The sequence below is a fragment of the Aptenodytes patagonicus genome, chromosome 2, assembly GCF_965638725.1.
Source record: "Aptenodytes patagonicus chromosome 2, bAptPat1.pri.cur, whole genome shotgun sequence".
NCBI lineage: Eukaryota > Metazoa > Chordata > Aves > Sphenisciformes > Spheniscidae > Aptenodytes > Aptenodytes patagonicus.
The window spans coordinates 104,069,851-104,141,939 of NC_134950.1; the positions used below are offsets into that span (position 1 = coordinate 104,069,851).

A 72,089-nucleotide genomic window follows, 5' to 3' on the forward strand; every position below is an offset into this window, starting at 1 on the left:
ACAGTCACAATGGAGAGTATGCAAATAATAAATGAAAATATGATATTCTTCCATCTAACTTCCTTTGTAGGGAAAAGTAGAGATGGAAAATGGAGTGGTGCTGTGAAGAGTTACTGAGCCATTTATTTTTCTAATGCAAAATACCCTAAAGCAAGGTTTGTCTGTGGGATGTTTGTTCTCTCAGTTTCGGAGAGCCAGTAGTCGACTGCATGGCTGAGGCATGCAGGTATGTAGTTTTTCAGGGAAGATTTGGTGTATCTCATATGCAAGCTTGACCATCCAGTCCAGTATCCCGGCTGAAAACCGTTTCAGTCAGTGCACTGCATTTCCATGTGATTATGCTGGTGTGCTTATTTTTTTGTTACCTTTTGAATAGATAATTTAAAATTGCTCTCTGTAGGGATGTTCTCTGTGTCTGTCTGCCTATCAATCTTTCTATCTGAATGCAGAAGTATTTGATTAGTGTATTTAAAGTAATAAAGATGTCAACAGTAGTGTCACATTGATTGATGCTAATTATAAGTCTTTAATGGCTCCTCTGGTTTGGCCACTCTCCTTGCAGATTGTGATTTTATGGTTAAAATAATGCCCTGCTGTCCACAGACTTGGTCATAAATTGTGGTCTATCTTTCTTTAATGACTCCGCATGCAGTGGTATAATCCCAATAACATACATTATCTTTGGTAAAAGGAAGGCAGTGACTTTCATAGAGGTGATGGATGGATTTATAAGGACTAGCTAACAGACTGGCTGGGATCACACCAGAGGCAAGGCTGATTGTTCTGCTTGTGCATTGCCATAAGCAGAAACATTAGGCAGGCAGTCTTGGATAACTGATGATTTTCATTCAATCCCTTTCTTTCCACTCCGTACCATTAGTAAAAGTTAAAGAAAATGCTGAGGTGCGAATCAAAGTCTCCTATCAAAAGGCTAACTACTTAGTAAGATGTAGAAAATCTTCCGTAGGCATCTGTTAGCTATACTGAACAAAAAGCAATGCAGATTCTTGTGCAATGCAGATTCTTGCTTTGTGGGCATTCTCTTTAAAGCGCATAACGAATGGTCAGCGAATGCTTGTTCACCTTACAAAAGTGCATTGCTATCACAAGGAAAATGCTGCTGCTCTGAGAGAGGTCTCACCATTTCTGGGGGAGTTTAATCGTTTTACGTGTATGTGAAACTGAAATTTCAGGGGACCACGCAGGGATGTGTGCAGGGATGCCTGCACACAAATGGATGTGTATCAAGTTACCTGTGTCCGTTTTTAAGTAGAATTGGTATAGCGATTCTGAGACACCACCTTATGCTTCTATATTCATAACTGGCACCGTGGAGCTCCAGCACAGCATGGAGAATCCCATAACGCTGCGTGTATACAGGCAGGTGCATGCAGATGCTTTCAGAGTGGTCTGCGCCCTACCGGGCCTGTAAGATAACTGGTGAACTGGCTAAAAAGCAGGATGTTTCCTTAACGCTAAAAAGTTAGGAATAGAAGTTAATTTGGAAAAGATACCGTTACAAAAAGTAATTTCTTGGCACCCTAATCCTGGCCTTTACTGCTTGGTAGCTCACTGTAGTTGTACTGTGGTGTGTCATCGACAGCAAGGAAGTCCAAGGAAATTACTACTGGGGGGTGGGCGTTGCTTTGTGTTTGGTTTTTTTGTTTGTTTTTTGTTTTTGATGGAGTAAGATGGGACCCATAAAATTAATTCTGAGCAGAACTGTAGCATAAGCAATGGTAAAATACATCACAAAAGTTTGAAGCATTTGGATCCCATTGCAGACTGCCAGTTCTAGTACTGCTTTTGGTGAGTAGACATCTTATGCAGCTACTGCTGGTCCACTTACTTTCTAAATAAACACGATTAATGTTTGTTTATTATGCTAGAAAGCTGTGTCACTTTTTTACAGAACAGCAATATGGATATGCTTAAATGTAGCAAGAAAGCCGACAAATGAAAAAAAATTCCCCCAAACCCAAGGCAAAGCAGGATTTGCAGAAAGGGCTTTTAGTCACTTGATACCAAATTAATTTTTCTGACTCTGAGAAAGCAGCGGTATTCCTTTGCCATGTTGTGAAGTGTATGCTTCCAGAAGTCACATCAGCTGGACAGCATCTGCCTGGCTGATGAGCTTGGCAGGCAGCTGTACTTGCAGATTTGGAGTTACTTCTGGTTCTGTCATCAGAGACCCTCTTGATGGGGTGTCTGGAGCACATTGCCTGTGTGAATGTTTCGGGTTAGTTTTGTTTTGGGGTGGTGGCGTGTTCGAGTCGGTTGTTGGGTTTGGGTTTTGTTTTCTTTTGGTTTGGTTTTTTTATTTAATCTTTAATTGCTCAGAATTTTCTCTTCTGCTGCGTGTGCTGGAGTTGGGCTATGCATCCGGGTGAAGCTTTCCCCCAGGCCCTTGAAGGGCAGAGTTCCTTTTGTCCCAGCCTCTGCCTCTTCATCCCACTCCTGTCCTGCACCCGGCTCATTGGCAGCACTGGCGACTGTCTGAGAGTCAAGACAAATGTGCTGTGTGCTGGGGGGTTATCAAAGACGTATGCTTCATATAAGCATGTCCTTTGCTCTCCAAGTGGAGGAGCCCCTCAGCTAGCAGGCGTGCCTGTGCACAGAGGAGATCAGCCTATGCACGGAAACTTGCGCTGACCAGAGGAGGTGGCAGCAGGGTTGTTTATTCTCTCTCAATTTGATTATTTTCCTTTTTTGTTTATGATAAATTAGCACTAGCTCATGTGTTGGAGATGAAATGAAAAAAGAAAGAAAAAAAAAAAACCAGCCCCAAGGCTTCTGTTTAAAAATGCAGGTTAATCCTCTGTGGCTTTCAGGAGCATTTCTGTAGCATGCTACTAATTAAGATAAGGTTATCATTTTAAGTTATACCAGGAATGCAATTAGAGCTCTTACTAAGAACTGTAGCAATCAATTCTATACAAATTATTCAGACCTGGTAAGGTAGAATGCTGTTTTAATAGGACAAGAGAACACACTGTGGTTTTATTAAATATAATATAGATTCAAATTACAGCTGAATGCTGTACTGCCGCTCATTCAGCAGGAATCCATGTATGCCTTTCTAAAATCTTTTCTTAGGTAGGATTAATTCAAGCATTTTTTTCCCTCTCTTTTTCCATGTACAGTTTCAATTGATTTTTGATCTTGAAAAAGAGCCCTTTAAATGAATGTACTGTAAACCCAGAAATTAATGTAGAGATGCATTTGGTATTGTGCTAGTTTTGGCTGGGATAGAGTTAATTTTCTCCATAGTAGCTTGTATGGGGCTATGTTTTGGATTTGTGCTGACAACAGTGTTGGTAATACAGGGATGTTTTAATTACTGCTGAGCAGTGCTGACACAAAGTCGAGGCCTTTTCTGCTTCTCACCCCACCCCACCAGCAAGTAGGCTGGGGGTGCACAAGAAGCTGGGAGGGGACACAGCTGGGACAGCTGACCCCAACTCACCAAAGGGATATTCCATACCATATGACATCATGCTTAGCATATGAATCTGGGGGAAGAAGAAGGAAGGGGGGGACGTTCGGAGTGACGGCGTTTTGTCTTCCCAAGTCACCGTTACACGTGATGGAGCCCTGCCTTCCTGGAGATGGCTGAACACCCACCTGCCGATGGGAAGTAATGAATGAATTCCTTGTTTTGCTTTGCTTGCGTGCGTGGCTTTTGCTTTACCTATTAAACTGTCTTTATTGCAACCCACAGGTTTTCTCTTTTACTCTTCTGATTCTCTCCCCCATCCCACCAGGGGGGAGTGAGCAAGCGGCTGTGTGCTGCTTAGTTGCCAGCTGGGGTTAAACCATGACAGGTATGCTTACCAAATAATATAAATTTCACATGTACAAATGGGTATGAGTTGATGTCAGATGCCAATTTAGTATCTATGGAGCTTGTGGATGTATGTATTTTCTGCAGATACTGTAGACAGTGGATCAAATTCAGCCCCTGTTTAGGTAAGTGAAGAAAGGAGAGTGGGCTCTACTCCCACAAGGCCCCCTGTGCACCAAACAGGCTGGGATGTTTCTGTATCTTTGAACTTTGGCCAAACCTCAAAATAGAAAATAAAAGGATCGTGTGTTAGTGGAAGAACTATACTTACCCACTTTCATGTTTGTTTATTCATTAAGATATACCCATTTCTGAGAAATAGTGTGCGCCATAGACATGCAAACTGTAAAACTATGCTGTTGTGGAAGGGTTTCACAGTCTCGTGCATACAATGTGGTATTTTTATCTCTCTGTAGTGTCCTTCTGGCTCTATTTTTCAAGCAGAGAATGCTTGTCCTTTAGGTTTTCCTGGAACAGTCGTCTTTAACATAATCATTTCTTATTATCTTGCTCTGGTTGCCTCTTTCTTTTGGAGCTGTGCAAATTTACATTCCTTGAGTTATACCCATGTTTTATAGATGCCCTTTCCTACATTCTTAAAAGTGGACGGCATTAAACTGCGGTTAATCTTGAGTGTATGTGTGGGCTTAATCAATAATATAAAAGCTGAAATATTAAAACAATAACTGTCACTCGTGTGATTAAAAACTCAGCAAATTCGGAAGAAAAGCTTTAGATAAAAGGAAACAAAACATGTGAAATGTGGGTGAATGCACATTTAAGGCACTCCACCATCTTTAATTCTCCCATGTAACAACTCAGTGATCAGTGAATAAAATTGTCTAAGTACAGATTAGAAGAAAATGATTTATAAAAATGCATTAATTATTTCTTGTTCTATTTTTTTCAAAGAGATATTACAATGGTTTAGTTTTCTATTTTAGATGTCTTTTATAAAAGAAAATTTTCATTAGGATTTGTAACTTTGTTTCTCTTGAAATGCATGCTAGAAGTGTTTCGGTGAGAATTATAGTCTTCTGCAGGGTGGGAAATGAAAGCTTCTAACTTCTGCCTCCAGTATTTTTGCTGCATCAGGCTGTCCATCGTAAAAGAGCAGTGTCTAACTCTTTGCTAAAATGTTCAGTATGTGGGCCAATAGAAAACATATTCAGCTATCTGTGTTTATCCAAGTCACACTACTGTGCTTCCCAGAGCCCTGTTATCTATGGTTTTTTATTATCGGGACTGTACTTACCAGCCCTACTGACCTTGAGGTAAGGTATTGCTGTACTGCATTTTAGTAAGGATGATGCAGATGGCACTCTTCTGTTTTGGGGCTGGTTTTCTTTTCAATACGCAACTGTAATCCAGGGAAATAAAAATTGCTATTTAATCAGGAATCTTGTTAGGTTTGAAGGAATACTGCATGAAAAGACTGGTCGTCATGTTTTTGCAGTTAATTTGGTTACTGGCATGTGATATTAAGAGAGCAATAGCAAACGATTCTGTGGATGCAAGGCACTCCTTTCTGTTGGCTGGAGAAACTCCAGCTTGTGCTGGAGAAGGGGGTATGTGGTATTGCTACTTGTTTTATGAGGATAACCTTTGCTTTCAATTTGCTAGCATGGGAAGTTGGAACAGGAAGGTAGAGCTCTTTGGGACCGAAAAGGTGTCTCTGGTCAATTAAAGGACACCGAAGCAGCACAGGTAAACATCCGTGTTACCTGCATGCATATGTATATGTTTGACAGTTAGTTGTTGCAGCTTATGCCCAGACTCTCTGTAACTGAAGTACTCGATTTGGTTATCCTAACAAAAGGAATTGGTGTTAGGATGCTACGGTCCAGCTGAGAGCTGATCTGCAGGATGGCCTGTTGCAGGTACAGCGAATGCAAGCGTGTCTCTCATTCTCCCCATTTGTTTAAAGAAAAAAAAAAAAAAAAAGGTTTGGTTTTTTTGCTTTTTTTTTTGGTTTGTGGTGGTTTTTTTGTTGTTGTTTTTAAAGTGCTTTTAAAAAAGTAATTCTGGGAAAGAAAAGAATGTATCATTGTTACTCATTTTGAAACGAATCTTTCTCCTGTCAGGCTGGTACCTCTAGCAAGAATTTCATGTTCGGAAAATATTTTCATGTTGCAAGCAAATGCCCCTTCCTTTCCCAAAAGCTGGGAAATGTGATATTTTTCTCTTAAAAGAAATCAAGTTTGGACACAGTGCAACAACAGCTTGGCAGTTGGTTTCAGTATAAGCAAAAAGGCTTTTGCATTACACGTATCCAGATGTTTTGATACCATATGTGAAATTCAAATCCATTTAAGTCTGAAGAAGTTTTTTGTTGGTTTAAGGGGGGCAAAGGCAGTAGGTAACTTGAGTATGCTTTGTTGGAAAAGTACATCCATAAATAAGGTGCCTTTTTTATTTAGGTAATATGGTCAAGATAGTTGGATTAAGAAGGCATAGTTTAGGGAAAAACCCCAACCCTGCTTTCATGGAGATCATCCTCTATAGTTTTGGGGTAGAAAGATGTATTTTAGGACTTCTGGCAATTGGATAATTATTGCCACTAGTAATGTATAGAACAAAGGACGCACTACAGGTCCTTTATATTGTTCTCATTTCGTTATTACAGGAATTTACTTTTTATGTTTGCCTTCAATCAAAATAATGAGTAGGATTAGGTTTTGGGACGTATGCTGTTGGGGGTGACCACTGCAGAGCAGAAGCCACCACTGCTTGGTGCAACCAGGTTGTCACGAGGAGCCTGTGGCTCTTGAAAGCTTTCTCACCTGCACCATTGTTTATACAGATACTATATTCTACAAGGCTTGTTCAGGCTTATCAAGTGAAGGTTCATTAGCAGTGGTCACTGGCCTCGTTATTGAGATTGTAACCTTATAGGTGAAGGTTATTTTGTCATACACAGAGGTAAAGAGAGTTTGTGTTTACAGAAGGAATTGCTCTGTGCTGAATCTGGACGGTCGGCCTTCATTAGCAATAAAAAAGGTATGTGGACTGATAGCATGGGTTGGCATCAGCTTCATTCATTGTTAAACTTACAGTAAAGGTTAGTTTGATCAAAATGTCTTTTAACAATGTCTTATAATATTTAACATTGTAAGCACTTAACAATATCAGTGGAGCACAGCCTGTTTGTTGGGTCCAAATCCGATGAATAGCAAGTTTTTCTAGTCTGGTTTACAGAGTGGTGGGCTATGTTTTCATATATCATATTTCACTATAGTAATTCGGAAAGTTTTGTTTTGAGATGTTTTGAAATGCTTAAAAACACAGGACAGGATGCTAATGATGAGTGAAAACAAATATTCCAAAGCTGAATCTAGTTATAGATGTCAGAGGAACTGAATCAACTTTTAAATGGCAATTGAGTGCAGAAGACATTTTCAAATGACTTCTTGATGTTGGATGTAAGACCAGGAAACATTCATCCTGTTGGCCATAATTATTTTTAGAGCTCCTAAAAGTTTCTCACAATTTGTTTACAATTAAACATATCTGCAGTTCACAAATTAATAACATGCATCTGAGGCTTTTATGTTGCTCAGCCAGTATAACATCTGTACTCTGGATGCTGCAGTCCTGATTCAGAAAATGGTCTTTACCAAGAAAGACGAGTTAAGTATGTGCTTCTGTCATACTGAAGATGCTAGAATGTAAGCAAGTGCTTAGTACATGAGATTAAATAGATCTAATTTTAGGGCTTTTGAATAAATTTGAGATGTTGCTTTTCTTCTGTTTATTCTTCTGACTTTGTTTTCATTCCTGATAACACTCAGTCTTCGAACCTTCCTTCCTAAGCTCTGCTGCGACTTTGCTTTTAATCCCCCACCCCCACCCCCCGAGGCTGTAGTTTTGTGATAAATACTGCTTGGTTAGTACAGATCAGGGGGACTGCCATTACGAAGCGCTTGTTAAAGTAATTGAAAGATTAAGGTTTATAGTTCAACAGAAATATGCACCCTGTTACTTCCCATGGCATGGATAGTGACCTAAAGTACACCATTTATAATATTACACACACAGGTAAGGTAGAAGAACGTTTATAAGGTTTCAGGCACAAATACTTAAACATGAGGAAACACCAGCAGTAAAATTGTCCCTCAGTAACGTGTATGCTAGTACATTACCATTCACGCTCTGCGTGCCTGATCATATATACTTTCTTTTACTAGAAGTTCCCATTTCTTTTCTTGAGGAGGATGGATATAGAAAATTGATCTACACCCACCCCTTTGATTGGGTCTTTCTGTTTACTGTGCTCTGAGATCTCTGCTCCAGAGAGAGATGTGTTTTGTCATCAGCTAATGTGTGCATTATCTTACTGATCCACAATCTGATTCATCTTTGTCACATCCCCGTGAGATGAAGGGCTGATATTATCCCTGTTTCACAGACACAAAGCTGAAGTACAGATGCGGTAGCACAGAGTCTCCACCAGCCTAGGGTATTCAGTTTGGGATGCGCTATGTGGCACTACCATAGAATCATAGAATCATTAAGGTTGGAAAAGACCTCTAAGATCATCCAGTCTAACCATCGACCCAACACCACCATGCCCACTAAACCATGTCCCTAAGTGCCGCATCTACTCGTCTTTTAAATACCTCCAGGGATGGGGACTCAACCACTTCCCTGGGCAGCCTGTTCCAATGTTTAACCACTCTTTCAGTACAGACATTTTTCTTCATGTCCAATCTAAACCTCCCCTGGTGCAACTTGAGGCCATCTCCTCTCATCCTATCACTAGTTACTTGGGAGAAGAGACCGACCCCCACCTCGCTACAACCTCCTTTCAGTAGTTGTAGAGAGCGATAAGGTCTCCCCTCAGCCTCCTTTTCTCCAGGCTAAACAACCCCAGTTCCCTCAGCCGCTCCTCATAAGACTTGTTCTCCAGATCCTTCACCATCTTCGTTGCCCTTCTCTGGACACGCTCCAGCACCTCGACGTCCTTCTTGTAGTGAGGGGCCCAAAACTGAACACAGTATTCGAGGTGCGGCCTCACCAGTGCCGAGTACAGGGGCACAATCACTTCCCTACTCCTGCTGGCCACACTAGTTCTGATACAGGCCAGGATGCCATTGGCCTTCTTGGCCGCCTGGGCACGCTGCCGGCTCATGTTCAGCTGGCTGTCAGCCAACACCCCCAGGTCCTTTTTCCGACAGGCAGCTTTCCAGCCACTCTTCCCCAAGCCTGTAGCGCTGCATGGGGTTGTTGTGGCCGAAGTGCAGGACCTGGCACTTGGCCTTGTTGAATCTCATACAGTTGGCCTGGGCCCATCCATCCAGCCTGTCCAGGTCCCTCTGCAGAGCCTTCCTACCCTCGAGCAGATCAACATGACACAACTTCTACTGACTTCAGTTGTGGCTGTAAATACTCATCTGCAGAACCTCAGCCTGGGGGCCTGGGGAGGAAAATGCACGTACAGAACTTGTGTATAGTTAGGTAATGTTACAAGCCTCACACAAGGGCAGAAGGGGGTGAATTCTGTGCACTAAAATAATATTCAGTTTTCCAAAAAGGTTTAGGTGTTTAAAAAAAAAAAAAAGTTACAACATTGGTAAATTTGGGTTCATATCTGAGGAGCAGCAAAAAGTAACACCATGATGAACAAGATATATGCTTATAAAATTATAAATTCTGGCTACAGCTCTTGGAAGTGCTAATGCTTTACAAACAAAATACCAATAGAAATGTTATTGTTTGGGGACAAGGACTCTTCTTGGAAATGTCTAATGTTATTTTACTGTCAGTTTACAAAGTGAGGTAAAATAAAACCAAGCAGAGGTGGGATTGAGGTTTGACAGAGATAAAAGCAACTGTTAAAAAGTGAGTGGGAGGCAATGTTAATAATAAGTGATGCTACTGGCTCTTCTCCCTACCTGTTCACTCACCATTTCAGTCAGATACGTACACTTCATATATATATATAAAAGTATGTATAAGTATATATACGTATACATATATATCTAAGTATATACATTTATATAGATATATGTATTAAAAAAAAAAGTATGCAAGGTTGTATTTGCATGTGTTCGTTGTGCTGCCCAAACAACTGAGTGATGAGAACATCAAACAGGGTTTAAATGTGTGGTTATTCTCACTTCAGTGTTGTGCCTTTGGTTTCTGGAAGCAGTCTGTCGCTCTTGCAGTTTGGTCCTTGACCTTCTATCACTTTTGGAGGCATGCCATACAATCTTTGACAAGCATGGAAATACTGACTTCCTGACAGTAATGCTGAAGCCTAAGTTGAAACCACTCACAGGTGAAAAAACATAGTTCTTCCACTTTGAACTTGTAATGTGTTTCATGTAAAATACTTGTCTAAAACTGGCCAGCCAACAAAAGGAAACCAGTCCTTTGCCCAAGATCAAATATTAACTGCTTTGTCAGCAGTTTCACTAAGGAGTTAGTTGTAATGTGTTTCTGTATGTTTTTCCCTGCGTAGCATGTAATTTGTAGTCTTAAAAAACCCCCACCCCATTGGTTATTTAGTTTTATATAGGTATGATATTAATTGACTGAGCAGTTCAGGACCCTTCATGGACTTCTAGCTATTGCATGTGCAGCTCTGATCTCCATGTAAGCTCTTCATCACACAGCTTTCTCACAGGCTGGTAAACACATTAGGATTTGTAGATTGGTTTGTATGAAGAACCGATAGATAGCACAACTTCCTTGTTTTCTGGCATTTGCATCACCTTTCCTAGTGTTTTGTGTTCATCAATCCAATACTAACGGCTGTAAGACCTTTTTAAGGAAATTAGGGTATTTGGATGAGGCATTTGTGTATTCAGACTAGATTCTCTTCTTGAAGTGCAGGTTTACTAAACAAAGCAACATTTGAGTTTTGGCGTCAAAATCAAAGTTGTGATGCAAAATGAATGCAAATCTAATGGAAGATTTGTGGCCCAGTTCAGTGGTCATGTTTTTGGTGATGTAAATTAGGTGATGTGTTTTGTAGTAATTAAATATTCCATAATTATGTCAAAAAATGTTATTTTACACTTTCAGGAAATTAGAAGGGAACGATAAGAAAAGTGGAAGTTAAATGAAGAGTGGGCTAATGAAGCATTCCTATTTTCCTGCAAGTTGTGTGTTCAAGTGATATGTGTTTTAATGCACACTTCCAAATCCTCTGTACAAATCTTATTTTCTTTTTACATCATTACAATAATTACAGCACTCTACATTAACTTATGGCCTGACCCCTTTTACACTGGCGTATACATCACGTCGGTTGCTTTTGAATCGCGAGAAGACTTTGGCCCCAAGGCTAACTTAACTGGAGGAAACAGTTTTTAGTAAGTCAGAATAATAATGGGAATATTAACCTTAGGAAGCTTCCACAAATGAGGAGAAAATGATATATTTTTTCAGTGTTGATTATAATTTGGTTGCATTTACATCGATGTATCATGTTCTGCTCTGTTGAATTCCTACATTTCTTCTCCCCTCCACGACTGCTGCTGAAGTCTTCTTTCTCACAAACAGTTTGCAGGGCTTAAGATATAGGTAGACTCAGTCCTTTAAAGTGCATAGGCATTTTCTAGCATACAACGATCAAACATGGGTGCATATTGAGAAAACATCACTCAAATTTTAAACATAGCATTTGTACTCGCACTGGAAACAGAATCTTAAATACTGCGATTAAAGAGGTGGAAAATACAAATGTATGTGGTCAGTGCTATCATCTGGAATAGCTGAAACTTTGGGAGGCTAATTGCAATAAACTGTCCATGATGCATCTGTAGAACCTAGAATTAATGTGGGAAACTTTTCAAGGAGTAGTATTGAATAATCAGTGAATTCAAATAAATTGATCTGGTTCCAGATGATGGCAAGAGAAAAGTGCAGAACTGTGCTTCACCAGTTTCTGGTGATGAAGGTCTCTGTGCTGAAAATGAAGAAGCAGCATTTCCCTATTTTCTTTTGCATGCATTCACTAAGATGGTCTAGACAGATTCTGGCATATTCTACTGAAAATTACCAAAAGGTGGAATCGTGGCTATTTTTTAACTAGATGGACAACCAAAGCATATCTTTTATATGAGACAGTAGTTAGATCTTCATTCCAGGTGCCATACAGCATAGCAATATCAGGAGATGGCTTTGAAGAAGCCATCAAGTACCAAAGGAGTTTAGCTGTGGTTACACAAAACTCCTTACGGGATATTTTACCCTACTGAAAAGCTCTGTACACTGTAGAGAAACTGCTTCTGGGACTTGAACTCTCAGATAAAGTTGACCTGAGTGTCTCTAAACTATGGCAGTGTGTGTCTAGACATACCCTGTGGTCACTAAACATCTACTGGTATTTTGTGCGAAGCGTAGGGCACTTCATGCCTTGGCCAGTAGCCAGCATGGCTCAGTACTTAGACCCATGTGCAGCTCTGCGGTTTTTGTTCACTGACATATGTTTGTTTTGGTTTGAGTCCATAAGGTTTGCACGCTTGAGGTTCACTTTGAGGTTTCAAGTTCAGTGAAACATCAAGTTTTGCCTGGCTTTTAGGTTGAAACCTCAAGCCTAATGATAATGATTTCTCTATCTGCAGATTACGAAGGGAAAGGTCATTGGAAAACAAACCCCAAAGCCTGATACTTGCTGAGAATCACCAAGCATTCAAATGGACCATTCCTTGCAGAATTTAGCAGTTGTATGTTTCTGTCAAAATTAGCAACTCTGCATTTTACTGATATGCACAAGTGTATTAGTGGCTTTCTGCTTCAATTAAAGCTATAGCATTGCTCCAAGTTTCTGCTATTTTTCAGTTCCTACTTCCTAGGTGGCACTGTTTAGTGCTACGCAGGGGTGACAATTTTTGCCTGCAATAAGCAAAAAGTTAAATTTATGTTAAACCATTGGCCAGATACTTGTTTGTTTTAAGTCCTGTTACTGCTGTCCAGTCTCTGCAGTGCCCGTGCTATGCTTAACCAACATGAAGTTCTGCTTCCTTTGACTTCAGAAAGTTAAGTCCCAAAAGGGATTTTTCCCAAAAGGAAAAGCTGGTGCCCTGAAGGCAGTTGGGTAGCTTTCCTCTTTTGAGTCCTAACACTCGTCTGGTGTTGAAAGGAATTTAGGTCTTGTTCTCCGCAACTGTGCAACTTCCCTGGAGCTGGGATCCAAAGTTTCATTTTCAGTGACATTCAATCAGTCTTAGACTCGCAGGGATCCATGTCATAGTGGAGTACTGTACCAAGCCATACGAAGTAGTATACTGAATCTGGTTGAAAAGCACCTGAAAATCTCTTCACAAAATTCAGTAGACTTTAAGCAGCCATGAATTATACTTATTTCGGACTCTGTATAATTGCTCTAATTCTTCGTGTTGATCTAGAGTCTACTCTGCTGCTGAATCTTTTGCTCCGAAGCCTGTCCCCTGTGGACAGTTACATCAAATCCAAGGTAGCTAGTGTATCCCTAAGGTAGCACGAAGCTGCGCTAAAATGGAGCAGGGTTTACGATCAAATGTTTGAGAACAGATCTTCAAATGCTGGCACCAAATTGGTGTTGGGAGAATTTCTATTGATGACCTGTCAAGGCAGCATCCAAAATAAGCCCAATTCTTTCCGCATCTTCCAATCTAAAAGCTTTCATGTGAACTCAGGCAATAATAATGTCAACCACAAATTCTTACCTGTATCCTCAGCTGTTCTGTTCTTCCTACTTCTCCATTCACTGTATGGAGGGGGAGAAAATGTGCTGTGGAGTTCAACTGAGAGTGTCATTTTAGACAGGTAATTTTACCCTCTGCCAATGAATTACTTGGAGAGTTAACAGTATCTAACAGAGCAGAGTACCTGTGTTAGAGATTTGGAGAGGGAAGAAAGAGTTAGCTACCCATGCTGTTATCAAAGAATTTAGTGGGGAGGTTATCTGAAGGGATCTCAGTGTAAGAATTAGATTTTTAAGCTCTATGTGTATAGGGCTGCCTCTCACAAGGAGCTTTTCTGCTTCTAAGTCTTTTACATTTCTGAAGAAATGATGACTGGTCTTTCTCTTTGTAATTCTTGTCTCTTCCCCTCCCTCCCCCTTCATTTGCATTTAACATGACTGTGTATCTCTGGGTCATACTTAAAGGTGCATACATCGTGTACCTGCATAGGAGGTTTTTCACAAGCTTGTGGATATATTTATAAATACTGCAGGGCCCCCTTTTCAGGCCTGTTTGAAAAATGTGTCCTGTCTTGCGTATTCTGAATAAACTAGCATCCTCCAGGTACCATGTTGGTTCAGCTCTAATTCTGACTTCTGAGAGTAGTTCAGGTTTCACACGCAACTGGTCTTTGTTTTTTCTCCTGTTTCTCATGGGCAACACATGGCAGAACACTGGAATCAGGGTGTTCACTAGGGTTTTGGTGGTTTGGTTAATAGTTGAACTGGAAGCATCTAGATGTCAAAATTATCATCAGATGGTGGCAATTTGGAGGCGCTACTGATTTGAGCTGAACTTGGTTAAATGAGTATTAAAAGTCTCTTCATTCCTTGACTCCTTCATTTCTTTTCGGTTTTAGTGTTAGATGTAGGAAAATGTATGCAATTCAGTATTTCCCACTAGCAGTGCAGTGAAGGCTGTGTATGTAACAAATAGAGAAAGAACACTTATTTCCTGCACATTTATTTCCCCAGGGAAGGGAGGTGCAGCACTGGAAGAGGTTACCCAGAGAGGTTATGGAATCTCCATCTCTCAGGGTTTTCAGGACGAAGTCGCAGTTGACCTGACATAATGTTGATGATAGCCGAGGGGTTCACCAGGTGACCTCCAGAGGACCCTTCCAACCAACGTATCTGTGATTCTAAGTCAGAACAGATAAATGAGCTACTGGTATCAAGTGGGAAAGATCATCAGCTCACAGAGTCAAGAACTCCTGTAGCTCTGTCTTAGAAACTAATGAGAACAGACAAGAAGCCATTCTGAGACACGCTACTATAATTGTTATAGGTTAAGAACACTGAGAGTGGTCACCAGAACAGCTCCTCTTATCTTGTAATCTAAAGCCCTGAAGATACTTACTGTGCTGCACTGAGCCCCTACCTCAGTAATGTTTGTCTTTTGGACTGAGAAAAAGTCATCCAAAGCCTTTATTCTCCATATTAGCTGACACTGCATCTGAAAAAAACAGTATTATATCCATTAGCTACAGTCTGAGTTTGGGTGTACCAACATCGTTTTCCAGCAAAGACTTGCCAATGCTGAAATTGTTAACACCACGGGTGAAAGTGCCCTCGGATGACTGTGGTAATCTTGTGATTTCTGTACATGCTGTCCTGCGGCTCTCCTGAACACTAGCTGCACGCTGAGGGTGAATGCTACAACTGGATTTTACGGGGAATTTAGGCAACTCCTAGGTGCAGCCCATTGCAAACCCCCTTTCTGATAGGAACCAATAAGAACAAGCTATAACTGCCTTGTGCAAATTTTTGCAATCTGCTATTGCCTGAACCAGTTGGGAAGGTTGAAATCGGCACGAAAGAGCACTCAGGTTTTGCTCCGATTGCGCTTCCCTGTGCGAGTGCTAGGCATCTCTCTCTCTTCTGGGGAATTCTGTGCTTGATCTCCATCATACAACTTCGGAGCTTGCAATGGGATCCTGTGCAAAACAGCTGTGCAGATTCACGGCAGCTATCTTCTTATATTTCCCTGACACAGTGTATGGTTTCAGTGTAAAGAGCTAGGGAGCGCAGCGTTGCGAGGTGGTGCCCGGCTTTTGCAAACAAAGGGGATGGAGGACTCTGTGCCACCTGCTCTGTCACTTGAACAAATGTTAGGAGTAAAACAAGCTACAAACCGCTGTTTGTTGGATGATAACTTTATGCAGCAGCAATTCCATCGATCATCAAGGTCAGCTTTTTTGCTTTTGTTTCTCAAGCAAACCAGTCCCTCGGTTCCATGCTCCTATAGGCAAGATGGTAAAACAGCCAAGGATGTTAACTGCTTCGTGCCCTGACAGTGAACAGCATTGCGGAACTGCACGCTCTTGTTCAGGGACTGCCAGGGGTGTCCAGATGTTTCTGCGTTAAACACCTCTGCAGGAATTGGCAGGCAAGAGTGTTTTCTTCTTGACTTGGATTGAAAGCTTTTGAGTCGGCAGTGTCAGGAAAACATTGCCACTGTCCGCAAACCAGAGAGAGCCCTGTCATGTCCATACGTGAGGAAAAAAACCCTTCTGCGCATTTTTTCCTGATTATTTTGTGGGACAGTGAATTTACTAAAATTACCAGTTCTGAAAACAGTGAATGCCCCTCTGTTTGTCGCTGTAGTCACTCATGAGTGAGGGGCTGAGTGGGAAAAGGAGTGGTCTTGGCAAATGGCTTATTAGTCTCAAATAAATTATTCAGAACACAGGTTTGGATACAGATTGCAGGGAACGATAATGGAGTTGGGTTTCTGAGCCTGTTCATGTTATGAAGACATGGAGTACGCTTTTCAGGAATTCACTTAAGTGGAATCAGCTTTGAATAACGTAGCCTGGAAGTAATATTGCTGCCATCCAGCTAGTGTCTGTGGAACAGCATTCTCCTGCCTTCTGAAGCATTGGTGTTGAAGACGGATAGATAGGGAGATATTTGTTTTTGGGGCTTTTTTTTTTTTTTTTTTTTTTTAAAGGGAAATTCTTTCTAACCGCTAGAGAGGGGCATGTTTCGGTCGAGATTTTTTCCCCCCCGAGTGACATAGTGGACCACATCAGCATCCGATTTGGGTGCGTCATGTGGTTTCTCATGTGATGCTGGTCTCGCTGCGCTTTGGAGAGTGAGCCTTTGTGACTCCGCACTCTTGGACAGTAGCATCCAGCAACACAGGAGACTTTGGGGAGGGGGGGGGAGAAAGAGACACCCCCCCAGAAAACCCCAAAAGCCTAGAAAAATAAAGTTACAATCATTTATTATAGTTATTATTTCTTCTTAACTGTTTTGGCTTTTATTTTTAATTCTGGGTCTTCCCTTTTCTCCGTTCCTGCAGGCATAAAGCTGCACCGTTTGGAAGAAGCGAGATTGCCTTTCCTTACAGCTACGATGCTGCACCGCTCTCAACACAGCCTGCTTTTCCCCCCATTTACCTGGGCAGCTGCTGCTGTTTCTGCTGCTGCTGGGGCTGCTGCAGTCTCGCTGCCTGTGTTTCACCCCGGCTTCGCTGACTCGAAACTCACTCGTCTGCACATTGCTAAGGAAGAAGAGCGATGGAGCCGCATTTTTTCTGTTGGTTCTGGAAGCAAAGGGTTGCGATGTGTGATGATTTTGGGGTTTTCTTGGGGGGGGGGGAGGGAGGAGAAAGGAGGGGTGTTAATCTAGGATGGGGTGGGTGAAAGCTTAAAGAAATATTATGTAAAGTAATCCAGTGCTCGACAAGGGCATCAGCAGCAAGAATCCAGCCTCTGCAGCTCCAGAGGACTAACATGGGGAAGCCACAGTGCTGCAGTCGGCTTTCACCTGGAGATGGATAAATAAGGTATCGGTTGTGTCTGCCTGTTAAGGCAAAGCCATGGGAGAAGGAGAGAGCGAGCGAATGCAAATGCAAAGGAAGAAGAAATGCTACGTGCCGTTTGTCTGATTCTGTGCATTCTCATTGCAGAGAAGATGGCATGATTAACAAAGCAATGCATGGACGGAGGGACTGTAAATTGTAGCTTGAACACTCGTGATGCTGTCAGGGAGGGAACTGATGAGCTAGGTGGCTGCAGCGATATCGCCAGGGAAAAGAGCAGCCACGCACTCTGTGTGTGTATATGTATGTATGTATGTGCTTTTGTGTGTGTATGAACATGTGTAGACATGAAAGACAGACATTTCTGACCAATTTACAGAGGAAGTTTGTCACTTTGCTGGGTCAGACTTGATTGCAGCTTGTATTTTCAGCTATGGCTCTACACCCACTTCCTGACTGAGGTGGCACTTTGCGAAAACAGATGTAGGCAGAATTCTTTTAAGAAATGTGAAAGCAGATCCTTTCCGCTTAACACCTTGAAGCACTGAATTTTCTGCACTCTGCTGAAAGAATCTGTGGGGTTTTCATTTTCTCCATCTTAAAATCTTTATAAACACAGCTGTATTCAGTATGGTGAAAAATTCTATACTGTAAATAGAAATGTGATCAATCTAATCAAAATAAATGCATCCCAGATGACTTCTAGACCAGCTGGCTACTACAGTCATCAGATGGCTAAATGCTCAACTGAGCATTTATATTCAGCATTATATTTACTTTTTTTTTTTAATTAGACTTTCAGAATCAGCCTCTAATTAAAAAGGATTCTTCATCTATTGAAAAAAGCCAGTGCTCGCATTTGGCAATAGATTTATCTGAAATGTACCTGGGTGTGTTTTTTATCGTCCAACATGCATGGGGGAGACTGTGTTTTTAGAGCAGGTAGACTTGTCACAGTACAGGTATATTTAGTTTGGTAGGCAGCTCGGCTTGGCCATTTCTGAACAATGCAGAAATAGGGGAAACAAGTGCTGCGCTCAGCTAGCGGGGCTTGGCACAGCTTCTAGCAGCTGCCTACTGAGAAAGAGGGTTTTTTTTCCTCCTTTTTTTTCCCTTTTATACAAATCCATAGACCATAATGTCATCCTAAAATGTGTACGAGGGGATTTCCCAATAGTCATGGTGAGCTACCCTGCAAGACGCCTGTCTGGCCCTTCCACTATTTGTTACCCAGCCTACAAAGGCAGCCCTGTGTGTTGGATTATATATAGCCAGCTGTTGGATAACATTCTTGTGCTGGGGGCAAAGGAGTCGTATTACTCCCAAACTGTAGTTTTCTGTTTCCTTAAAGAAAAATAACCTTGGCAATACAGCAGGCTCTGCAAAGGAGTTTATGCCACTCCTATACCTTTCTGAAACTGTCGTGTGCTTCTAACTCGGGCAGTTTAAAGCAAGCAAGGAGGAGGAAGAGAGACTCTTAACTCACAGCTTCAAAGCTGCAGAGACGAGCAAAATGTCAGCAGCTTGTAATTAGGAGTCCACGGTTACGTCAGTGACTGTATCTCTCCAAGAATAGCTATGTGATGTGTGCCACAAAGCAAAGGAAGACAGTCATAACCTGGTTATCAAGCCTGGTTCAAACAAGAAAGAGCAAAATGGATTAATGAATCTGCTGTGTTCCTAAATCAGATGTGGACGGATTACATGTACAAGGCTTGCTGAATTCTGCAGCAGTGAAGACTGAATTATCAGACTGTCAGAGGGCATGCATTCACCGAGTGAAAGTGTGAATCCTTCAGAAAAAAATGCAGATGAACCATCTATCCTAGAAAATGTCTTTCCCAGCTCTGTCCTGTACAGGCAGCTGCGTGACACAGAGGCACGCTCTGAAGGGAGAAACTGGCGAGCTGCACGGAGGTGTTTAAAAGGAAGGGTGTAATTAAACACAAAGCAAGCATGCCGAAATTCTGTTCTGGCATTACAGATTTGATACTGAAATACCACCCCAGAGAAGGCTGGCTGGGGTCTGGCGTGGTTTATATTAAAGCTTCTCTGGTTAAGAGTGAGGGGGGGAGGGAAAGGGCTTCATGCTGCAGCATCTTGCAGCCACACAGAAGTCCCCAGGGCTGCGCGGGGAGAAGGGATGCGTGAGGCTATGTGCTCTTAAAGGCACATGCCCAGACCCCGCCAGGAGCTTTCTGACCTCTGCAATTATTTTTAGGTCTGTGCAGGCAACTCGGCAGCATTTAAGCAGTGAGATTGCAGGGGGTGCTTAATCTCCTCCGACTGGCCTGTCTCCGCATTGTGGCTGGAAGATGTTTACAGGGCTTTTATCAATACTCCTCCACGATACTCAGTGTGCGTGTCTGTCGGTGTTCACACCGCCCAATTGCTAGAAGCCTGGCGTGGTTCCCTGCTCCCAGCAGAAGTCGGTTGCAGTTCAGCTCTGTTTATGTTGCTCTTTAATTTACCAGGATAGGTAGATGGCATTATGCAAACAGTGGGGTGGGTTTTGGTTTGGTTTGGTTGGTTTTTTTTTTTTTGGACCATGAACACAAATTTGTAGGAGGAGATGACTCTGTATATTAAACCAATAGCTCTTTGAATTGTGTCTAGTATAATTTAAATATACTTACTTTAATTAATAGAAGGTTACAAAAGCTGGCATTGTTTGGGGCTGTTTAATTTACATCTTAGGTTTAGTCAATGAGCATAACCTGCCTGATTAGAATAGTGTATTCTGCGCAGCCAACAGGGTGGAAGACATTATTTTGTTTGTGTTAGTTCAAACAGCTGGTCATTAATGCAGGCCCCATCTCCAGAGTGAAGTGCTAGTGGACATGAATGGCCGCCTGATTAATGCTGCCCCTCGACGGGTCCTTCATCCAGCAGCGATGCTCGCAGCAGAATAATGCAGTGTGATTTGATTGCGCTCTAACAGGGTAGTATGTCATTGTGTCACCAAGCAATCGAGGTTATTATGGGGCAGGGCAGACAGACGGGACAGTGGGGTTACTAGACCGTGGCATTTTTAGAAATGCAGGCCTGACCTACTTAGAGTTATTCTTGCTGGCTGGCAGCTGCCTGGTGCAGGGCTCCCCCTGATAGGCTGTGGCTGTTGCTAGGGGGAATTAGCATGAATTTTTCCACATACAGACTTGGTGATTGAATGATAAAAGCTGACTGGAATTAAAGAGATTTGGTTCAGTATTATGCAGATTTATCTCCCTCAGTTTTTTTCTCTCTCTCAAATGCATAAAAAGGAGCAGAAGACAGTTTGTTTCCATTTATTTTTGACCTATTTTTTTTTCCAGGGGAGGGCAGAAGCGTTGTGAATTTTTGATCATCATTTACTATTTAAGCCATTGAAATGATATGACAGTGGGCATGCATCTTTAATGTATGGGAGATTCAAACGCTGTCTCTTTGGAAGGGAATGAAATGAATATATTTTGTGTTCTGGTCAGACTGCCGTCTCTTTCTATTTGAAGCTATGTCAGATTCCCTCGTCTGGAAAGGGGAAACATATAGCAGGTTTTATTGCATAACATTACTCTTGGCTATTTTTAGCTATCTGTACTTCACAAAATTAGTCCTATGTTTATGTTGGTGGATGAAATTAATCCCCGGACTATGTCTCCTATATGCAGAGACAGATGCCCAGCGTATGCTGCAGTGTTGTGTGTCATGTTCATCTGAAAAGGTGTTTACATACTATAGACGTATCAGCACTGCATACCTAGCAGAGAACTGATGCCTGGCCTGTAATCAGATCAATTAGAGAACCTCTTCTGGATTTTGGAGTATTTTTCAGGCTTTGGTTTGAAGTTGGATTCTCTAGATGGCCCTTTTTTATTTATCTACATCTGCCTAAAATAGTGTTATCTTTCCAGAGAACTCTGTGCTCCCTCAGGAAGCAAATAAAAACAATACTCAGTGAAGAATCCTTTGATGTAATTATGAATATTTCCTTTGTTATTATCACTAATTATAGAAGATCTTTGTTTAAACTGCAATTCCCCTCTGTGTGATCCTTTACCATGCAAAGAAGTTACAATTTAGTGCTTATAATTTTAAATTAATTTTTCATGGCAACGCATCATGAGGTCACACTCGAAGAATTGGGAATTTTCAAAGTAAGAGACAGTTGGGGATGGGGGAAGAGGGACCCAAAAGTCTTTGGAATTGCAAAATAAAAAATGTGACTCGGTGCTGAAAAGTAGTGAGCTCATTTGTGTCTGTAACGGTTTCATTTGAAATACTTGGATGAACAAGATACCTTTTAGAGGGGTGTGAGAAGCCTGCACGTCTATCTGGACAGCCAGCAGCCTCCCTGGATGCAGAGCTCCCCTGCCTTGGCCCCTGGAGTTTCTTGGGAAGGTATGAAGAGGAAGCAACTGGAAATGGAGACATGCATTTGAGTGCGTTTTGTGGCTGAGGCAAAGCATTCAGTTCCTACAGATTTGAATTATCTATGTCTCTTTCCTGGCCTTGATTCATTACTGAAACTCACACCACTTCCTTCTCTGCTTCTTCCCGACGGTCCCGTGGAGTGACAGTTTTGTAGAGAAGTGAAAGTGAAGAGAGGCACTATTTGATGCCCAGAATTGTGTTTTCCTTGGCTGTCCCTAGAGGTGACTCCAGAAAGTGAAACTGCAGTTTTGGTCTCACTTCCCTCAGCAATATTCTCTTGATCAAAGCCTGATCTCTTGATGCGCTTTCCTGCGGGATGCTGTCAGTGGCTGTGGCTTCCCACCGGGGCCGTGGTTTTCACATCGGTCTTCCAAACTTATCTCTATGTTGTGTTGTCTGCTGAGCTTCTCCCCAGTTGCTTTCCCCATGATGAACCAGTTCAAGTGATCAGAGAAAAGGGCTGGAGCATGGCCAGGTTCAGCCCATCCCGGTGCCTCCTCGGTTGCTTGTACCCAGGTGGGCAGCCTCTTTGCTAGCAGAAGGGAAGTACTGGCTTGGAAGTCAGTTCCTTATGGGAGGAAAAGCCAACTTCGCTTTTGGGATGCTAGGCAATAGCCAGCCTTTGTGTGCAATTGTCTGTTGAGGTTCTTGCCTTCACTGGTTGTAGCCAGTTGTAGTTTCATCCAGTTCACCTGGGATATTAGCTAACTTGGACTTCAGCAAATCAAAATGAGCGTGCAATATTATATTAATTTCAGCAGAAACCTATTTTCTAGAGAAATTAATTTGAGTGTCGTCTTATTTTGGTATATTCCTACTAAGAAAGAGGGAGTCCATAGAAAAGCAACAAACAATATAAAGCGTATACTCTGTGGAAAAGAGTGGTATCCTTGATGTTTGTTTGGGATTTCAACGCAGTGAACATTTATAACAAACATCAAATCAGACAGTTTAACAAACCATCAAGTGGCATATTAAATACAAAAAATGCAGTGCACCAGAAATTGTATTCAACATTAGGTTACTTTTCTGAAAATCTCTTTAATGGGAATTATTCCAAATACATGAATGTGTGAATAATCTGATCATAATGCTTTGGGTAATTATAAGTAGCAGAAATATGGAGTTAATGAAACAGAACCAAAGTCTGAGCTCTGTGTATGTGTATAAAGCATAAGAAACAGGACGCCAGAGGAGTTTGAAATATATGTCTGTGTTGAAAATATTGTCAATTGTGCACATTCCTTTGAAAAAACATGTTAATCATTTTCTGATGATCTCCTCTGAGGTTTCTATTGTTGCAACAACTTACACCTCCTACCTTGAAGTTGCTTACCTACAAAAGATTGTGTTGTATTGTTCAACATTCTTGTACCATGACCTCTCCTGCGAGCTATGAAAGATCTATTATGCTGAGTTTCATGCTCTAGGGTGGCTAAGCGAGTGCTGATTTACTGGTAGCATATGCAGGCAATAATTTTTTTTTTTCCCCTAGCAAAGACCCAGAATCCTGCTTCCATTTGCAGCTGTGAGATGGCTGTGCTGCTTGGTGTATTCCTGACCTCGAAGTCTTGACTGGTCATGGATTTGTTGCACATTCTGTGTTATTGCAACTTTCTGTTTTTCTGAAAATGATCAGAGGATACAGGATATAGAGCGACACATCTAGATTCCCATGAAAGGATTACAGCCGCCAGGAGTGAGTTGATTCCCAGCCTTCACCTCCTGCCAGGGCCATAAAGATCAGCTCTTCTGCAGCAAATGTGTTTCGGTTCCGATTTCAAACCAAAAGTATGAGGAATTGTATTATATTTCTTAAAAGACTGGCAGTTGGCACATTCCTTTTATTGCAATGCAGTAGGGAATACAAATGTTTTACAAATTAAAATAATCCTTACAAGATTTTTTTCTGTGATCCATTAACATGGAAACAAATTCGGTAACATACTACCGTCAGCCAGGAGCAGTGTTATTGTGGCTCCCACGTTCATGCTTTTCCTGCATCCACGGCTGTGCATGCTTATACACTCAGAAATGTTGTATACGTGTACTGTGTGTGAATGAGTATACAAGACACAAGCATAACTTAAACAAATACAACACTGAAGCATATAGTATGTAATCACAGTTGTCTCAGGGTAGTACCAAAACCTGTGCCTCTAGATGTATGATGCTGGTTTGTGTATGATGAAAAATGACTTGTCATAAAATTCATGTAATTCTGGCACATAGCATAACCATTGCATTAATCCTGTCATCCCATTCACCACCAGCAACAAAAAAAAATCATGATACTGTGTAATACAAAGACAATAAAAAGGATAGTGTGGTGAAAAGTAGGGTGTACCTAGATAGATGGGTTTCATAACCATTCATGCCCTTTTTGTAGTCAATAGGAATGTTAAATGAAATGCATGATGGGCTGTTTAAGAGGGAGAGATATATTTTACATTATCTTTAATTCTTCCCTCCTGCTTTTAGGCCACACCTACTTCAAAAGTGAATCCAGACTCAGATCTTGACAGAGATCGTGACCCTGTTGAAACCAATGGCTGTTTTATCCTGGAATTCAGTGGAGCCAGGCTTGCATCTCTGGTATTTTCCCCTGAACGTGTCTTTTTTCGTGCTCTTGCTCCAAAGTGTGGCGTTTCTATTTCTACATTTTTTTTTCCTCTGTTCCTCTGAAAATGCTTTGAAAGCTTACTTTTTTTTGAGCAATATACTATAAATTTGCTCTTGAGTCTGAGAAAATGTGGGGATAATATAAAATGTCTTCAGTTTTGATGAAATGGAAGAACAAGTGAAAAAACAAATATGCCAAGGAGAATCCAGTCTCTAACAGGCTGCAGAAACTCAGGTAATGAGATGGTTTGTGTCTCGACCTACAAAGCTAGGGCTCATAGAAATGTAGAGGGAGGCAGAACAAAACAATCTTTAAAAAGAAATGCTTTCTAGCTCTCTAGCACCTTACGCTGTTATCATCACTGAAGTTAATGGTGGATTCCTTTTTCTTTTTTTTGACACTTCAGTGTTGCATAAACAGTACGCCCACCAATATTCAATGAAGTTATTCATTTGGAGGTACGTATACCACAGTTGTGTCTGGGTTTGCCATGTTTTTCTTTGTTATATACAGACACAGTAATTAGGCTTTTTTGAGGTCAATTTTTTTTTGATATTTCGAGGTTGGAGGTGTTTGAAATAATGGCGGTTGGTAGAGGACATTTGGTGATAGATTTTGTGCAATATTTGTATCATTCAGAAAACATGCGGGATGGAGGAGGTGGTGCATTGTGCTGCATACTTGGTTTGGTTATGGTTGAAACAAATGGCTGATCAATCTTAGTTTAAATCTCCTGTTCATGGCCTCTAATGATGGCAATGTATTATAGCTCTCACCTGCAATTCCTGCGTGTATGAACGGGCACACATATGCACCATTTTAGCTGAGCTAAAATTGCTAGTGAAGTCATCTCCAGCAGCTCTTCATATTACTCCTTTGAAACTCAAACCTACAATTGTTTACAACTTACAGTTGAGACCACAAGTTCTGTTCTCCCCCCCCCCCCCCCCCTTCCAATGGTTGGTAAGATTATGTCCCTTTGTGACTTTTATGGATACATCCTTTTTATAAAGGAGGAGGAATTCCAGTGCACTTCAGTGCCCTATTTGCTCTGTCACAGCCAGTTGATGTAGCCAGAGAGTAGCACACTTGTCTTCGCATTGGACTTTGATTTCTTGGCATTATACTCATGGTTCCCAACATTTTTGTGCTGTGAAGAGATACTTGCAAACATGAAAAATTGTCTCCTCTGGTGCCTATATCTGTAGTGTCAGTTCACGTTTTATGTGAGTTTAGCTGAACATGAGACATGAAGATTAAGCACTGCCCTCCGAAATGTTTTCCCTTGTTTTATGAGAGTAATCTCATTTCTTTTAGAAGAAGCAAGGGAACGGCAGGCCAAGGAGCCCAAGCGGACAGATGATGTTTGATTTCACAAACCAGGTATTCGCGTTATGATGCGTTCCTAAGAAGCAGGACAGGGAACTAATGCTGTGCAGATCAACTTGATTGTGTGTTTTCAAACAGTAGATCATCTGAAATCAGAGCTATGAGATCGAGTGAAAGCCTGGCACTGGCAGAGCTGTTGGAGACCTGGGCTGACCAGGGCACAGCGTCTGCTTGGACAACTCTCCAAAGTTTTAAGTGCTGCCAACAGTTGGTTGCCTTCTTTGCTCAGCCCAGCTGACGTGGTTTTCAGTTCAGTGGTGATTGTAAGGAGAGGTAATACCCTTTATTTAAACGAGCTCTCACCCATAAACGTTGGCTTCTTGATAGCCTTAGGTAGTCCTGGCTGCCTCGTATTAGTGTTGACTTTAATAGGAGTTTGGAGCATGCAAAAAAATCAGAAGGCAGCCGGGATTTTGAAATAGCAGTGTTTTGTAGTTGAAGATTTCTAGATGGGTCGGTCATTTCTGTTGCAGAGAAAGTTAGGAGAAATGCAAGGCAGTGAAGTTTTGGCTATACTCCAGTGCTGCATGATGATGGAGACCAATAAATTCAGTTAAAACTCTAGGCTTGCCGCAATCGCTTGCTTGCAACACTGCAAATCACATCAGGAGGAGAACAAAATAGAAAAAAGAGCACTGTTTTCTCAGGGAGAAAAATCTTTTCAATAAATATAGTTTTATGTGTTTTGTTTTGTCCTTGATGAGTCAGCTCAACACTCCTGTGTACGTTTGATGTACGCAATAGGAACTCAGCATGTATTCACTGGTCTTTATTTTAATGTTTTGTATTACCAAAACATTTTTTGTACCCCAAACTTTATATTGTAGGCTGAAAAGCGGACATAAGTAATCAGAACACTGAGCATACAATTTCTCCTGAAAAATATTTGTATTTTAAGACATTATGCCAGCATACTTTGACATATAGGGAGATCTGAAAAACTTTAGGTGAAAGTAATATCATCTGACATTAATTCACGAGGAACTGATGTATATTATTGAAGGAAAGTCATTCCATAATGACTTTTTTTTTAAATTATTTTGGTGGTTACAGTTGCTTAGGTTGAATGAAAAGAATTGAGCATAGTCATAAATGCAAATTCAGTAATAAACGTCCCTGTGGAACACAGAAGTCCCACAAAAGCAGTTTCTTGGTTATTTCCCAAAGTGAAAGGATAAAGTTTTTTTTCAAATAGAATTCTGTTGTTATTTGTAAAAGTTATGGGTTTGTATGTAAAAGTTGTCCTTTTGGTTGAAAGTGTGTATTTTTTGTTATACACTTATATTGCTTTTTAGGCCAAAGTTGCATGGTCAGAATTCAGAAGCTGGCAAGTAATTCCCATATGAATGAGCAACTGGTGATAAAAGTGAAATGTCTTTTTGGGGTGGTTTTGCGACACTGTGCTTTATTCACAGAGCATGTATGCAGTTTTACTTCCCTGAATGTAGGTAAATATCATCAGAGAGCTGGCTGTTTGTTTTCCAGAAATACCCCAAATGGACATAACTACAAGCGGTGTTGAAAAGAAGCTCCATCTTTCCAATGTCACCTTCCTCTTTGCTCTCACACGCCCTTTGCTTGCTTTGTCTGAAATTATCTTACTCCACGGGTCTACAACCAGAAGAAAAACCCCGCTCTGTTCATCCACTAGACTCAGTTCTGCACAGGCCCCAAGCAGTTTACATCTTGGGTTGTCATGCCTATTGTGTGCAAATGTTTTTAAACATTTGGTTCCCCTTGTCATTGAGCCATAAGGACTTAACATACGTGCTGGCTTTTATGAGGTCTGTGATTATTTCGAGATTCTAGACGGTACCCACACCTTCCTGATAGCCACTAGAATATGGATCATATTCAAGCACGCACATACACATTTTTTTAGAAAGGATGAATGGCTTTTTGTCACTCCTTAATCCTACGTCAAAGGGTAGAAAATGCAGGTTTTTTTCTCTGTGAGCTGGATGGACATCAGAGATTCTTCTCTTTCTTTGAGTCCCACAAACCTGCTTTGAAATGTCTTTTAAAGAGATGAAAAGGGTGTAGTGGTAGCTTTAAAACCCTGAACTTTGCACGTTACTGAAATAAACGGTTCTCCTTTTTATTCTGGTGTCCAGGTTGAGATAATACACAGAAGTAAAAAAAATATGGATGTCTTCTATTTTATTGTCTCCTGACTTTCCACACCCCACACCCCTTTTAATTGATTTTTGGGGTCTGGAAAGAAAAGCATGCCAAAAAGGCCCAGTGTATTGATGTGTGAAATTGAAGGAGTTGCTCATTCTTATGATCCAGACACTGTGCCCTTTGACAGGGTTAACATAAGAAGAAACATACTGGAAAACACACACCTAAGTATGAAAAATTCCTTAAATTCAGGGTGTGTTCATACAAAGTGAAATTTCTACAGTGTGGAAAGCATTAAACCTGATCCAGAAAAAATGCGAGGTGCCCCAGCCATTGAGATGTGAATCTCTTTAATCCACACAAGCATTAGAAAAATCTGAAACATGTGAAAGTTCAAAAGCTGCAAAGCCATTACATGACTTCTTATTCATTTCTCAAATATTGTAACTTTCTATTGAACTGTGAAAAGGCTTTTTCCTGTATTTTTTTCTTTTCATAAGCAATGGATCAGTCACTCACTAATATGTTATTGCACATTCTGAAGCTGAAAGTGAGTTTCACTTGGTTATATCTACTTGGATATAAATTCTTGATTTATTTTAGAGCATTTATGTAGCATTTCAATAGTTGGTAACTTGCACCTTTTCAGCTGTTGCTGTTAGGGAGGGGAAGAAGTACAAGACTGGGTACAATTTTTAATTTTTTTTTAAGATCCCAATCAATTTCACATTAAGCTTAGAGGTAATTTTAATGACAAGCTCTAACTTTGCCTGAGGGCTTTTTAACTGTATGTGTGCTAATTAAAAAAAACCCAAAACCTAACAATCAAAACCAAAGCAACACAAAATACCTTTTTTCAGCTTAACTTTACAGCTCTGAAGTACACCGAGAGGACCTTCAAATCTGGTGAAAACTTACATCAGAGAAAGCCCTTTGTAAAGGGGCATACCCGGTTGGTAACAGAAATGCTCAGCCCAAGGATTTCCCACTGAAGTGCATATATGCCTGACTCCAAGGGCCAGTCTCCATGTCTGGCCCCAGGCTGTCCTTGTGCCTCCTGCGGAGCCTGGCAGATCTGGCTTTCCTTCTATGGGAGTATTAATTTGTTTCGCATCTGCAATTGTAGTCTTAGGCTTATTTTTGATACCTTTGCCCTTGCTGTGGTCAGTTATAGCAGCCCTCAAGTTTTCAAATAGTTGTCTCTCACTGGAGTATGAGTCATGCTTTAGGCTGTTTGCTGAAATGAAGTACTTGTTGAGATAAAGTTGCTGGGGAGGGGACATCCCATGTGTCTAATGGTTTTGTTCTAGGAGCTGCCAGGGATGTAGTGTTACACTGCAATGCCTGAAACAAAAATAGATCTTAATATATAGGGTAACAGGCTTTCTTAAGGGCAGGAAGAATAGAAAGTCTCATATTGATTTGCCATTTGAAAATCGGCCACAAATTTTTGTCAGTGAAACTCCTCTGAGAAGATAGTATAGTGACAAAAAACAGTTGGAGTTGGTTTTTAAAATGACATGCAACTGCAGAATCTGACAAAGAGACTTTTTGAGTCCCCTCCCCACAAAAAATGTCTTCTACACTTAAAAAGACAGGGAGAGGCCTGTTTTCCACATGGAAATAGTTGGCAACCTGACTTTCATTGACTTGCCAAAAGATGTATCAGAAGAGCTGAGGTAATCCACTAATTTCTGAGGTGGCGAAGCAGAAAAGTGCAAGTACTCTGTGGGCTAGAGATGGGGGTGGCTGCAGGAGCAGAGGGGAACGTCAGCTGAGAACTCCAGGATCTCTGGAGGAGACCATGTTCTCAAGCAATGCTCATCATTTAGAGTTATAAAACCTAAACAAAACAAATGTCTCAAACCTGGGCCAAGACCCAAAAAGTTTAAAGGTAAACATTAGATAAGGATTAGCTGTAGTCATTCCGTCCTCTGCTGCCAAGGCCTTGCAGCACAGCAAAGGACTATTGATCAAAAAGGTCATGTAGAAGAGGGCAGGGTTTGAAGAAACTGAACTTAAAAAAAAAAAAAAAAAAAAAGCCCAGACAAGTGCAAAAATAGTAACTCGGAGATTAATGGAGTTCTGTACATCAGGCATTTCTCACATGCATTCTTTTATTTGTCTGCATAGATACAGTGAATATCTATAATTCTCTTGGTTTGTACAGTGACATCCCCCTGTAGTCTCCAGAGCTTGAAATGGTGAGTAATTACATGTGTCCCTCTAAATAAAATTGAAAAGGTGGGAAAAGAAAACATGGTGCTGTGCTTGGGTTTTCGCCTTGATGCTGTTCTACTCTACATGTCTTGCAGGGACACTTCAGGCTGCTCACACACATGATGGTAGCCAGTGGCTACTGACTTATTACTCTAGTATTTAGGCCTTCACATGGTAGCAGCAGCTGCTAAGGGATATGATATGAAACAATCTGCTGTTATCTTGATCTTCACCAAAAAGGCTTCCCCCTCCACCCCGTCCCGAGGTTGTGGGAAAGGGGAATAATTCTTTGTAGTTGGGATCAATTTGCAAGTTGTCAGCCTCTCATATCCTGAAAAATACTAATAAAGGGCAATTTACTCTTGCGAGGCTGCTGTAAAAAGATTCTAAAATACAGAGATTCTAGTGTCATCCACAGACAACAATCTGCTAAGTGTGTTTGTGTTTTGGGGGCAAGCGGAAAAAGAGCATTCCCTGTGAATGACAAGTGCCAATCTCATAATGTCATATTACCATTACGGATGAATAAAGAAAAAGGCCCATTATGTTATATCTAACTAGAAAGAAACCTAACAAAGAAATACACTGTGTTGTTAGTGAGAGGAAGGATAGACTTGTGGTTAGGGCACAGGAGATGTTGGTTCAAATTTCTGGCTCTGCAAGAGACTTCCTCTGTGACCTTGGGCGACTCACGTACTGCCATGCTTCAAAACAGCAGCAGCACCCAGACTGGGAGAGAGATTTCCTAGAGAGATAAGTTCCCATTTAGGCACTCAAATGGGTGCCTAAGTGGCCAGATCTTCAAGATGGGCAAAAAGGTTTTTTGAAAGTCTACAATAAAAGTAGGAACTACAGAGCTTGGAGCCTTTTCTCCCCCCCCCCCCCCTTTATTTTCTTCTCTTTTTCCTATGAAAGTCTGGCTCTGATGCTGGTTATTGAGCATTTGAGAATCTGATCCTTGACCTCCCCTGGGATTCTGACTCTTAGTCATCTTAAGGCATGGTTTCCCAGCTGAAAATGGGGATAACAATGCATCCTTTATCTTACTGTCTGCCAGTTTTGTCTGTTTAGATGTTGAGGCTTTGGGGGGAGCGACTGCCTTCTACAATATACAGGTATTTGACCCTAATCTTTGAGAGGTATTGGGAGAAACGGGGACTTCAGACATCAGCGTGATGAAAAGGAACACATAAATGTTGGTAAAAGCAGTGATTTTTGAATAAGTGATGAACTCGGCTCAGTAGCATTAAAACTGGTTTTGCTTGTTATAGAAAGAGAAGACAATTTGGGTCAGAGTCAGGATTTCTCTGAGACTTGGGAATGTTGAGATGCAGACTTGTGGGTTAAACACATCTCTACCCAGAGTTAGATTAGAGTCTCTGTTGAAGTATGTTTTCAATTATATTCTGTTAGAAAAGTAATGCTGAAATTTATCTTAAGTTGTCACAGTGCTTCAAAGCATGGGCTTTTCCTCTCTCTAAGTCCTTGAACAAACGCAGGATGTGTTGAGGCAAAACTGTTTCCAATTAAGTTGATGCATTCTGTTCTTTAATGTTTCAGGACTTCAAGTTTAAGAAAAATCCTGTAGCCAGAGTTCAGAAGGATGATTCAGATAAAATTGCCTGGAAAGCAGTCATTTGCCTGAATTTCTGTGTCTGCACCATGTCGGGTCCTCAGATAGCACAGGGTGACACACAGCCATGAACTTCACTGAAACTCTGCTCATTAACATTGACTGGGGATCCAGCTCTTCTCTGTGCCAGGTCACTGAATATGTAAGAGGGGCCTGAAGCATATGGGTTAAGGGAAGTAAAAATGATTTCAGCAAATTTCTCTGTTGCTTGTATCCAATGTAAACTTTTGCTGTTGTAAGTGTGCCTTGTTCAGCAGAACAAGTTTTTGGAGTTCCAAGGATTTTTCCCTGCCTAACTGAAGCATTCCTATTCATCACCCATCATTTTGTAGAGTGCTATCCTGAAAACTTCTGTCATGTTGAAGATTAAAAAGGGATTAAGAGTGAGTAATGGGTTTTTCAGGTAAATTTATGTACACACAACAGCACATTAATTGTTCAGGTTCAGTTCTCCAGCTCAAGACAAATACTTGCATGTTTACATTTGATACTCTTATTTGTCAATTCTTGGAGCTGCTGCTGCAGGGATCCCTGAACAAACCGCCTTAGCAGTCTTCTGTATGTTCTTTCTTATATGTGCCACCTCTACCCCTGCTCCCCCTGCACAGACACTTCCCTGCAGAATCCTAGCCAGCAAGGTTATGCCAGAACTTAATTTGACTCGCTGATGTTGACTGCTTTGCAATGCCCGGCCTGCTCAATTCTGTTTTCCCTCAAGGTCAAATTTAAGACTACTCAGAACGCATACTCAAACTGGCTTTGGCAAAGGTAAAATATATGTGGAAATGATGATAAAAATAAATCCTTGCATTTTTGTGATACTAAATAAGGAATAAAAATCATGTGACGTAGGAACAAATGGCCAGTTTCTCACTTTGGCCAATATCCTGTTGCAAGAGTATGTGCAACTGGTGGTCAGTGCTGAATGAGTTTTGGATTTTTTTGAACTTTGCAAGAAAACATTTTTTTTTTATTTTTAAGAGTGAGGTTTATTGTAGACAAAGATGTTACTGAAGGAATCCTCCTAATATTGTCCGCTTAGTTGGAAGAAGTTTGTGCAGGTATTCAGTAATGCATTAACCATCTGTAGGGAGCTATAAGGAAAAAATCTTCATAAATTACTGAGCAGCTTTGCTGAAGATCAGAATGTTTCTTCAATTTCTCTTCACAAAAGGAATCTTGTCTGTGGGACCCTGGATAGTCTTTTCACCATTAATGCAATCTGTCGTGCATTGTGTGTGGGACTGTGCAGTGACAGGGGCTGTAAGAAGAGAAAATCTTGGATTTCAGTTTCCTACTTGGTTTGGTGTGTTTAATACCTGTGTTAAACAATTAGGTCATTTAGAAGTTAAAATATTGAGTTAGGTTATGGAGCCAAGTTATCCAGTTGGCCGTAACTGTGAAACTACTTACACTTGGTTCTCTTAAAACTAGGTACAACTTACTTTGGTACTCTTAAAAGATCCCTTTGAAATCTGGGCCCTGAAAATACAAGAAAATACCTAACATAACATTAAACCACACTGTAATTCAGAGCAGTGTCCTTATTTAGGCTTTTTCTTCAAAAGTCAGGTCAAACCTCTCTTCCATCTAAACTTTTAAAATTTTTTAATCACAAGCTGTTTTAAGTAAACTTTCTGGACTCAGAAGATACTGGAATTTTGACGTATTTTGATGTATGCACCATGGGACAATTGCTCTATTTCAGGATGATATTTGGTTGTATTATCCATGACAAGTATGCTGTTTCCCTTGTCTGTGTTTGTAATCTTAGCAGTATGCTCTTGTCATAGAAAGAGGGTATGCTAGTCTCTCAGTATAAATAAGAAAACCCAAGAAAAATAACCACAGTGTGACATGGGTCCCCTTAGAGCTGGGGACAATATTATGAATGCCCTCTTAATGAGGGATAAAAGAAGACATTTATTTTGCTTTGGAAAGATGTGGAATATTAGATCTTACTCTGGAAATCTGGGCTGTGACTACTTTCTGCCTAGCAGAGTGCAAATTTTATGTTCTGTGTAGAACTGTATCCTGGTCACCACTTTGAATTAATTATTGACTGGGTGAGTGAGTCCTGTCCACTTTCTAAACCATAGCAGAAATATATTTCAGTGAGATGTCAAGCTGAGACTATTCGAATGAGCAGATTTTAAAAAAGAAAAAAAAAGGTTAAACATATTTAATGACAGAGTAGCAAAATAATTTGCTATAAATGGACAGGTGCCCGACTTAAAAAGAATGAAGAAATCTCCTTCCAAACCAATGAGTCTCAGATATTTTTATTTAAAGTCTAACATATATTCAAGAGTTTAACTGACATGCCTTATTATTTACTCTGATAATCTATTCTGGAATTATTGTATTGCTCCTGTAAATGTACTAGTTTCCTCCAGACAAAGGACTAAATGACTTTCACAACAAACTACATGCGTTGCCCAATACATGCATCACAGAAGAGTGCAACGTGTTTATATCATCCTTTTCTTTCTACAATCCTTAAAACTTACTTAGAGGAGAAATCACAGCTGCTTTTGTCTGAAGAGCATCAGTGTTTTTATGACTGGCAAATATGACTGGCAACGTGACTCGGCTTTAACAACAGTGACCTAGATCTTGCAATAACAGACATTATCTCAGTAGTCATAATGGAGACATCTGAATGCTTCAGTTTTGCATAAGTGAGACTGTATGCAGACAGATTATACCATAGCAAGCAGTTCCCTAATAATCAGAACTGCTGTGCTGTATTGACATACGGTTTGAGAGAGACAGTTTAAATATTATCAGTAGCTTTTCAAGCATTGAGTAAATAGGGCATATCGGTAAGTGGTATGGATGAGATAGCAAAGTTATGGATTTTACACCGGCTTAACTTAAATGAGACTATTTCCAGCAGCAGTTGATATATGTTTATAATAGGACAAAAGACAGCTAGGACATTACCGAGACATTGCCCAGTCTGTCTTTTGACAGAAGAATAGCATTTTGAACCATCCCTAGTGGACTGCCATCATACACTTTTACCTGCCTGCTGATTGCTGCTCATGGTACTAATTTGATCTCAAGCTTATTTTGACAGAAAAGCATGTCTGTTGTGACAAAAGCACCCTTGCACAAGATATTTGTGGCCAACACATTAATGGTATGAGTGTGGGGCCCAACTCTGAAGATTGCCTGGTGACTCTGGCTTTAGCCAGCTAACACTGTGTTACCTCAGTGAGCTCTTCAGGTTCCTAAAGTTACACATGCACCAGAAAAACTTTGATGGGTCAGAGATCAAATTACTTTCCTTCCCCTCTTTTGCCCTTCCTTTCTTCTCTCCCGTCCCCACCCTCTGTCTGGCTTTCCAAAGAATGTATATTGATTTTTGGCCCTAAATTATCACTGTGAGACAATGATAGAGTCTCAGTGTTGTGAGATTGTGGCATTGTTGTGCACTGGTCAGATTTTTATATACTTTTTCTAACAAATAACACTGCTGCTGTCAGTTTTTGATCATTTAAAGTAAAGACATGCAGAGAGTAACACCTCAACATTTTAAGGTGCTCGAATAGGTGCATTAATTTAACAATATATAAATTATTACTACATTGCATCAAAAAATGCCCACCTTTTTGCTGAGTTAGGACTGCATCTAAAGCGCTAAAAAGAGATCCATCAGTGCCTAAGGGCTTTAAGTTGAGTCTTTACATGAATTCATGGATGAGTTTACTTGGAAAATATTGACTGGTACTGAAAAACAAGCTGGACAAAATTAACAGCAAATCCTCTCAGCAAAGTAGATCTGTTGACTGTCAGCTGCCCTAGATTTTAAGCGCAAAACCACTCTGACGGTTGCTGAGTATCAGTGGCTCAGAGAGTTGGGGAAATTAGCCTCTGGTGGTGAGAATAATTGGATTCCATTTGGGGAACTTTCAAACTTTTAATATTTTAAATATTTGAGTGAAGGAAAAGTGGTTTCTTTTCATTACTGTATTTGAAGGGCTGGAGGGTATTTTCTTTCTCTGGTTTTAATCCCTAATTCTCCTCAGAGGATCTTAGTATACACGCTGCTTTATAAAGGCCACCTTTTGTTGTCCTTACTGAAGCACCTACCTCCCTCCTCCTCTTCCCTCCCGAGAACACCCTGTAAGTGGGTCAATAAAAACTGGCACAGTGAGAGCAATGGCTCCAAATGGAGAAACAGGTATCACCTCCAAACATCCCAAAAGCACACATCCAACTTCAACAGCCCTCCCTTTTGTCATAGGTAAGGTTTCAGTGAGGCTTGAGAATATCAGAAGAGTAAAACCAGAATTGTTCTTAAAAAAAAAAGGTCATAAAAACCTCCCACTACTTCCTCTTGAGGATCTCTAATGTTTCCTGCATGTCTGTAGAGGGGCTGTATTTGCAGCAGTAAGTCTATTTATTTTTATCTCAGATATAGTGCTAAACAAAGGGATTCTTTTTCCCTTTTATCCTTCTAAACTGAGTTTATGGGAGGTCTCTTTTTTTCTCAACCCCAAACCGATACAGATAATAATTCACATCCTCTTCGATTGCTCTTTCCAGTACTTCATGAATAGCTGTTAATCTTAATGATCCTTCAATCCTATATTTGAATGGACCACTACCCATTCCCCAAACACTGGAGGATGTATGTCAGGGCATACATACTAATTAGGCGGAATTGTGTAAGCAGTTTTTCCCAAAACCACCAGGGCCAGTTAGTCATCCAGACATTACATAATAAAAGTTCATCAGTTGAAAAGAATGTTCTCAATCATTTATGCTCAGTAAAAGAGAGGTTTTAAAGGTACAAATGGAAATTAGATTCCCTGAAATTCAGAACTGAAATGTTCCCCTTAGAAGTAACAGAAATTACTACAATTAATAATTTAACTGAAAAGGCTCATATACATGCATGTGTATGCATCTTTATCTATCTCTGCATTTCCTAGAAGTTGGCTTAGGAGCTTAGACTGGAACAAATCTGGCTACTAGAGAGAGCTCCCCTGCATTTAGGGAGACATTGCATGGCCACAAATGCTAATCAGCACAGCTAAGACAGCATCACACTTCAGTGACCACAAAAGAATTCCGTTTCGATGGGAGATGTGGAGGTAGAAGAACTGCATCCATGTGGGTGTCAGTGAGGCTATAAAACCCAGAGCATAATGCACTGCAAGGGAGAAGGGATGAAAAACCACTTGCAGATGTAACATTTACAGGGACAAAGTGAGGGATCCAGAAGGAAATATGACAGAGAAAACTATGGAAAATGCTTATGGCCCTGAAAAAGAGTCTAAATGAACATTCAGAAGAATGCATTTTTCTACTTATCCAATATAAACAGCAGAGGGAATTTTGAAAACTGGGTCCTAGGTATGTGGAAACTTGATCAGTTATTCCTGATTACCTTGATATAACTCATACTACGTGGCTTAAATGAGGCTGTGATAGGTACACAGCTTGTGTCAGAAAGAGAACATTTAATTATGTGAATCTGATTAAAAGCTACTGCATTGTAACAATGATAATAACTAAAACATCAGTTAAAAAATATAATGAATAATTTTAAGGTGCTGAAGATGTCAGGGTTCATTATTTGATTTTAAGGTCAAATTCCAAGTGCACTCTATCATTCAGCTTCCCCTTTTATGGAGAGATCATTGAAGAAAAGCCAGAGGGAGGAATGATGAAGGGGAAAAAATAGCGCTTCCAGCAGATCACATAAAATTGTGCACTTTTTTCCTCAAAGATTGGGGTTAATCTTTTGTAGTTGTACTTGAACTTAATCTGTCTTGATTTATAAAAGGTATTAAATTTTCTTTTCTGAACTTATCCCTGTACTTCCAGTATAAAATTTTACATTCAGTATTCTCTCCGGACCTGGGTAGTTTCATTTCCCTTTACCCATCTCCATACATAGAACAAGCAGCAATGATTAGACTGACAGAGCATCGCTGTTTGCTCAGCAACAGCACCCATTCACCCCAAACCCTTCTTTGCAAAGCCTGAAACCACTGCGTTATATACTTCTGCTCTGTAACATCTTTCCTCTCGTACAGGGTAATGCCACTTTCTAAAATGCAAGTTAAGTTCTGTGAAGAGTTTTGAGTAGAGTTTTGCTTCAATTCAGTATTTCGACTTGAAATTAAAGGATGATTCTTCAGCCAAAGTTCTTTTTCTTTGGAAGAAAAGGTGAAGGTTCCACTCATAGAAGTCTGTGAGGCAGATTGACTTCATGATGAAACTGCTAACATTGTAGAAAAAGTGCCTATTGGCAGAAATGCACCTAAGCAATTCTTTCAAAAGTCTACGGTCACCTTAACCTCTGTAGATAAAACCAAGCTTCTCCAATGTTACTAGATTTAAGAGAAATTAGGTGATTTTTTTTATTTTTGGTCAAATAAACATACTTATTTCTTGAAGCTACATGTCAGTAATAAAATGTGAGAATGAAATATGCTCTTATACGTATCTCACTGAAGGTAAGTTGGTGTTTTTAGCAAAGATTTTACTGGTATTAGTAGAATACTATAGGAGAATTTGTGCTATTTGTAACATTGAGACAAATTCCTTTCTGATTGTCATCTTGAATCATTTTTACTGCTTTTGCACTTCATTCTCCATTCCTGATTGCTATCAGGTAGACAGTTCCTCTTTTCTTCTTCACCATCTTTAACTCTTATGAACACAAATTAAACCTCTTTTTAGCAGACTTTTTTCTGATCCTTCCAGCTAAGGAAGGATCTAAAGCAAACAAAAAGAAATCATTGTCACACAACAAGTTGTGGAACTCACTGCAGCTGGCAGTTTTGGAAAACAAAAGTTTAAGAGTTTTAAAGTAAGAATATGCATGTTTGTGCAGAACAGGCCCACAGTAATGTTCAATGTGATGGTTGCATCCAATGTCCACTCCAGAAGGTCCATCGCCTCCTGCCTACAGAGGACCTGAGAATAAGAGAGCTGCCTATCTCTAATGGTCTTTTCCTGAACATCTCCCATTTGCCATTGTTAGAAACACAATGACGGACCAGAGAGTTCTTTAGAGCGAACCAATACTTTAGTTCCTGTGTAAAGCATTCCTTCTCCCCTCAGGGCCCAAATTTGCCTGCTCAAATACATATTTGAGCTGCGTTGCCAGTGTCCAGTTTAGAATGAAAATTCTTTAGGGCAGAGGTAATATCTTCCTTTCAATGGCTGCCCTGTACTTAAAGTCGAGGGCATAAATAATCGTAATACTAAACACAAGGAAAAGTCCAGTTATGCCCTCGTATAAGTGAGAAGCAGGATGCATTCTCTGACATGGACTTCTCTGTTTATGATTTACATCAGTGGTTGTCTATGATAGATATTTTCATAGTGATTTCTAATTTTTCTCATGGCAAACTGAAATGGAGAGTTGTTTTGTGATAGTCTGAGATTCTTATGTAGTTGGCTTTTTCAAGTCTAATGGTTAATTCTTGAATGGGGAGTGGTTTCTGCAGATTTGATAATACCAAATGGAAGTTGGGTGATGTTTTTGCCTTTAACATATGCTTAGATAGGTATCCGCAGGGCAGCGTCTCAAGAATAGAGAGGAGAGAAAGGATCTATCATCAACAAACTCAAGGACTGCAGCCCAGAAAATTCTTTGGTTTTTAATGTGTTCCATTGATAAGGGAATGTCTTACCGGTAGGGAGCAAAAACAGAATGATCAGCCCTTGTTTAACTGGAATACTTTTTAATGAACAGATCTAGTGGTCATTTATTCAAACATTAATTATGAAATGTTTGCACAGTTCTTAAAGTATGTATGCATTTCAGTATGACCACTCATGGATGTTATCTTAGGGGGTGGCAGGGTAATATTGCAGAGTGACCGGAACCTTTTGAACTCATCAGCGTGATATCAGCAAGTAAAATCTCTGCAGTGCTCTGACCTGAGAATGTTTTCATTGTAGTTGTTGAAAGTCAGTGTACAAGACTGGCTTTGGGTCCACGTGGTGGAGAATGACAACTTGGTAAACTACACATCAGACAACTGATTTCTTACATACAGAGGAGGGCAACCATGTAGGAAAACAATAAAATCTATTACTGAAATTAGCCTTCAAACAGGGGCCCCTTAAATGTCAGGAGAGGTTTTGGAGATGGGTATTATCAGTATTCATAGAATCATAGAATACCAGGTTGGAAGGGACCTCAAGGATCGTCTGGTTCAAACTTTCTTGGCAAAAGCATGGTCTAGACAAGATGGCCCAGCACCCTGTCCAGCTGAATCTTAAAAGTGTCCAATGTTGGGGAATCCACCACTTGCCTGAAGAAATTATTCCAACGGCTGATTGTTCTCATTGTGAAAAATTGTCCTCTTGTGTCCAATCGGAATCTCCCCAGGAGTAACTTGTACCCATTACCCCTCCTCTTTTCTGTGTGACTCCTTGTAAAAAGGGAGTATCCATCTTCTTTGTAGCCACCCTTTAAATACTGGAACATGGTGATAAGGTCTTCCCTATTATTAATATTATTAATATAGTATTAATAAAGTATGTTCAACTGTCTCCAGTTTACGGGGACAATATCCGGTTCTTACCTGTGAGACTTGTGGAAAATGTCTCTGCCACCTATGTGCTTGAGTAGATATCTTGCCAGTGTAATACTGCCTAACACAGGGTCAGGAATCGCTGGCAAGGTGCCAAAGTTTGTCTGTGCTTGCTGTAGCACAGCGATTTGCAACATGCCAAACTACCACTCTTTTGTAAGTGAGAAGCATCCTCAAATGCAGTGAGCCAATTTTCCTCCAATAGATCCTTGGAGTAGCAGCCGTAAATCCTGTTCTTGGGCAGCCTGGGTGTGCAAAGGGGAATGACACCCTAATACCAAATGTATCCATGCTTACTGAAGGCTATATGAAGGTTTCCTTTTTGACTTAGAAGTCATTTGCAGAACTTCAACCTGGCTTACTTGAAATAATAGAGCTGTCACTAATATGATATTTTTTAAAAGCAGGTGCAAATTACACCTTTTTGCTAGAGCCTGCTGGGTAGTAGCAGAAACAAAACAATAGAAATGAGGCAGACCAGTGAGAGGAAGCAAACATAAATCTAAGATGCTGAATCCTAGGGAGACAAGAGTAGCTTCCATTATGAATAATTCTGCTTCCCTTAATTTATTTCCTGTCTCCACCCCCCAGCATTTCTATTATTCTATAGGGCATCCTATTAGTGATTTAGATCAATAGTAGACTTCCCAAGATGTTTGTTCTTCATCCAGTTTTACATGCAGAATAGTTGGGAGGGTGTGGACACTAAAGGGAAACAAACAGCAATGCTAATTTCAGTATTTCTTCATTTGTAAATCAAACTTTGTTTTGCATGAGTCTCTTTATATTTGGTTGGTTAAACCACGACATTGGTCTTTGCAAACAATAACATACTATTTCAAGTGCATTTTAAGTCACTATGATTTGATTGCAAATGTTGTCCTAATGAGTTCTGGATATAAAGTGGAGAGCTAAATGATGGAGCCTTGTTTTGGAAAGTCTGTTGTATTTAGTTCTGGCTTAGTAAATGAAGCAATAGCTCACAAAGTGTTCACAAGCTTCAGAAAAACTGTATATGGTTCTGTATATAGCTAGAAGGATTACTGGTAGGTTTTCAGACAACATTATGGCTCATAATACTGCTGTTTCAAAGTCCAGGTTTGATTTTTGCTGCTTAGATTAATTTTGAAAAAAGGGTGCTGTTAGGAATACTTGTTGTACAAGAGTCCTGAAGTAATATAATCTCATCCCTTCTGAATGTCATAGAAAATTGGTTCCTGTCTTTTTTCTTCCCTAAATAACTGTTGTTTTCCTGGTAACTCTTAGGCTCATTCTTTTAATCACTTCACAACGTGTAGAGCTGATGGGTAGGGGTCTAGAATATTTCCCCATCCCCACAGGCATTTTCACAGTGCAGCTGTTGATCATGTGAACTTATTCATGTTTCCTTCACAGCTGACACCCTGCAAATGTCTGGCGTGCCTGGAGATGGTAAACATGTGTTCAGAGCAAAAGGAGCATTCTTCTTATAGGGACGGCATGTCAATTTTCTGAGAGGTGAGGGAGTCTGAAGTGAAAATAAGGGTTTCTTCAATTGCATTAAGACAATACAGACCATCAATGAATGAGAAGAAAGCGTGTCATGCTGGGGTATGGATCTAGCAATCCAGACATCAGAAAAACAATTATTTTTCTTTATTTTTATTCCCTTAGAAGTAAAGGGTTTCAGAGCAAAAAAGCTAAACGTTTCACAGATTTTAGATTTTTAGCTTGTCTCACCTCACTTTTTTGTAAGAGATTTTCCTTAGCTGCCTCTTTAAAACTCTCTTTTGCTGTGGAGTTTATTAAAATTTTGACAGCTGTCAGACTAGGGATGTGCTGAGAATGCTGCCTATCACACTGACCAACTGTGTCTCTGCTTCTTTGTTCTTCCATCTGTCTGTCTTTTTCCATTTGTCATTTTTTGTCCCACTCTCGTGCTGTAAGTGCCTTTGAGACAAGTAACGTTTTTGCAAGGTGTTTTGTACAGCACCTACACAATTGTTCCTGATGCATGTCATCCACCTGTGTTTTGTTCCATTTATTGGGTTCCCTTTTCTAGCTGAAAAACTCCTACCAGGTGAAAAAAGATCAACCCCCCGTTATACCAAATACAGGAAATCTCATATGAATGCAATTATAATTTTGACAAGGGTCTAAAATGTTTAAAGAAGAATCTCCAAGACATTAACTTCTGTGAGTGCTTGCTTCTTCACTAAAGCAGAGCTCATGCCTTTATGCAAGGATTGAATAGTCCAGTCAACTAATTAACTATACCTTCTGTCATTTTTTTTAACCCTTTCACTTGGGAGTGCATGCATGTTTCCCTCTGTAACCTCGTGAACCTAATATAAGAGTGAATTGTCATTTGAGGTAATCTAACCATATTCTTTTCTCTATTTAAGGAAATAATAAGGCTACAAGGACACATTTATTGCATATCAAATTATTCAGGTCTTTTGTGTTCAGTGAAGCTCATTTAAACAAAAATCTGATAAAGGAATAAATATGTAATGATGAGTGAAATAACGCATACTGGGTATAGATGACATATCTAATTCTAATGATAACGAACTTAGTACCAAAAGATAGACATTTATGCTTCTGTATTCTACATTGCATAAATCACCCAATTAAGTATGTTAGGCTCATATGCCAGCAAAGTGCACAGCTGTGTTTAAGGTTAACCCTTAGAACACATATCTGTCCCCACAATCTTCTTTTCTTCTGGTAGTGCATGCTCCATAACTACCTCCGAACTGCTGATCTTTCTCAATCTTTTTCAACAGGAAGGATCCAGTCTACTGTTGGCTTTCTGTTCGCTCACCACCTTGCTGAAGTCCATCCTTCTTGGTACTCCTCACACCAGTCCTCTCCAGCTGCTCCAGGCAGTGAGCCAACTGACTGCTTTGTAATCACACCATCTACCTCCTTGAATCGTGAAGATATGTCGTCTTTTGTACTACTGCTCTGTGGATGAATCCTTATCCTGTCCTAACGAGGATATTAAAGATGAGGCAGGCCTTAATATCTGGGAATAGTATTTTCAAGAGTCATATAAGGCACATAGATACACAGACAGATGGATTGCCTCTCCAGTGGATGGCTTGTCTTGGAAACACTCATTGATATTTCAAGTAATATTTTCCAGTTTCCTAGATATATTCTATTTATCAGACGTAGCCCAGCTACAGAATGGCCAGTTTCTAAGCACTCAGCTATGCTGTAGGCCTCTCAAGCTGTAGGGAAATGGATTTTCACCATTTGCAAAAGTTCATATTTTGCTAAATTATTTAAAAAAAAACCAAAACAAACCCACAAACAACCAAAAAAACCTAGCATTCCCAGCTCCCAACACCTTTCCGTATTAGAAAGAAAGCAAAACTCTTGTTTTATACCATGAGAGATTTTACATTTCTGTCTTGCAGCTTGCCTTTTTAGGGGGGGAGGGAAAGGAATGGAAAAGAAGTGTCAGTCTCTGAATAACAAGTCCCCTTTTTCCTATGTAAAAGTTCTTCAAGAATGAAACAGATAAATTTTACCAAGTCACTATGAAGCAGAAAGAAAAGCTGCAAAGTAGCTTTGTGGAGTATTAATAGTGATTGTATTTGTGTAATTTTGGTTTATATTTTTCAAATAACAGCATGTTAGAAGTAAAAAAAAAAAAAAGACTATACTGTAAATACTAACATGTTAGGACTGATCTGTCTGTTGCTTGACAGAGTGTTAAAACCCACTACAGGAACAATTACTCCCAGTATAATTTCATGCTTCACTGTGAAACAGATACGTACCTTAAACATATTTTAAGGCATGAGACTTGGTCTTACTCACATAAACCCCTATTGGTGTGTCCAATCCCATCTTTCTTAAACCATGTCATAGCATTGAGGGAAAAACTATGTGTATATGACTGAGTTTGGAGGCTTGGACATGTTAGCAAGAATAAGGCAGTTTAACATTGTGCATTAATGAAATAGAATGAAAATAAATGTCAGCTGTGTCCCACCCATACACCAGTTCAGCAAAGTGAATGAAGCAGAGAGGACAGTAATGACCACAATGACATACAGCAAGGCGTTATGGCTGCACACTGCATTCTGTCTCTGAGCGGTCATTTGATAACACTGTGATCCAGGAACATAGTCATTCCTTTCTGTACATTACCATAGCATGACCCTGCTCAGCTTTAAAAGCAGGTTTTTTGTGATTATTTTTGTCCGCTTCTTACTTTATGTTCTATTTTGTATCAATGGGGATAGAACATTTTATACAGATTCATCAGGGAAAGGACTTTTTTTTTGGGAGGTGGGGGGGTGGGGTGGAGGGTGTTGTTCAAGACTTTTTATGTTCACAATAACAGGGCTTCTAGGCTTGTGTCTGCATGAGATGAACTGCATTTTGCATCATTGTCTTCACCTTCACATTTGGGGTTGTTACCTTCACCTCCCTCTGTTACTAGCCCTAAGGCACATGTTATCCCATATCCACATGCATTCTGTCATGTCTCATTCTTTGACTGAATAAAAACCATGTTCGGAAGATGGCAAATGAAGGGCTGGATTGAATTCTGTAGATATGCACGGAGGAGGCACTCACTCTTCATGCAGATTTCCCCCTTCCTGCATCCAGGTGGTGGTTGTGGGAAGCAGCTGCCTTGATTTTTTCCATCTTTCTTTTGTGGAAACCATATGGGGCTTCGTGCAAGTCTGTGTTTATATATCACCTCTTGTATGCAATACCACATTCAGCTCCAACTTTATGGGAAGTACAGCAGGTTCTATCTACCACAGCAGGCATGGTATGGATTCAACAACAGGACACCACGAAGCAGCTTGGATGGACTTCAGCTCTGTACTCTGAAATCAGCAACACTGTAAGAGGTGGGACTCTGGCTCCAAAACTTCTCTGTCATCCCTCTGGGGGTACCATGGTAAGAATTTGCTGCTCTCTGGAAGAATTTGAATGAATCTCAGTGTGTAGTGCTTTTCTTTACAATTCCTCTATTTGGAAAAGGCCATGAAGCCCTTCTAATGAAAGGGGTGCATATCAGTATTTTCACACAAAGATATTTCTAGAAGTGTTTACCATTTGAACTACTGGTTAGGAAACCTCTTCAATATCTATTAGCAATGATACAGACAGATTTAGGGTCAAGAATGGAATTTTCACAATTTGAACCTTGAGTATGTTGATTAAAATTTATTTCAATATAAAAGATCCCTCCAGGGACCTACCTTCGAGGACTGTGTTTTTCAAGGCTTGATTTGCATATCACCTAAACCTGTCTTTGCTTGCTTTTACTTGAGAGAATGGATATCTTTGCACTATAGTTCTGTACTTCCTGGCAATTTTACAGACTGCTCTTCTATGGCAAGTTAACATCATTGCCACTAGCCCAAAGGAGTTGCACAAGGTGAATGAGGGTAATGCTATGTTAGTGTCTAGTCTGAGTATCAAGAGGGAGGACAATCTCAGTGCAGAACCTCATATAGGTAATGCATCCAGTCCTAGTGAAGCATATACATCAGATTTCTTTGTGGCTTTGCTGTGAACCTTCAGTGGAGCCAGACAATCTTTGGGTTATCTGTAGAGCGCATTGAGAGAGAGAACATTAATTATTCTGAGGGGAGAATTCTTCTCCCTGCTTTACTCAATTCTGCACTGACAAAATATATGCGGCTTTCCCCTCATGAATCTACTCTGTATTACGCCAATTTTTACTTAGCAGATGGTGATCTGGTCTCTACTTCATGCTGAAACCTGTGACCCAGTTAGCTGATACAAGGCAATTGGGGATGCAAAGAACAAAGCTTTCCTCGCTTCTGTTTCCAAGTAAGTCAGGTCAGTGTTACTGCCAATAATATTCTCTTCTGTATTTTTTATACACATAAATGTCATATACCTATGTTGGTATTCTTTGGGGATTAAAATATAGTATTGATTGTTTATACCATATTACTTTAGCCATCCCACTGAAGTCAATAGGAGTATCCACACAAGGAAGGAATGTAGGTCTGAGCCTTTGATTCCTGTAGCATTCTTCTTTAACCAAACCAAAATATTACTCTGTGTTTGGATTATGTTCAGTTGCAGCTGAGAGATGATTGTTTGTCTTTCAGATTCCATTCACATGACTATCTTTTCATAACTGATATATGATAATTTATACTTCATGCTCTCAGGACTATGTCATGTAAAAAGTAATATTTAGATAGCCAAATATCTGACACAAAAAGTATAGGACCATCACACACAGACACACTTAAAAGTCCAAGAAATCACATCTCCCCAGTTGCTCATATCTTTGCCTTTCACTGTTTGTGTTGGTTGCCTTTCAGTAAATACAACTGCAGATCTTTGGCCTGTGCCACATGTCAAATAAGGATAAGAACCCTGTACCTGGAAGTCAGTTTTCAAATGTAAATGGAGCAGATATGTAAATCTCAACAGTTTCCCTATATAGTATATATCTTTAAACTGCCAGATTATGCAGGTGTATGTGCAGGGGGTAACTTGTACATGCAAGAACCCATTTATGACGATTAAACAATTTGTGTGTGGAAAATAAAATATGTTTAGAGCATGCACTTTGGCATGTACACACTTTGCCAGAGTAATTGATGGAATGAATATTGAATACCTCATCTAAAGACACAAAAATATACAACTGCCTAAAGTCACTAAAAAAAGAGCAGAGAGCAAAGGTTTTCTATATTCCCCCCCCCTTACAATATTTTGCCAGATTCTGAGTATCTTATTCTGTGTGCTGTCTTGCTTAAACCCAAGGTAATGATAGGAAAGCTTGACTATTCTTTTTTTTATTACTTTGCAATTGCTAGGGAAATTGTAAGTAGCTAGAGTTTAGATTTGGAAGTATTTAACTACTCCACTTCCATCTGAATTAACATATAATACCATCTTTAATTCTGTATTTATCACAGAAATTTTTTTGCTTGAAAGATATACTTCTGGGAATATATTAATTGTCCTGTGTCATAATATCACTTCTGAAAGGAGTACGTCTTTAAATATTAGAGTTCAGTAGGACTGTTCTTAATTTTTGCTATAATAATAAATACTGAATGTCATACCTTTTCAAAGATCCAAATTGGAAACTTCTTTTATCTCACTAAAATGAGTGGAAGCTCCACACATGTATGTATGAAAGCAGGGATTTGTTACCCCAAATATACCTTTCAAGGATAATTGGAAAGGATTAATTTACTTCATGTGGCTTTAAGGGAGATGAATAGTCTGCTATGTTCCCAGGAAATAGAGAGTTCGGAATTCTTTACTTTTGCTGGTGCAGAGTTGTCTGCAAAGTTTGCATGCTCAAGTAGTTTTAGGTGTACCTGTCCTTGAAGAAGTAATCCAAAACAGAAACTCAGGTTTTCCCTGAAGCTTATTCATATTGCTACAGCCTTTTTACATGAAATTTTGAATATGGAAAATATTTTATCACTTTGTTTTTAATATTCACGCAATAGAATTTCTTTCAAGTGTCAAAGTGGAATAAGTTATACATGTGTATATTTATATGTATATATACACCAAGACGTAGAAAACTGTGTCAATAGAATTAGCCCATATAAAGGTTGGTTTAGATGTATGCTAGCAGGTCCAGTTTGAGGCAGAGAGGCTCAGACTGAGAGGCTTTTTTCAGTCCTGGGTGGGAAGCTGGTTAATCAAGCTCTTGTACTACTCATCTGCTCCCATAGTTTTACCTGAGCTGCATTTTCCTTGCTTAGCTCCCCCCTTCTTATGCAAAGTCTCTGGCTCAGCAGTCTAACTTTGACCTATTTGACCTTGCCCATTTCCTTTCCGCTGCAGGGCAGTTCAGTAAAGGTACTGTGCAAGCAATCCCCTTTCTAGCATACTGCCAGTTGGACAGAAGCTGACATGAACCTTCTAGGAAAGCTGAGATGTGGTGTAATATCCAAACTCACCTGCAGTCAGCAATTTTAAAGTGTTATCTCTGAAAAGCAGAGGGGATTGAGTGGATGTGCCATGGAAGAATTAATGGAATATCCACTTTAATGCTCTCCTAAGAATGAAGGCATGTTCTGCAGATATTCAGTCCAGCATGTGTGCTAACACAGCAGCATTTGGGTCAGCTGGACCTCCCATGAGGTGAGACTCTGCAGACTCTCTGCGGTCTGCTGTAGGTGTCTCTGGGCTAGTCCCCCCTCAACAAAGAGGTTCTCTAGAAACAAAATCTCCAGGAGCTGTATTTAGACATATAGCTTCAGGGGGGAAGGAGTCCCAGAATCCCATTAGGAAATTGATCAGCTCTAGGGTTGCAAGAGTAGCCAATGGTGTGGGAACATCTACTGCACTGGTTGGTACTAAGGTACCAGCATTCAACTTTTACAGATGCAGATCAGAAGTCTGCATTTCTCCCCTCATCATAGCTGCATGGGCATCTGCTTGAATGTAGAGAGTAGGTTGCTTATCAGCTGGTATGGTGAGACATGGAGTCAGCCTCAGCTGCAAACTCAAGATACCATGAAATAGATGAGTTTTATAAGGTATATAATTTTGTGAGGCAGTGTAAAAAAACAGTGACAGCTACCCAAGAGTGGCTGTAGAGTGGCTATAGGGCTGTAGAAGAAAGTCTTTCTACCTATGAAACACCTATAAAACATCAGTAGGTGATTTATAATGTTCTTAAGTGGGAAAAGATACTTGGGATAGGACCTATTATGCTTAATGCTGTCATCTAAAAGGTATTTACTCTGTTTTAGTTGTGCAGACTTCCTCTTAGTCAATGGATCTGTGTATCGCAGAGTCCTGTCTTGAGCTGAAAGCTCAAGAATGAAAAAACTGTCTGTTCACTCATTTGAACACAGAAGGTTGTTAGACAGCTAATTTTGAGGAAATACAGGTAACTTTGTGGAGAAAACCTTAGGTGATGCAAAGCCCACACTCGTTCACAAAAATGGTTTCACGGAGGATGAGAAATGCCTCAGATCCTCAGAAATCAAAATAACCAAGCGCTAGTCAGATGGCAGGCCCATGTTTTACTGTGCCATCAGCAAGTCAGCCTATTTATCCTGCGGAAAACTGACTGCTGCCTCTTGTTCAAAGCAGGGGCTACACCCATTTCTTTGCTCCTGTGGCAGCTCCTGGTCCTCTCCTCCGAGTGCAGCTTTCCGAGTCTGGACCTCCTACATTTCCATGTTTGTCGGCAAAGTGCATAACTAAAACGGTATTTTCATATTTCAGTGCAGCCGAGGCCCCTTAAAGCAGAGGGTTGCAAGTGTGAGAGAGAGATATGTTGTTCCCTAATGGCTTATTACCATCCCATTTGCAATTCAGATCAGTTCTAAATTGACTGAAATTTTTAAACACATAGCAGGCAGTTTAAACTAATGATTGTCTGGAGGTTCACATCTGACATGAACTAAGCTTCTGTTCAAAACAAATTGCAAATAATTCTTCCCTTAGAGTCAAAATGTCACTTTTTACACTGTGCATTGTTGCCAGATTTTGTCAGTTACATTAAAAAAACCCACACCAAAACCCACAAAAAACCTGCTACCCACTGAATGTTCTGAATTAGAAAGCAGAGTGACACTGGGGTTGTTTCCCCCCCCCCTTTATTTACAATAATGTATATGCGTGCCTGGCTCTCTGTAGCCTGATGAAAATTCCTCCTCCCCCCTCCCCAGCTCCCTGAAACCCCGCAGCCTGTGCTGAAGGCCCCGGGAGCAGCGGTAGGCCCGAGTTGCCTAGCAACCCCCAGCAGGCAGTGGGGCCGCCGTGGCCTGCCTCGGCCCGCCAGCCTTTCCGCATTGCTGCCGGGGTTAATCGCTAACCCCCCTTCAAACCGGGCGTTTCGCCTTGGTCCCCCTCCCTGTTGCTGGCTTGCCCAGGCCTACACAACTGTGGTCCTGAAAGGGTGTCAAAGGTGGCTGCGGCATGTTGGAGGGACGACGAGCACCCCACAGATTAGGTTCCACGTGCCCCAACGGGATGTGCTGATCGTTGTGCTCTTTGGTGAACAATGGCCGGTGCTGGCACAGAGCTTCAGAGCTGCCTTTTCTTCTGGCCATGGAGGTGTAGTAAAATGGGCTTAATCCTTCATTGTTTCCATTTTTCAGCACCCTACCTTGTCACGGCTGCTTAAAGAAGTATTCGGAGTTTGGGTTCAATTCCATCAGGATTTCAAAGTCCATAGGTTTGATGGTGATAAAAAGGGAAGCTCTTTAAAAATGTCCAGTGGGGTGGAAGGATATGTTTAATATGTGATTGAAATTGGGTTTCCCTTGAAAGAAATAATCCATCTGAGGGGACTTGCTGGAGAAATCTTGATAACTTGCAACCACTGATAACTAATTATGAATAGGGAGGTATTTGCTAATTTCTAAAGGGAACGAGTTTATGTAGAGAGAAAAAAAAATGAGTCCAGTTTCCTTTGATGTAATCCTTGTGTATTTCTGCTTTGTAGGTGCTGGCCACAGGGATAAGGTTTGGGACAGTCTTCTTTACCCATGGTGTTACTGGATCAGGTATCTTTGTTAGATGTTACTTGAAAAGTCTGTGTTACTTAACTGACTTGTGGCTATCTCTGGACTCCAAAAAAAAGATTGTTTTTCAAAAATTATCACAAAGAACCCTCTTATGTTCATCAAGCTACTTGTTCAGTTGCTATTTATGTTTTCATCTTGAACTGTGTATTGGTATACTTTGTACATCATCGCATATCTCAAAAGCTTTTGCATAGCACGTTGTCATACTTACTGTTTTTTTTGTCCCTTTTTCCACTGAGAAATATTTCTTGAACTGTTGTTAAAATGGTGGGTTGATGGAGATCCTGGCTCAAGGAATATTTTGTCATGAGAGAGAATATGGTGAAATGACATGCTTCTTATCTACTAAAATGGCAATTTCACTGAAAACTTTAATTTTCCTTATGAAAATTGTGAATCCAGAATTGGTTTCAGTCAATACGTAGGAAGAAATCCTGAAGCATCATTTGATTGGTTTGATTTAGAATGTCTCTGTATTTGTGGGGAGGGAAAAGTTGAAACCAAATGAAAGAGACTTTTCTGTGCTAAATGTCAACTTTCCTACTACATGTTCATTGCATGTAAAAAATTGCATTGCATGGGTTTTTTTTAACTGAAAGGAGATGGGAAATGTAAAAAAGCATTTCTTAAGATGTTCCTAACTTTATGATCTTTTTGGGAATATCTACCTGCTTGTAACTATCTGCCTTCAATATATACAATTGAAATGTGATATACTTTGTATTTTACAAACAACAACAACAATAAAAGTCTCAGCTTACTGATTATGGGTATGGATTAATATAAAATAAGTTTCTGCTTTCAAAATGAGTGCTTATGAGTGCTTATGAGTGCTGCCTCTTTCCACTATATAAATCTATTATGTTGAAGACTAAGTTTAAATACAGTTTGCCCTGGCTACAATTAAATATATATAAAAGAAGTCTTGCTGATTGGTTTTAAGGTTAGAACTGAATCGAAACCATCTTTCATCTGTGAAACATGAAAAACCATTTTTCATTTTTTGATTTGCTAGAGGAAGTGGATGCCATCCAGAAGGACCTTCACAGGCTTGAGAAGTGGGCCCATGCAAACCTCATGAGGTTCAACAAGGCCAAGTGCAGGGTACTGCACCTGGGTCAGGGCAATCCCCAGCATCAATCCAGACTGGGGGATGAATGGATTGAGGGCAGCACTGTGGAGAAGGACTTGGGGATACTGGTGGTTGAAAAATTGGACAAGAGTCAGCAATGTGTACTTGCAGCCCAGAAAGCAAATCACACTCTGCACAAACACCATAGCTGTCTGTATCCTGGGCCGCATAAAAAGAAGTGTGGCCAGCAGGTCAAGGGAGGTGATTCTCCCCCTCTACTCCGCTCTTGTGAGATGCCACTTGGAGTACTGTGTCCAGTTCTGGGGTGCCCAGTATAAGAAAGACATGGACCTGTTAGAGCAGGTCCAGAGGAGGGCCACAAAGATGATCAGAGGGCTGGCACACCTCTCCTATGAAGAAAGGCCGAGAGAGTTTGGGTTGTTCAGCCTGGAGGAGAGAAGGCTCTGGGTAGACCTTATTGCAGCCTTTCAATATATAAAGGGGGAGTCTTGTCCTGTAGTGACAAGGGGCAACAGTTTTAAACTGAAAGAGGGTAGATTTAGATTGGATAAAAGGAAGAAATTTATTACAATGAGGGTAGTGAGATACTGGGGCAGGTTGCCCAGAGAAGTTGTGAATACCCCATCATCACAAGCATTCAAGGTCAGGTTGGATGGGGCTTTGAGCAACCTAATCTAGTGAATGATGTCCCAGCCCATTGCAGGGGGGGGTGGGCTAGATGATCTTTAAAGGAAGGTCCCTTCCAACACAAACCATTCTATGATTCTATGATTCAGTGCATGCTTTGGAGGAGAGCATGTGGTGTTTCTTGACCATCTCTCTAAAATGTGTTGTGCATGTTCAAGACTGTAGCACTATCATTCTACAGCTTTGTGCTGCTGTTTTTTCCCCAGTCAGATTTATGCCATGACAATAGATATATAATATTACCCTTAATTTAGGCCAAGTTAGAATTCATAATCCCTTTGATAAAGAGGCTATACCAGGTATGTCATGCTTTGATACTAAGGTGATATGCATGATATAAATAATTCTACTTTTCCCTCTCAGAGCAGTGGTGAACTTTTTTTTTTGTGAGTTATGACATACACAAGGGTTGTCTAGAGGACAGAAAACATCTTTTGCAGAACAATGCTACTATCTACCATTGTATTAAAAGCTTCAAGATTTGTTTTTGTATGAGTCTCTTTATGTCTTATATTCACCTAAACCTTACTTTCACTTAGATGGAATCTCAAGTGAAAATAAAAATAAATGGGTATCCTAAACTTCTTGCAAACCATTTCTGATGCTGTTGCTTTACATTTTTCATGGTGCCATCCATCAAAAGCTAATCTCTCAATAAACTCAGGCTGTGCATTGCAGTTTCTTCCTTCACATGGCCCTTGAGAGAGCATGAGAGAATTTTCTAATACGATGAAGTATTTTCTAGTACAAGATGATAAAGAACAGAATCTTTTTCATTTTCTCACTTTGATGCAACAGGGACACAGAAGAACAGATTCCTTGCAAATAACACAAAAGCCACTTTAAAGAATTGCTGAGCTGCTTTATTGCATTAGCTTTGACATGAGGACCCATGGTCTCTGTTGCATGGGTCTCATGAAGATACCATGCAAATCAGATTAATTCAAGTAGCTTTTGTCATATTAAGTTATAGTACATGTGCTGTAGGTCCAGGATGTTGGAACATCCAAAGGGTTCTGAGGCTTTAGTTAGGCTTGGATAATCATCAAAAGGCTTGGAAACTTTTTTGAGCTATATGAACTATTTTTGTCCGTGAAATCAGGCTGGAAATCTCCCAAGAATGGCTCCTGGGGAAGATTATTGTTATTTCAGTCATCTGGATAAAGAAAGGGCCTATTGTCATGTATGATTATTGGCCTAATCCTGCAAACCATGCACAGTGCTTTCAAACATGAAGTCAGTAAATGTAAGCACAGTAATATCTATATATATTTCAGGAATTATTTCTACCTTAGCAATAGAGTGAAAAGAACGACAGAGAGATAAGCTATGTTATATACCACACTTTGCATACTTCTGATTCTTACTTGTTTGAATTTTAAGTAAACAGAGCAGGACCTTGCTGGGAAGGGACCCTTTTTTTGTTCTGTGTTAGTGTACAGTAATGGTGACTTGGTTGATGAGTGTGGGTCTAGTAATTCTGATAGTACTGTAAAAAATATAATATTCTCTACTAACTTCTGACTTATTTGACACTGATAGCTGGAGAGAGGTAGTCAGCTTGATAGTGAAAAAAACTCCGTCAGTAAATGGGAATATTTTCAGAGTTAGTCGTTTAGTGCACAAACTAATTCCTATTCATAGAGTGCACATGCATGTTATGTATTTTGTATTCTGCAAACTCCTTTGCAACGTGGTATATGCTACAAACGATGTGAGTTTTATAGTTTCTTTGATATGCTAGTGAGTTGTCTTAGCATTTTTGATGACTCACACTGTCACTCATGTGAATTAATAAGTGATCTGTACTCTTCAGTGTAATGAACCCTATCATTTATTAAAAAGGGAAAGTGTTCCCATAATTAGTGTGGTGATGTTTGACAGGAAAAGTGAATTTTTGAGGGACTACTACTATTAAATATTGTCAGTAAATACTATTCATTTTTATGCTTGGCAAAGCACTTTCTGATAGCAAACTGGATAAAATGTAAAGAAATGTTTGTTGTAAAAGTGTTTTGTAACAAATTTTGACTGGTGTCTATGCCGTCATTTTTTAAATGGTTGTGAAATACAGGAATTCCCAGTAAAGGGCTCTGTCCAAGACATGTGCTTAGGACTTTTAGTGAGTCTCAGTGTCAATAGCAAATAGGAAATGAACATTCATCTATCTATACATCAGTACTTTTTGAGCCGGAGACCAAGTGTTTCTGTGACCCTGAAAGTCTTTCTGTAACCTCCTTTCACTTAGTTTGTTACCATTCGCACTGTGTACTGAGGAAGAAAAATAAGATGATGTGGACTGGCCAATACTGATATAAAATGTTACCGCTCAGTGAAAGAACTTCAGAACTCCCTCATGAGGAAAGGAACAAAAAGTTATTATATCCTGCAATTCTCTTTTGAATGCATGATTTAGAAGGCAGTATGCCATGACAACTTATTCTTCCCCAAAAACCAGAATGTTAGCATGAGATTCTAGTGCTTCCTGGATGATTAAAAGAGCATAAACATGGTGGTATGAAAGAGAATTAGTGACAAAGTAAGCAACAGGGTTTGTTTTTTCCCTCAATGCACAATAAAATTATAGATTGAAAGGTGGGCTCTGTATTTTCCTTTAAAATGGCATTGTATTTTCTTTGTGTTCCACAGAATCTGTCCGTGGGACCTTAAAAAAAACCAACCAAAAAATCAAAGAAAGTGGGAGAGGTCTCTGAACCTTTTGTTCACCAAAGATAAGGACAGTTTGTACTACTTTCACCTGGTTGGAAAAAAGATATAGTTCAGAGGACATTAGGCACCATTACTCATGTGTTTTCATCTCCTCCTCATAGTTGAATACATGAAAGGAAATGAAAAATCACTATGAGAAAATGTACATTTTTTTAATGTTCAATTATGGGAGGAGATACCTAAATATAGCCTTAAAATCCCGATGATAGATATTGTTGAAATGTTATCTGATAGTCATTGAGTTATTTGGGGGAAAAAAGTTGGAAAACCATGGCTTACATTCCTACTGTTTTCCAAGACTGATGTTTATTTGAATTTAGCTTCATTCCTAAAGATGGATATGAGCATAAGGAACTTCAAAAAGGTATCATTATGTTTTAAAACTAGTTTTAAACCTTTTTTTAACACTTTATATAAACCTATGGGTAGTCAGTCTTAAATTTCAATTGAATTGAACATTGAGGCTCAGCCTCAGTCTTCAAGATTTAGCAAAGTAATTTGCAGGCACAAGTAATTAAGAGCTTGAGATAGAAATAGTCATATATGTAAATAGCTTTACAGATCAGTAAACCCAGTAATTTCAGTGGGAATGTGTATGCCTGTGATGTTATTCCCATGCATGATTGTAGTATTTGATTTCTATAGTGTATAGATATATACATAAATATGATTACAGAGTTTACATCTCTGAGATAATTTGTTGCTTGTATACATTTCATTTATAATAAGCAGACTCAGTTTAAAATGTAGCCCTCAGAGAATTTCTGTTGTTCAGAAATTAAACTTAGAAGATAGGTGTCGTTTCTACACTGTATCCCTTGTTATTAGAATTGTGGATTGCCTTTGAAATAATATTGTGAAGGTAAACTGTATTGTACAGGTGAGTTGCCAAGTTACAGTCTCTTTTATTTTTCCTGCTAGAAGTTAAACCATTGGAGGCTTTTTGTAGGATCTGAAAAGAAAAAAAGAAAAAAAAAAAAAGGATGGTAGAGAGATTGTCACATTACTAGTTAAGCAGCTGATTCCAAATGACATATGCTGTCAGTAAAATCTTCCCTTATTGGCTTTGAAATCATCCTCAAAATTATTTCTGTTTGCTCCAATGGTTGGATATAGTCCTAGAGTCTAGACACAAGTAATGAATAGCAAGTTAGATTTTTATTTTGCATATCTCTATTGCTCTGTTGTGTTCAGTGATAAATGCTCTCAGTGATGAATTGGTTTGAACTTCATACCATTTAGATTTGGTGTCACAAGGTCTTATCTTAAATTTAGTGCCATCTGTGGAAGCTTGAATATCATTTTCAGAGGGAACAGAACTGAACCTGTATTTCAGCCATGTGGACCTTTCCTTTCCATTCCTATCACTAAGCAATCTTAAACAAACAGAAGTAAAGAAACCAGCAGAGATTTAAATATTGCCAATTTGGGTATTGAATAAATAATTAGAAAACTAGCCATTTCAAATGCTGGAAACCTGAAGTAGCCAGAAGTTAATACACTTGGAAAAAAACTCTTATTGATATCAGTTTCTTTCATTTAGAAAGAACATGCTTGTTCTAAATTCAGTTTTACATAAAATAAGAGATTGGCTATGTAGCTATTTTTATTGGACAAAAGACAATAGTTGCTCAGGTCTTATGAACATGGACTGATTAACAAAATATTAGTGAGGTAAGAATGTATTTTTCCTACTAGCAACTGAAAAAAAGAGAATTGCCAGTTGGCCTATATTGTGGCTTGAACATTCAGAGTCTGAAGGCATTGTCCATGCCAGGGCACTTGACAATGAAGGTGTAGCTCTGAATGTGTTCATGGGGTTCGACATCTTTCTGTCTCTGTGACAGCTGTGATGACTCAGAATATTAACCAGATCACTTTTAAATACCCCTTTAGCTAAACAGCTGCAAACCAGATAGCTTTTCAGTTGTTTAGAATCTCTTTTTGTCATTCTCTTCTATCTTTCTTTATGAAATTAAAAACTCATAATTGTACTAAAGCCAGTGCATGCAAGTTTTAAACAATTGTTTTAGCACTGTAATTTTTAAGCAGTTAATGAAAGTCATTGTTTTAGATCTAGTCATGTAAGTGTAAAATTATGAATGTCTGCCCTATTAATCAAGTTGCTTTTGAATTCTAAAGAGATTCTGAGGTAGGAGTTTACTCAGCGAGACATAATCGTTTTTCCAGCTCAATACAGAGTAGTCTCATTATTCATGTTTTCTTTTGAATAAGAACTCACACTGTAATTCTAAGCACTTGTGATAATTACAAAGGAAATTTTTTCTTTTTTCCCTTTAAAATGCTTTTTTTCCCATTGGCATTATGACAGAAAATAGAATATTATGATCAGATTAAATTCTAGTCTGGGCACTTGCATTTTGCCTTGCAAATTTTACCCATTTTATTCCTTGACTGTGGTGTCGTACAGCTGTGTGTTTTTAAACCACTGCTGCATATGCCCCAAGTTTTGTGCATTTCAGAGCTTATGAAAGATGTCAGTTATGACTGTCCAACAAGGAATTTGTTTGCTGTACAGGTGATTTTATATATATTAAAAATGGGCTTAGTATATACTTATCCAGATAAAGCCTGAGGCAGTCAATATGTGAAAACATGAAGAGATTAAAAGGCCATTATATATATACACACATAATTAGAAATGCAAGAATCATTACATCCTTGCAGAGATGGCAAAAATGAGACCTTTCTAGCAGTTGGTATTAACTAATCTCTGACATAAATACCTATTATGGCTGTGCTTATTCTGTTACGGTAATGAGAGGCTTAAGCCCTCAAACCCGTCTTCTCTGGTGTTTTACTCTTCCTCCAAGCTGGCTCAACTCTGGAGCAATGCAGCAGGCTTGTCTAGTGGGAAGCCAAACCCATGAGGAACTGATTGAATTTAAGCTCCTCTTTGCTGAAGCTGTGTGATGAAGCCAAGGCCGAGTTTGTTTATGGCTTACAAAGACAGTATATGGATATGGTCAATGGCTCCAGCTGCTATTTGGCTTCTTACTTGCTGTGTGACTGTAAGCCAGATTTTTTCAAAAGTAATCAATTGTTTTGGTCTCTCCAATTTTCTGATGTTTAACCGTAGTGTTTTTAAATGAGTACCCTAAAAACTTTGAGTGTGACTAAACCCAAAGTGAATGGAGACGCTTTAGCTTTAGGACAGCAGACACCTTAGCTTAGCTAGTGTCTTTTTATAGCATGAAAGTTTTCTTAGCAACTGCAACCACCACATCACTTGTGAGGAATGTGAAGTGTAGGTGGATATGATATGGATGCCCAGCATTTCCTATTGGGACCTACTGAAACCTATTGGTTCCTTTGCCCCCTCAGATAGTCAGCTCAAACGTAATGAACCTTCCTTTGGAAATGCCTCCTCTGCTAAGTCAGTAGGGACATAGGTATACCTGGGTCTCTGTCCTTAATATTCCGGATATGTCTTCTCTCTCCATGGACCGCATGGGGAATCAATGGCTATGTTAGCCAGGGTGGATTTCTTACCTTTCTCTCCCCTACTCAGACAGTTTTTATACAGAGTAAAAGCATCAATCCAGGTAGATTGGATTTCAGACCATACTTTTAGTTTAGAGTCTTTTTGATGTCCCTCCTTTCTGCACCCCCCCCCCTCTTTTTTGGAGGGGGGAGTAAAGAGCAATGGAAGTAAGATACCCTGTCATCAGTAACTGAGATCCAAAAAGAGAAGCTACTGCTAAAGGTATAAACCATACCAGCTATTTTTCATTCACTGATACCACTGTTATGCGCTTTTGGATTTAATAACATTTTTATTTGTATCTGCATGATCTGGTTATCACTGAAATGCTACTAGGTGAGGAGATTAGACAGAAAAGTGTGTTCTTGTCATAGAAGTAATTTATGACATCTTAAAATACCAAGACAAATGGTGCTAATAGTTGCAGCCAGAATTCACAAACATGCCTGAAAGTTACTGATGATCCTGATACTGTACAGTGTGACTTTTCATAAAGTTTGCAATGAAAAGTGGCAAAGCAACAAGAACACCATGATGAATGATTTCAGTAAGTGATTAGGCCCGTGAGTACTTAACAATTGCTATCGTGGATCAGGCGGCACTTCAGAAGCTTGAGATAGTTGTCAATTTTGTGGGAATCTCGGCGGAGGCAATGCAGCAGGTTGTAAAAGGCGAAGAGTCTGGAGTCCTCATCAGTGAGTTGCAGGGATGGAAGACCTTCCCACTGAGAGTAAACTTCGTTTCCGATCTCACCAGAATGAACCTAAAGACACAAAATGGTACTGTAGTAAATGATAGTGAATCTGACTGGATGTAGAACAGGGCATTTAAAATACTGGCCTTGAGGAATGCTAGTTGTTAGTGTATGGCTTGTAAAGTGTTTCCTGTTATGATTCCCACTATTCTGTATAATGTTCTATATCTTCATGTAGATTTTGAATGAATTTGTCAGATTTTTCAGTTTATTTCCCTAAAATATGTAAAAAGCCTAACTGTGTCCGTAGCGTTTTAAGAGAACTGGTGTGTTAACCAGTGTCCAGTGGAATCTGACTTTGCAGAGAAATCAAACCTTCCTTCATGCATGGACTCATCAGTGGCATCTCTTCTCTTTTTGGTTCCCTCCACCCTGAAACCTTTGTTAGCACTTGTTCCTAGAACTTCTTTCTTTGTATCTCCAACTTTGCTCTGTCTTGGCCCCTCTCTTAGGTAATCTCTCTGATACAGGCAGCTTCAAGAACATGTTACCAGACAAATCTCCCTACAGTACATCTCAGATGTGCTGTACCTCAGATTCCATTAAAAAAAATGCTGAGTGATACAGTGACCTCTAAGGTTAGAAAGCTCTGTGTAGGAACTCATGTAGTGAGTTACTATCTGAGGTAAAGGTTGGTTTAGGTCTCCTTGTTTGAAAGAGACAATCATTAATTTGCTCATATCACAGAAATCTACCTTTCATAGCAGGAAGTCTGTTCCTATTGGTGCTTGTGCATCTTCCTTATTTCCCACCAGTTGTACTTTGTAAAAGCACATAGGAGAGTATCTGTGGAGCCTCTATCGCTCAGTTTAAGCAACAGGCAAAAAAAAGATAGACCTACTATCACTCAAAAACGTGGTTTGACACTAATGAATTTGCCAGTCTTGTCTTCAACCTCCTTCTGTAAATAATGTGAATGAGAAGGTGGTGACAGGGTAACTGCAGCAGCACCTGACTTCTGCTGTTATCTTGGATCCTCGCCTGCGCCCTTTTTACACGTGGATATGGGATAGAGATGTATTTGATTACACTGGTAAATGCATTTGTGGCCTGGATGGGCTAAGGTTTCTGAGTAAAGAGACACCTAACTGAAAGAGAGAGACCATGAGTGATCCGGTGGAAAGTGGTGGATACAGTGATGGTGGCACTCTTAATGCTGTTCAACTGTTCAGAACCTAAGCAAAAGCCATAAAGTCAGAAGCTCTTGTTAACATCTAGCTCACGGACAGAATGATATATTCAGGGACTAACAGAGGCCCCTTTAAAAATAAACAAGCTAGAGCTGATTTTATTCAGGAAAGCTTTCAATCAATTACTGATAACAAGGGGTATTCAAGTATGGGCTTTGTCAGCAACAGCCTTGTTGTCTAACCTTACAAGTGTAGGGGGAGCCAAGTCAGAGCCAGAGTTCAGAGGAACCAGTATGGTGCGAAAAGAGAAATGAAAGATACCATGATTACTTTGCTGTATGCCACATCTTTGCAATAGCCCAGACTTCCAGGACAGTTTTAAACACAGTATCTGTTTCTGAAAACTTTACACAATACCTATATCTATACAGATATGTATAAATATGCTAAAACATACATATAAATATGTGCACGTGAAAAAACACAGAGGCATCCTTAAAAAATCAGGATTGCAAATTCAAAATACTCAAAGATAGAATGATGATTACTGATCCTGATGATTACACCTTCCCTTGAAGCAGGACTGGGAGTACGCTGGATTATGCTATGCCAGTCACATCACCTTGTCTCTTTAGAAATTGCAAGATAGCAGAAGAAAAGAAAGCTGAAAGAAGAAGCCTGAAAAGTTCTCAGATTTAGCTGTCTTGGCTTCCTTTTTTTCCTTCACGTCTACTGTTTCCTTTCCTGTTCCAGGTAGGGAGGGCCTATCACTCTGTGTGTCTTCCTTACAGCAACAGGCTGGAAGGATGTTAAGGACCTAATACTTACCCGCCCAACTATTTTCTCCATTCCTTCTAGAAGCCGCTTGTTTTGTTCTTCAATCTCTACAGCCTTCCAGAGGATGGTGTCTGGAGCTTCTTTGATTCTTTGTACTTCAGAAGCCAGATGGATCAGGGGATCATTCCAGGAGCGCAGCACTCCCAGTACTAAATTCAGTAGCTCTTCATGCTGCTCACCCACATTAAGAAAAGGCAGTTAAAATAGGAAGGCTAAATGCTGGCAGTATTCGGAGGCATGTAAAGCAATGTCCTCAGACATAGTGATTTGGGAACTTATTCCAGGAGCTACCACTGAATGTGCCCTGTAGCGCTGTCTTAGATACCTCTGTGCAATTGCATTTTTGAAGTTTGACATTGTTGTCATCATGTTTTACAATATTAGCACAAGCAGTTACAGTATTGTAATGGAAAATATCATTAAACCGTCTCCGTGTTAAAAACTGGCAAGAACAACTGTGTTTCATCTCTGTGAAAAAACCAGAACTCCTTATCTGATTTTTGATGAACATTTTAAAATCCAATGATTTTTTTTTTTAAAGTTTAGTACTGAATGGAAGGTGCACATTACGGTAAACCACTATATAGCTTTTATTGCCTCTATGTAACTCATTTGTCCTCCCCTTTGAACAATGGTACTTCCAGCAATAGCTCTCTGGTTTTAAAAATTGTCCTTTCTTGTGGGCAATAAAAATTCATAAAGCTTATGGTTATGGTAGTATTCAACCATTGCTTCTTTGCTAGGTGCAAATCTGAACACAAGCAGACTTGTTATGTACCCAGGGCTGTGAATTCTATTGCTCCCAATAGAATATCTGAATGATATACTGAGAAGATGACGATACTGGGATTGCAAGGATATCACCACCATGAAACTGATAAAGATTTCTCCCTGGCACACCCCCATTCATAGACCTGTGCTTATTTTTTTCTCCAGAGTATTTTTAAATTTGTGTCTGTGAGCATAGGCTGAACAAGACTATCTTCATCTTCCCTTAAGTTTATAATTATTAAATTGATGTATGTAGCACATTTCTCTTTACAAGTATTTTGCAGTATTTTGCACTAGAGTCTGTATTTGAATGATGGTATGACCACTTTTGCCTACTGGTAGCAGCAAGAATATCTATTTAGCACTTGTTTAGTAACGTCAGTGTTTTCAGTTACTGGAAAACTACCTCTGCCTACATACAGTATTCACTATATAGCCAATGTATTTTTATGTTTGTTAATATAATAATTGTCTATAAGGTGTTTTAAGATAATGTTCAAAGGTTGTAGTGTTCTCAGTACTGTACAAGCATGGTAACTGGCGTTGCTCCATGCGGTTATGTTGTAATTGGAAATAAGATGCAATGACTGGATGTAACATACAGGAAAAGGAAGGGAAGATGAAAGTTACCGGTACTTAAATATTCTGTATAGTCTGTAACTTAGTATCAGCAAATGTTAAATCAACTTTTCTTGGCTTTTTGGTGCTTTCCTCTTCCTGGCTTTTTTATTCCTATTGAGCTGATTTCCCTCTCTCTCTGTCTGCTGCCTCTCTATTCCTTAACACTCCCTCTCCCCCTCCTCCCCCCGCTCTATCTCACACTGAATGACATTAGAAATGGGACTTACATGAATCTGCTGAGCTTGCTCCTTATCTTCAGGAGTGGTTAAGGAGGAAGTGTGGCAGCCATTAACAGCTTTTGTAATAAAACCCCGGCCCTGAGCATAGCGTTCATCCTGCAGATCAGCAAGGACAGGCATTATTGAAACAGATAAGTAAGAAAAGCTTCAGTTCAAACACTGTATTAACTGTTTGTTGTTCCGTTGCTTTTATCACTGCTTTTATGCTGTAAAGGTCAAAAGTTTCTGGTGAGTCTTTAGAGTGAAACTGGCACCCAGCAAACACGAACTTGTCCCGCAGATAAAGAATGATGGGAAAATGGTATCTTTTAACAGAAGTGTTGGGGATCTTAGCAATGGTCTATACACAGATTTGGTCACCATTGGGACCATCGCTGTCTGTGCAGCAGTCATATTTGTTTACTTATTGAAGGATTTCATGTGTTAACGTGTGTTTGTGCTTAAAAAGTATTAAATTGCGTTTTTATATTTTCTTGCTCTCAGAAAAAGGCAGCGTACTTACGAATTCATTGAATATTTCCGAAGAGAGGAAGTGGATGTAGTGTGAAAGTTTAACTGCTCGGTCAAAAAGCTCCCCAAGGGAAACTTGGCAATTGGCAGATCCATTGGGGCAGATTGGCAAGGAGGTCACTCCTTCCTTTGTCAGGAGCATGTTGGACACCAGAAGAACCACCAGCAACAAACCTGTTCAGGTTTAAAACAAACCAAAATGGAATCACATTGACTCGTATGTGCATTTAGAAGTAGCTGTCAGAGCCAGATGTTGGGTGATTTTGGCTGTGCTGTCACATGGCTCAGAATATCCCCTGTACTGGCTGCTGAAAATCAATGGAGAAGGGAAGCACTGTAATTCTCTTATCCTTTCTCCCCTCCGTCATCCTGACTGTATAGCAGAGCGTGCTACAGAGTTTGATGAGGAGACAAGATAACCTGTGTTGCAGTGTACACTGTATTCCGAAGTCTCTTACTATTGTGCCTGACTTTATTACATAGTGATAAATGGAAGAAAAAAATCAAACTTCTTCACAGTGTAAATATAGATACATAATTATATTTGCACAGATATATAAGTTTGGAAAATAGATTCGTCTTTTTTTTTCCCCCTTTTTTCTTTTTCTCCTCCTCCTCCCACAGGTCCTTTTCTTCTTTGCAAACATTTGGAGTTTAAATTAATTTTGTGGGAGGGTGGTTAGGTCACTCTCTTAAGGTTTTGATTGTCCTGGGAGTTCCTTCAGAAGATTTCCAGCAGCTGTGCTGCTTTGCTGTTTAGAGTTTAACCCTGAATTGTCCACTGCTAAGAAATCAGAGAGAACTTTTGTCTTTTCTCCTGAGCTTCTGAAACTGATATAGAGGACTTCTCATTATCTAAAACACAAACCCTCATCTGTTTAAAACTTTTAATATTAACTTAACGAGTCAAGTTTTCTATTCAGTGAAATAAATTATGCACAGAAAAACAATGGAAAAAATTAAAAGCAAATATTTGGTAAATGAACATACTTATTCAAAGAACACTGTTCTGTGCTCTGAGAGTTTTAGTTCTGGAAATTGGCCTGCTACCTGTATTGGTTCACTAGACTTATTTTAAATGCTAAATTAAAGTGTACTCCATAAATCAGCAGAGCTGTCCCTAATGTTATCATGTGATAAGTTTCTTTCTAGCTCTAAATTCAAGAAAAGTGCATTTACACAATATTGAAGTAAGCCTTCCTCCTCCCCCATGAACAGGGTACATGCTGCATGCTGCACTTAGGAAAGTACTCTGGGGAATAATTCTATGAATAAGAAAACCTGAGGCTTGTTGGCTTAGAAAGTTGAAGATGGTTATGAAAACATTCACTTCAAAATTACTACATCACTTCTAGACTTGTGGATAATGACTTTTAGTCATTGCCTTCTGAGTGGTGTAGCAAAGCAGTCTGGATCCAGTCTTTCGTGTGCAGGTGTCACATCCCTCAAGCCAATTCTCTGTGACACTGCCCAATGCAAAGGTAGTCTTAGGAGACAAAAGACTGAGTAAAAAATGGATCAAGCTGCCTTCTAATTCCAAGCTTTGGACACTAAACATTTGAGGTGGAGGCAGGTTTCACCATTACTGGAAGACTAGGTGGCTGGAAGACCTCAGTTTCTAGAGCTGTTACATTTCAGTTAATTCCTAATCAATCTAAATTTAAAGAAATATAAAATTTATCAGCAAGTGAATGGCAAAAGTCTTACCTTTCAGTGAAGCCTCCTTGTTGCTCATGGTAGGGATCCTGTATGATGACTTGCTCTACCAGAAAGAAGTCTCAATACTTGCTCTTATTCCCTGCACATGCCACTTTTATATACACCATCCAGGGTCCATTTTGCATACATTCAGCAGGTCGTGGAGTTTACCTCGATAATTACAAACATCAAATTGCCTTTCTTCCACATTCATATTCAGTATTTTTTGGTTTTTTATTTTTAACTGTGAGAGGGAATTTCATTAACAAGTTCAGCTGTGGGATCCTAAGTATGGCTGGATGAAGAAAGTGCCAAAATTTTGCCCTGAATGAGGTGCAAATGCCATTGATCCTAAAATGCTCCAGTTGTCAATTCTGAGACAGGTATTCTCAATGTTTCTAGCCTGCTGTTCCCCTTCCCCACAACTGTCTTCTCATCCTTCCTTGTTTCTTCAGCCATGCAAGCTTGCTTATGTTAAAATTCTGGCTATTTGTGGGAGGCAAACAATATTTTACAATGTCCACAGTGAGAGAAGCAGCATAAATTGTACTGAAATTCATCCAGAGAAAGGGAGTGGAGGCTCCTGGAAGGACAGGTCACTATCTGTAAAATCATAGATATGACATTCTGGGTATATAGCTCCATACAGTTAAAAAAGATACTACACAGCACAAATCATGATATAACTGATCCTCAGTCTGAGAGATGTTTAGGGAAATGGGGGCAGTTCTGATATTAAAAAAGTTTTTTTAATTTGCAACAATCGAAGAGCAAGAAGTTATGTGTTTACTGTTTAATCACAAACGTTTCATGAATAAGTCAGCATTATTTAAAAAAAAAAAACCTCTGCAAACCCATGAGATTGTTTTCTATACTTGAAAACTCTCTGCGTAAAAGATGTGCATTTCCACCATACGCAAAACATATGCTGTCGTAATCAGTGGGATTTGTTTCCAGATCTGACGTGTCTGTGGCAGTCTACAAATTAGGCTCAGCAGGTTGGCCCTGTTTTCTTGTTGTGTGAGGCTCATCTGTATGAATATGTTAGCAAATGTGTAATCTCTCATCTGTTTCTCAGGTCCATTTGCCCATGAAAAGACTTTCCAAATTAGATGATTATAATGAATAGGTATACAGTCTTAATGAATTTTCTTGCCTTTAGACAACTTGTTCCACACTTGTGGAACAGGTATGTATGTAACCCTGAATCCTTCATTATTTCATAACCATGGACATGATTCTTGAAGCAATGATAAACAAGGGAGAAGAAAGGTAGAGCGTTTAGGGGGTAAACCATGGAAGGCATCCCTTGGGAAGCAATAAAAGGAGATGCTTCAGCAATAAACCAGAACCGGTAGCAAGTGGTCTACATCTGCGAAGTTCTAGGATGATTGCTAGAACAGTTTGTTCTGCTTAGAGGCTGGATCTTGTTGGGAAATTGAGGCCCTGCTGAGCAAATGAAGCAGTTGTCGCCTGCAGCAGGGAAAAGTGGCAATGTGATGAAGGCAGTAAAATTAGAATAGGGCCGCAGCCAAAACTTTAGAATGGATGGTAGAAAAACAGCTGTCTTCTAAACCACAGCCACATGGCTTATGATCTCGATTTAATTCAGCTTCATTTGAAAATCTTCCCCAATAAGATTACAGATGAGCATGAAAAATCCTGGTATCTTATAACTTGAAAAGAGCCCTGTGAATAAAAGGAATGAACACTTCTCAAGCCACCACTTGCTCTTTCATTTACTAGTCTGCTTTTCTTGGCATTTTGAGGGGTTGGTAGTGATGCCAAAATAAGACACACAATTAATATTAGGGACTAAATAACAAAGGAAGATATTCACAAAGGCAGCAGGTAAACTTCTTAGGCTCCCTTTGCCATTATTGGAGAGGGAAGCTCCTCTCAGGCCTGACAGCATCAGCTAAAGTCAGGATCCTCATATGACTTACCTTTGAGAAGAGCCTGCCTCTTGCTGTATAAGGGAAGACAAGCACCTTAAACATAGGTCATAGGAAAGAGTGGTTTATTTGAAACCATTACATGATGTTTTAATTAAAGCATTCTACCACAAAATAATATACTTTGCTTTTCTCTTGCACCTTTCATCCTGAAATCCTGAAATACTTTACAAACATGAATGGATTAAAATTGTCAGCAATTAAGAATCATAAGCAGAAGGAGAGAAGAAACTCTCTGTAAAGTAGATAAATATAAAGATAAAGTTCTTTTATCAGGTATGAGAACTGACAAAAAGGCTAAGACGTTTATTTGTGGCTGCACAGGAAGTCTTGGGGAAAAAAAACCCAAAAATTCCTGATTCCCAGACCTGCACTTTAAGTGAAGACCATCATTTCTTGCTAGTACCAAAAAGAAAACAAAGGTGAGAGAAGAGCAAGGAGAGGAAAAGTTACAAGAACTAGAAATAAATAGGTTCAAATATTAATTTTCTTTTATAAATTAGGAATTGGGTTCTATTTAAAAGTTGAAAAAAACTTGAAAGCAACTGAAAATGCTGCCCTCTGCCTTTTGGAAGTGGCCTGGGTTTATGTCCTCCAAAGAGGTAATATGGAACTGGCATCCCATCTTCTCTGACTGTTCCCTGAACCTTGGTGAAGGAAGCTGATCCTAGCCCCTAATAGCCTCCTAATTCTGACAGTAGCTCAGGACAGCGCTGTAAATAGCTGGACAGTCATCAGTACTGAGGGGAAAGCTCCTAGAGCAACTTGAGGAACTACGAAGCACAGCTGTGATTGGCAGTATGTTTCCATCTCCCTTTGTCTTTCACTTTTGCCTTAGGAATTTAATTGAATTAATATTTTTTTAAATTATCACATTCCTTTTCTATTCAAGAGCTTTTCTGGAAGTAAAATTAGTAGATTATTACCACCCAGCGTAAACAATATGCCGAAAGAAGGACTATATGCAGACTTTATTGTATAGCTTTTAGCTCATCACTCATGCTTCATAGGCATTACATGTGACATATCAATATTACAGATAACAGCATTTAGTGCTCGTTTCTCAATAATCTTATCTTTCCACCTCATATCAGGTTGCAGACCATGAGTTAGACTGTCACATTTTGATTAAGAACTATTGATCAGTACTGGAAGATCGAATATTCCTATTCCATTTTATTTTATTTAAAGTTTTTGAGATATGCAAAGTGTTGTGTCTGATTGATAGCTACCACAGAGGAATGAAAAATCTGTTCTAATAGAGTAGTTCTTTGCAGAATATTTATTTTAAGTAGGTGAATCGAAGACTGGGTAATATCACTTGATTTTGTCTTTTACTTACCTGGAAGTATCTGTATTTAATAACAGAATGTTAGTTAATGCAGAAGTTTGAAATGCCAAATTTTTGGCTATGTTTTTAAAAGATGATCCCCAAGTGATGTATGCATATGATTGAGCATGCAAAACTGAATGTGCAGAAAAATATTCCTGTATGTGATCTGATTGTCTGACTCTTCTGATACACAATGAAACCAAAGGTTTTATGTGTTCCTGTTTTGCATATCTAAGTTGCAGTCATGATACTGAAAATATAGTTGCTCTTGGCTTCCTTTTATAGAATAGTTTAGAAAGTTATCCAGTCAACTTCATTTAATGGTTGGCTTCGGAAAGATACAAAACTTTAATCTGGATCAAAAACAAATACTCAGAGCACTTTAACTTTTCAAACATGTGGAAAATACATTTTGAGGAGGAACATAAACAGAATATTTTTGCAATCTAGACAGTTTCAAATGAAAAATATTTTGTCTTTTCTGATTAGTCCCTATAATCTCCATGAAACTTTTGTGCAAAATTCAAGTGATTTTCTAGGATTCTGTAAAACAAGGGCTTTTCCTCTCCATCTTCGTCATATAGGGAACAGGAGAATTTAAAAAGCATTATCTCCAAATGTTTGTCTCAGGAAAAACAGCAAAATGGGGCTTGAGTACATTCTTAGTGTGATCTCTGCATGAAGGCTGGTAAAAAATAGATAAGAACATAAGGGAAAATGATTCCATATGGAGGAAAAAAAAGGTGAAAATCTTTGGGAGATTTTCAGTTTACTTTTAATTTAAGTACCAGTGTGGTTTCATATAATTTCAGAATTAGACATAAAAATAAAATGGCAAAACATGTTTCTAAAAGCATTTATCAACATTGCCACTATGATGACATATGCCCAAGTGCACCGTGAAATATTAAGTGTGAATCCCAAGTAGAATCCCAGCTGACAATAGCAAAAAAACCAGGGGAATTTGCAAAGAACGGAGTAAAAGCTAGCTAGTATATATTGGTCCTGATACTTGAAGTTGTTTGAAGCCTGTGGCTCTGTGTTCACTAATGCTGTATCTGTGTATTTTCAAATAACCTGGCAGTATAAATTTGATCTGGATCACACATAACTGCATTATGGCACTTCAGTTGAATTATCGAGAGACCATGTTATGGTACTTATCCTGGCTTGGTACTCGATACCAGATTTATCTGACTGGTGGAGGTTGGATGATAATGATCTGACATCTGCTAGAACAAAGATATCCTACAAAACTTTTTGTATACATGTGAAGTGACAGAGTGAGCCTGTGCTGGTTCAGCATTTCATGTCATGTGGCTGCAATATTATTTATGCTATACCTTAAATAAATTTTTCCTTTTTCAAAGTTGAAAACTAGTGATTTTAAAAGTAAAGACAAATAAGGGGAATCTCCACCCTCCGAAAAATCTTTAGAATCGATTCCTGGGAGCATTGCTGTACAGTTGAGGATTTGAGCAGTTGTGACAGCTTCTTCTGTCTATCCAGTCTGAGTCTTATTCTACAGACTGTAGATGTACACCATCTACAATGATGGTGGAATTACATACTGGGCCATAGTTGGCCTGATTTCCAAAGCTGTAAGTTACAATCCAGTCCAAATGGAGAAGTATTACAAGCATGTAAATATTTGCACACTTTGACCTATGAGATACAGTTACTGCTATAAAAATATCACTGAAATGCTCTGTCTTAGCTATAGGAAAAAGTATGCTTGATTCTGAGGCATATTGAACATCGTAACTCCAAAGGCTGAAGACCTAGTGATTTAAACAGTTTGTATGTTTTTTGCTTATTTTCCCGTACATTTGCTTTTACCTCTGATTTATTTCCCTTGACCGTGTTCTGCTACAATCAGTAAGTTATTCTCCATAAAATCCTGATTTCAGCTGATCATTCTTCAGGATAAAGTAGAATGTGTTTCAAGAATTTAGGGTAGGCATGCCACAGTGGAACTTACTAGTGGACTGGGTAATTATTGGTATTGTTTTGAGTATTATATTTGTGTAACACACTTTTAATAAAACGTAATAAACAGTAAAATTGCTATCAGAAGGCTGCAGTTTTCCTGCTAACAAGTGGGGAATAGGAGAAATAGGAACCTGGTTTAAATATTTGCATATTTTTAATTCTGTGGATGAATGCATCACTGGAAAAACATTTCCTCCAGTGCTTTGTGGAACTAGAGTCTCTAAAAGTAAGAGGATTTTTTTTTTTTTAAATTACAAATACACTGAAAAGAGCACTGAAGCATGCACAGAGATTTTGAGCACATTTCAATAGCTAGGTATTTCCAAGGGTTGTGGTAAATATGCTTCTGTTTCAGCATGCAGTGTTTGATTTTACTAATGGATGGTATCCTGAAATGGCAAATGGAGATTTTGTCCTGTGCTTTAGAAAAAGTGCATCATCCTGAAGATGCATTTTTCCTCCTTATGTGAAATACTCTTTGGTCACATAATTTCTGGTATGTACGTAAGGGATGGAGAGGAAAAGGTGAGTAGAAAATTTTTTTGGGGGTATGGTATTAGCTGAAAGCCAAATAGCAGGCAGAGATAAGTGCTGACATTCTTGCTTCTTTGGGAGGATCTCACTTTTTGTTGTGCACTTAGAGGGAGGAATGCATATTGCTGCTCAAAATTCTCCATTTCATAATGGGATAGAAGTGATACTGAAACAATGTGACCTTTACTTAATTGTCTTTAAGGAAGCATTCAATGTCAGAGGTTTCTCTTACTGATTCCAAAACCTAACACATTTTCTTCTCTTCATTTGTCTCTAAACCTAATACATAAATAAAAATAAATAACTAAAAATACTGAAGAGATGAAGTGTAGGTGTATTGGCCATCTCCTGACCCAAGGAAATTTGGAACCTCAAATCTTGTTTAGTATCTCATTAGAACTATTTTTCCAATCTACCACATTTTGTAGATATTTTAATTAAGCTTGTAATATTTATTGAACCCGGGCTAGAAATTAATATTGACACAGATTTTTGGAAGACACGTGAAATTGCTTTAGTAAAATGCATTCACCTCCTTCCTAAAGCTAAAATGTTTTCTTTGGGGAAAAAATGTGAAAGGAGTTATTCTGTGACTATATATTCTGTGCTGTTAAAAAGAAATGTATGTTACAAGGTGATGCGTGGAAATGCATACAGGTATATACAGCAGGCACAGCCCATGGTATGCTCTGTGCAGAGGTTGTCAGCTATCCCAGGGTGTTTGGTAAGATTCTCTTATACCTTAAATACTTACAAATAATAGCTATATTGGACATCCAGTATATAAGCAAAGAAGAAATAAATGATTGTTAATAAAAATTAAAACAGCTGAGGAGTTTGAAGTAAACATTTTTAAACAGAAATAGAAAAAACTATAGTCAAGAAAACTTTTTGGTAGCAAACATTGCCAACCACTCCTTAAAAGGTC

The 72,089-nt window shown here is 39.5% G+C and overlaps 1 protein-coding gene and 1 long non-coding RNA gene across 6 annotated transcripts; one reads left to right on the forward strand and one right to left on the reverse strand.

The window, feature by feature from the left end:
• The first annotated feature begins 17,184 nt into the window (after positions 1-17,184).
• Positions 17,185-52,216, forward strand: LOC143156732 (uncharacterized). Of its 5 annotated transcripts, XR_012994681.1 has the most exons (6): positions 17,185-17,310; positions 43,027-43,374; positions 45,031-45,170; positions 45,966-46,081; positions 50,691-50,751; positions 51,788-52,216. It is a non-coding gene; the product is annotated as an uncharacterized LOC143156732 (long non-coding RNA). The 5 variants fall into 5 exon arrangements; XR_012994680.1 differs by lacking the exon at positions 51,788-52,216 and having other exon boundaries at positions 50,691-51,537; XR_012994684.1 differs by lacking the exon at positions 51,788-52,216 and having other exon boundaries at positions 45,966-46,072; positions 50,691-51,537.
• Positions 52,217-59,358: 7,142 nt separating this feature from the next.
• On the reverse strand, positions 59,359-65,384 carry PRL (prolactin). The gene is made up of 5 exons (XM_076332270.1): positions 65,357-65,384; positions 63,642-63,823; positions 63,128-63,235; positions 61,500-61,679; positions 59,359-59,550 (listed from the first exon to the last, which is right to left on the reverse strand). The coding sequence occupies exons 1-5, from the start codon at positions 65,382-65,384 to the stop codon at positions 59,359-59,361; spliced, it is 690 nt and encodes a 229-aa protein (XP_076188385.1).
• Positions 65,385-72,089: the final 6,705 nt, after the last annotated feature.

Coding starts and splice junctions, on each gene's coding strand:
- PRL (XM_076332270.1), bottom strand. CDS start 65,384: ATGAGCAACAAGGAGGCTTCACTGAAAG. Junction 63,236..63,641: donor CGGAAATATTCAATGAATTC/GTAAGTACGCTG, acceptor GCTGATCTGCAG/GATGAACGCTATGCTCAGGG. Junction 61,680..63,127: donor AGCAAGCTCAGCAGATTCAT/GTAAGTCCCATT, acceptor GTGGGTGAGCAG/CATGAAGAGCTACTGAATTT.